Below are 72089 nucleotides of genomic sequence, written 5' to 3'. Positions count from 1 at the left end.
GGATCTTTGTATAGGTTTTGGTGTTTTTGCTGATGCAGTTAAAGCAAAATCGTCCGCGTATAAGTACTGGCAACAATTTTTCATTTTAGGAATGTCTGAAATATAGACATTGAATAGTAGTGGGGATAATATACTTCCCTGGGGTACACCTGAAACTGGTGTGAAGGGTTCAGATGTAGCGTTCGCTATATGTACCTTGTTTTGTCTGTTTTTAAGAAACGATTGAATTATTTTTATAAGAGGTTTTGGAAATTTAAATGAAATCAGTTTGTACAATAATCCCTGGTGCCAAATTGTACCAAAAGCTTTTTCTGTATCGAGAAGAACCATTCCCGTTGACTTTTTGATATCTCTATTCGATTTCACTTGTTTTGAAAGCCTTTGCAATTGATGTGTGGTCGATAAGGATGGTTGAAATCCAAATTGTGATGGTGGTATAATATTATTGTTGTTTACGTGCGATCGCAGCCGCTTTTCAATATTTTTTTCAAATATTTTACCTATGCTGCTTAACAGACTTATGGGTCTGTAGTTAGCTGCAAGATTGTTGTTTTTTCCGGGTTTTGGTTTTGCTATTATTTTAGCCTGTTTCCATTGGTCGGGGAAATACCCTAGTTTTATACAATTGTTGAAGATATGGTTTAGAAAAATTATAGGCTTCGCTGGCAGTCTTTTTAGAGTTCTGTTATTAATTTTATCTAGTCCTGGTAATTTTTTGTTTTTGATTTTTTTAAGTATTTCGGTGATTTCTTTAGTTTTGCATAGTAGCGTAGGATCCAGTGATGTGGATCTTTTAGAGGCATTCAATTTCCTAACTTTAGCTTGAACTTTGCGCTCTACCGGACTAACAGAGTTATAAGTTGTGTAGTGAGCTTGTTCGAACTGTTCTTTAATTGCCTTAGCTTTTTCGTCCGAGGTTATTAATGTGTTCTGGTTTTGTTTTAGGGGAGGAATAAAATTTTCCTTATTTTTGATAGCTTTTACCAATTTCCATATTCTATTTTTGTTATTTTCAACGTTGTTGATCGAATTTAGCACTTTAGACCACATACTGTTGCGTAGATCGTCTAGTTTTTGTTTTACAGCATTACAGAGGATAGTGTATTTTTGCTTGAGGTTATGACAACGTCTATGTCTTTGCCATTTGCGACGGACTTTATTCCGTTGTTGGATTAGATACTTTATGTCTTGAGGTACTATTATGTTGTAGAGCCCTGGAGTTTGTTTTGGTATTGCTAGTTCATGGGCTTGTGTGACTATTTCGGTAAAACGTTCTATCAAATTATCAATTTGTTGGGAGGTTTTTATATTTTCTGAGTTAATTTGGATTAAATCTATACTGCTATTTATACTATTGGCAAAATTTGACCAGTTGGCTTTATCATAATCAAAGTAATACTTATTTAGATTTATTGTTGGTGTAATGTTCAATATTTCAAAAATTACTGGTAGATGATCGGATGCTAAATCTGTAACAGTAGTGGGAGTGGAAATTTGATGGCGATTGTTTGATAATATGATGTCCAAAGTTGAAGCGCAACGGTTTGGATCAGAGGGGATGTGTGTCGGAGTGTGGGGATGGTGTATCGAAAATAGTCCTTTTTGTAACTTGACAAAGAGAACCTTTCCTGCTTGATTTGAATTGGCGCAGTTCCATAGTCTATGGCGTGCATTGAAGTCGCCACAGACAAAGTAACTATTCTTCAGTTTTGTTAACGAACCTACATCATTTGCAAAGGTTTTCATGTTTTTGTTTGAACCGGGGTGATATGCCGATATGAGTGATATATTTCCTGAGGTCGTTTCTACCGTTATACCGATAGCTTCTATTACTTTTAGATTTAGAGATTTCATAGGTATGTGTTTAATTTTGTCCTTAATGATTATTGCTACGCCGCCCTTTTGGCCATCTATTCTATCTAACCTATAAGTTCTATAATTTGGTATGCTAAAGTTGGTTGAAGTTTTTAAATATGTTTCAGTAACTAATATTATGTCAATGTCAAATTTTTGAAGGAAATTTACTAAGTCTAATTTCTTATTTAGAATACTGTTCGCATTCCAGTTTGCAATTTTTAATAATGATTGGTTCATTTTGATGGCATGCAGTATTTCGTTATAACTTCGAAAATGGTCATAAGTTGCTCTTGTTTAGACTTACACTTTTGCAGTTTACTCATTACTTCCCCTATTATTGGCAGTAGTTCATTTCGGTCGAAAAGCCCTGCATCATTATTGTCGTGATTTGTGTGTGCGTCTGAGGGCTGATATTGTCGCCAGCCGTGTAGTGGTGTTGTTTTTTGTAGTGGTGGGAATTCTACTGTATTCATATCAAATCTTTTAACATTTTGTTTGTTAAAGTTTGGTCGTTCAACACGTATCGGTCTCTTTGGGCATCCAGAAAATGCAGCCGTGTGGTTGCCTTCGCAATTTGCGCATTTTAATTTATGTTCAGGAACACGACCATCCCTAGATGATGGCCCGGCAGTTAGCGGGCAGGTCAGTGACTCGTGTTCGCCAGCGCACAGTTTACACTTTTTAACACGGTTGCAATTTGCTGCACCGTGGCCGAATAGCTGGCACCTTTTGCATTGCATTGGGCCGGGTTTTGTGGAGAAATAGTTCCAAACTACTCTACAGTGGTATATACAACGTATTGTACGTAATAGTGACATATTTACAGCGCCTTTCGGGAAATGCAAGAGGTACACCGCATGCTCGTCGTATTTCTTTTGTCTAATTGACAGTTTTTTCACCTGCGATGGTAAAATGTTTTCTTCTTTTAACAACTCCGTGACCTCACTGATCGGAAGATCGACAAGTCCGTGTAGCACAACTTTTGTGGTTTTCTCCTCTTCTAATTGGTAGGTATGAAAGTTTACATTTTTTTCTTTGAATACCTTCACAACTTTTTTAAAGTCATTTACTTCGTCTAATTGCACTACTGTACCGTGATACGTTGCCTTTGTGTTATATCTCACTACACCTGCAGCGATGATTGTTTTGTGTATTAACGTCACTGAAGAACTTTTTACCGTTATCGGTGGTACTTTGTTTGTGCGTGAGTCACTTGGGCCACGTTGTATGAGCTTTTGCTTTGTCGCAGGCTCGTTATCATCGATATCACTAAGCAATGCAAAACTGTTTTCTGTGTTTGCACGCTTGCGGCTCTGTATTGGTTGATCGTTACCGATCGTAAGGGATTTATTTCCCCTTGTTATCCTGCCCTTTCCCATCATGGGGAAAGAGGATAGATTTTGTCAGTATTGCAAATTGATAGTATGGGTTTTACTTAGCGCGTGAGAGAAATACGTCTGCTCACCTCGAAGGCTTGATTCTGACTGCGCAACAGCTGTACTATATGCAGGTTTCACCGACAAGGACAACGGCACGTGAATCGTTTCGGCGCCTATACGAAACTCTGCACCTTCTTGCTCGTTTTGAATCCAAGCTCGTTTGAGTCGTAAAATCTCGTTTTGAATCGTAAAATCCAAGCGCGCGCTGACTTAGCCGGGGATGACATGATGTGGCTGCAAATATCAAAACAGGTACCTTTTACATTTGTCACTTTGTATTACACACACTTTACTTACTTACTTTTATATTTATTTATTAAATTTCAGATCACAATAACACTGTAAAAGCGGTGGTTTCACGGTACGGTTAGACGCTACGAAGAATGTTTGGTTCCTTTATCTCCCAGTGAGCAATTGAACCACGCCCAATCAAATTTTACTCGGATCTCTCGTTCTGGCCTACACGCGACGTGAGATAAAAGACAAACACACACGTCATACACACGCGAAATCACGGTACGCCCTCGATCGCGCGTGTACAGACATACAAAGCGCACCAACTCTTGCAAAGCTACTGACCGCAAGGCGTCCCAACCGGCATTCGAAGTCATTTCGAGTGAACTTTTGGGTTCTCAGCCCGATAAGGTCTGGGCGCTGCATGGGGAGGTGGTATGCGGACTGTGGAACAGCATGCGACGAGTGAAGGTGATGGGCAAAACTGCGCCCGGGATGAACGTTTGCCCTAGCTCTCATCGTTTTTTTCATTCTCCTTCTTCGTCATCGCTGATCGTCTAACCCAAGGGAGCAAACTCCGGAGTTTGGGAACTATTTTCAACCGAGTTTGGTCCTCCGAAATGTGGTCCCGAATAGTTCCGGACTGCAGCAGTTTGGGCCATCGAGGAACCCAAATTTTATGGACTCATGAGTTGAGTGAGCAGAATTTGGGACTTATCACTCAAATTTACGACGAATCTCTCCTTCGTTTGGACTTTGGAGCGCTTTTCCCCTGCGCAGGGAGAGAGAACAAAAAATATGTGTTTCTCTGCTCTACTTTCCCCTACCTATCTTACACTTCTCTACACTACTGTTGTACACTACCGCAGTACTGTTCTATAGCTATAGGCAGTATGCTTAACCTGCGCGCCATTTTCGACACCACTTCCGTACTATTTTGTCTTGTGAAGAAGATAGTGTGCATTGCTCTATTCTGCATGTGTGAATGGTTGAATGGTTTTGCGCTCGGAAGTGGAAGTGCGTGCATAGTGAAGGGGAGTGTGACAGATATTTTTGCATTCGTATGATTGCACGGATCAGCTGTTGAAAGAACGAGAACAGAACTTTTGTATTATACCATTTGATACCAATTTACCTCGACGGCGAATCGATGCGGCCACGGAGTCCCAGTCTGAGGGTAAGCAAACGCGTCGGGTTTTGTTGTATGATCAGCGCGTCGATCGATGCGTCGATATGCAACATTGGTTTGAGTGCATTTTGGTCATTCGAGATGCACCAAACGAACCATACCATCCTTATTGGGTTCAAAATGCAAAGGAAAAATACTTAGTCCGATGCCTATTTATGGCAGGTGCTGTTGTATGCATTCATGTAGCAACTAACATTAACGCACAGCTGATTGGAGCATGTATAAGAACGCAGTTTGGGAGTAAAAGTAGTAAGCCAATTGACTTGCATCAGATGATGCAAATACCCTGCACGGTTTTGACTCGCCGTCGAAGCGGTTAACTTATAAATGAGTATATGATAGAAAAATGCCAGTTATTGTGTCTTGTTATTGTTCAAATGCTGTATAAAAAGTCATCTTCTCATTCTTGTCGAAGATAAGAATCATTATTGAATGCACAATTAGATTGTCATCATGCAGTTAGTTGCTGCATTTGCATTATGGTGCTAAAAAGGAAAATATTGATGATGAATGGGGATTGCTACCAAAACATAATTCAGAAAAAAGAGGCTAGGGTACTTTTAGCGCATTCTTCCATTTTTGCTCCAAGTGATAGTCGACGACCAATCAGGTTGAGAATATCATGTTTAATCAATGAAATATGACAAAAATAAAAAAGACACTCCCAGCAATTTTCGTGCCCATTAGTCGCTATACATAAAACGTAGATCGTAGAGTATGTCTGCATGCAATGTATGAACATATACACGCATACTCGCGAAGATAACGGGACCGCATACGCTCACAGTACAATGTGGTACGTACAGAATAGGTAAAGATGCCACATAGAGATATTGCTCAGTAATACGATTATAGCTATACTAATTGGATGCCGATCAAAATTGCCAATAATGATTTTCTTGAGGCGAGTAGTGTTAAGGCAGTTGTTATTTGTTTGCAGTATATAAAGCGTTGTGAAGCACAATGGCATACAATGATGAGCTTCTTCCTTTCGGATTTGGATATGATTCGGACATTCGATCTGTTTTGAATAGAACAAAATTCAGAACTAACTAGTGATCCTATCAATCAGTCGACTGATACTAACGTATGCACGTTGAGCGGAGTAGGCGACCGCCAAGAGCCTCGTAGCAAGTTGCTATGCTGGAAAGCGTATGTGGATTGTCAAAGCAATGCTTTAACTCTTCCGCAAGGTATAACAGTTCCAAATGCTGAACAAAGAACCGCCAAAAGAACCCCTCCACACCATGTTGCAACTAACATCAACGCACAACTTCAAGCCCCCCCCTTTACAACTATTGGTGAATTCTTTTAACTAATTTATTCACACATACAAACAAACACTCTAACTATATGTAACAGCCGGTTCCGGATGGTCTGTCACTACCCGTATGCGTCGCACTGTTCTTCAACACGGGTAGAGCTGTAACCAGCTGGTCTGGTTATCCGGCGGATGCTGTACTACTGTAGTCCTACCCGTGGGCACCGATTCAAGCCAGCAAACAGAATGAGAACGAAGGTGTAGTCTTGAAAAGGGCTGTTCTTGTCTGTTGAGGCAATGAATTGGGCTGTAGGCGCTGGCTCTTGAAAACTGGTCTGAATGGTAACTTGAATGGATCGCTGATGTGCACTTGATGTACTGAAGTTGCTAGTTGGTCTAGATGGCTATGCATGGTTATATTTCTTTGCACAGGTTACTGATGCGAAGAAATTTGATGAGTTTGCGTTGGAAGTTGCTTTCCCATCTTCTGGTAAAAAAATGTTGTCCTTTTATACTGTTAATTTGGAATTTTCTGTGGTCAAAATGGATCACGCTCTGGTAGCACTTTCGCGTCTTATTCTTATTCCATTTGTATGGTTAGTTTTCTGAATATTTTACAGTATGCATTAACCATTACATTTAAACAGATCGAACTTGAAATACGTAAAAGTCAGCAGGTGAGAACAAACCTGTTAACACAATACTGGAACTTACATTTGATTTGTTTGACTGTTTGTACCTGCGTAAAGACGTAAAATGCTTCAACCATCCTCTGGCCATGCCATCACCAATGGCAGCACCAGCGACACCAATGTGGAGTTGAGAGAAAATAATCGGTTTAATGCTGGTCACAGATATCAGTGGTGATCTATGCATGATCTATCCTTATTGGGACTGAAGGCTGAAGCTGATTTCAAGGCTTATGGCCTGTACGGTCAGACTCGTAGGGATGCATATCCTTCCCGTTCCTTGTTTAAGTCTCTTGTATGTCCAGTTCCTTACGCGAATCTGCTACTTGATCTGTATCAATTCCAAGGAGCCACGCGCAGTGTTCTACGCAATATTTCCAGCGCTATACATTTCACTGTTGTGTGCCAGAAAGAAGCCCACTATTCGAGAAGTGTCAGCATTTTGTACTGGGCGATGAAGGACCAAGAGGAAACAAAAACGTGCGGACGGATAAGGGTGATACGCACAGTTTCGCACTATGCGTGAAAAGCTTAAGTGCATTAAGTGAGCAAAATTACACTCTATAGCGGATCATGGTCTTTGGAAATTAGTTGAAATTAGGTATTGGTATTATTGATGCTCCGAGCCCCTTGCTCCTCGAGACCTTCAGGACCGATTAGTTTGCGTAGTGCGTGATCCGTTTCTGACTGCACTGCATAGTTTCAAATATTTTTTGTTAGCGATGCATTGATGCAGGCTAATCCTCGATCAAAAAGTTGGGTTAAAACAAGGCAAATCGTGTGGAGCTAATGTATTATCACATGGGGTCACACACTAATTCATAGTCACAAAACGCTCAGCTGGACGATTCGCCTATGTGTGACGGAGAAGAAAGACATGTGCAAGGAAGACACATTCATTAAACCCACCTATACTTGCAAGACCGATGTGCACTACGAGTACAAGTGTGCGAGAATGACGGAGGAGAAGTGCAAAGCGTGAGAGAATTCTCTCAAATCGGCCGACCCATCGATGAGTGTTACCATTCCGTGCGGGTGCAAGCAGGAGAGAAATAGCGGTTAGAGCGAGCACTTCTGAGTTCTGTATGGCGCTTGGTCTAAATGTTCCCTTTGGGTAAGCTGTCAACCATGTTGTTTGTTTTGGTTTTTGCGACGCTTCAGCATCGTATCGTTTCGTTGTGATATTTTTGTTAAAAAAGTGTAGTTTATGCTGTTTATTTTAGTGGAAAGAATTATAGTGTGATTATCTATCTAGTGTGCATTGCAGGAATCTGTTTCCAATCGGATTAGTGCCTTGTGTTTAGTTTTAACTGCAGGTATGTATGGATCCGGTTAGTCGATTTGTCCCGTGTTTTGCGCATTTTAGCCTTGCCGGCCGAAGAATTTACGTAAGTATGACTGTGTGGCTGCCTACGTTACGAATTATCCTCCTTGTACTGTCCGGTTAATATATGGAGCAGTATCTACTATCCGGAACAGTCCGGATAACATACGGAGCAGTATCAGCGTCCAGCGACGATCAACCAAAACTATGTATGTTTCCGGATGTCCCTCTTTTGATTGCTAAGGTGAAGTTGTAGTTCAATTGACTAATTATTACATCTAACGGCTAAACATTGTTTTCTTTTCTTGTGATTGTTCTTTTAGGTGTAACGAAACCACCTACAACGAAAGCAGCTCAGTTCTGATGCCATGCCATGCTACCATGCTGCAACTGCAGCAGTGAAGATCGATGGTTTATGGTTTTATGGAGTTAAATTATGTGAAGAATGATTCAGGTTCAGTCCAATTAAATGGTTGGAACAAGCAAGTTTCGGCACTGTGAATCATGTGATCGGATATGGCATAGAAAAACATATAATGGACACCGAAGCCATCTTTTCTTACCATACGGGTTAATGTTACGGTACGTCCTTTGACGAAGGTAATGATTGTGTTAATAGGATTCACATCCATGTAAGATTACGTGGCATTAGAATTAATAACATGTTTACTCTATTGTTAACTATTGTTCCCTTTTTAGGTTCCAGTATGGTATCGCCAAAATAAAGTATTGCAGATTCTTCTGGTAATCGACCAAGGCCACAACCGTAAAATCGACAATACGTGGCACAATATGGTTCAAGACTGAGAACTTGCTTGCTGGTTCAAGACTGTGGCTTGCCCAATGACGACGCACCATATGCTTTGGTAAGTGAATACTATATTTTTCAATCGTTAGTAAGTGAACACAAAAGATCCTTGGTTGATCTGTTCATAATATGTATACAATTTTACTGCTTATTGATTTTCAAGTTGCGTGTATCTGACGCTTGATTATCAACACTTCTTTCAATATAATCTTTTCTCCCTCTGTTAGGGTGAGGGACTCAAGCGGGCTCGTCAAATTGTTTGCACTCGGCTCACTAGACGGCTTCCGGAGAGGCACTGGCATCCTACTCGCGGTATCACATGAGCTTAACAACAATGCTGTAGATGGTGTAGAACGATTCGCTAAAGGAACTTGCTGCAACCCTGGCTGAAAGTGATTGTTTATCTTGGGCGACTTACGCACCGGTGATATTGCACTACTGCTCGCATCGTCGGAGTGAAATGAAACATCCGTGGCAGGGTCTTGATGTGCCAAACTATTGGTCTCTCCACGCTCACTTGTCGGCTTCCGTTGCTGCTGTGGCATTCCATTCAATCCTTTTTTGGCGCTGACTTATCCTAGATCAATCCTTGTTGGAAGGTTTTCAATGGCTTGCGTTGTAACATCGGAATAGAGCTCCCAGTGTGTACACGTTTCCCACCAACGTGCTGTAGCAGATTAGCATTAGATTGCAATGGCAAATGTACCACCGTTGGCACAGGGGTCGGAGGATCAACACAGACAGTGACATTGGCAGATATGAATTGCTGGTATGAAGAAAATTTTAGTTAATTTAATCCGTCATTTTTCATATTTCTAATACCGTACCTTATATTCCAGCATTCGCGTTACATTTGCATTCGATGACATCGAAGGAGGAAGTAATGAAAAAGAATCTCCTAATGAAGCTGGCTCCTTCATTCGGTCATCTTTCTTTGGAGCGGACATGATGCAGCTTGAAATACAGTTTATAAAACAGGTGATTTATAAATCCAGCAAGATTATGTAACATAGCATATAATGCTTCTCTCACTTCTACTTACAGGAGCACTATACAACATAATAAAAATGATATTCACGATCACTTTTTAGCAGCGTACACATCCAATAGCTACAAAACACTTTGAGGAAATGTTTTAAACCAAGCATGAAGCTCTGTTGCTACAACTTTTTTGAATAATCCTTTTCTCACGGACACGAGGCGTACACGCTGGAGTTTGAAGCTTAAGATTTTGTTGTTGGCTGAATTTTGCTCGCATATATACCGGACTAACGCGTTGGTCTCGGGTAGCTTAAGCGTTAAGAAGAAGGATAGAGAGTGTAGGCGTAGGAGGGTTAGGATTTGTACCCGTTGACTAAGCGCAGCGAGGATCGCGTTGCTGTGTAGACAGTCCTTGTGGTAATTCTGTGTTAGCTGTCTAGTAAAGTTTCTGTGGTTTCCGTATTATTGTTTGCCAGATTCGGCCTTGCTGCTGGGTGCCCGATTGGCGGTACAGGACAGGAATAACGAATAAGCGTAGAATAGCCGGAAAGAATGAATAGAGAAAGGGGTGCAAAATGGACGAGACAGGAAATGGAAAGATCTGTTTGCTGGATGCGAAACTTTGTACGCTTCCTATACGCTTGCTGTAACATCCGCTACAGGTTGGAAAAACAGCCTGATATGACCAGGTAGGCGAGATAACAATATTAGCACTGGTAGAGTCGTGCGTTGTTAAAAAACCCATCAACCCACCATATTAATATTTACTATTAATTTCAATTACAGCGAACACGCTCATCCGGCAGATACATAGCAATGATCGCGTTTCATACATAATCGACCGATATGGTATCGATCGTTACCTTCAAGCTTGTAATATGTTTCATTTAACGTGCCAAAAGTGTTTGCTAAAGATGATGAGCATGCGTATGTTTTCTTTATTGTTTTCATTTCAGTGTAGATGTACACGATACGACAACAGCTGTTGTGGTTGCATTGAAAGGAAGAGAGAATGAAGCATGGACCACTTTCCACGTAGGATTAAATACGGCGTGACTTTCGTTGGTACATGCGTTAGAAAAGATGACTCAAGCAACGCGTGTCTTTTTTTTCTTTTGGAATTTACAACTCTACCCAAAACAGGTAATGTAAATAAAAGTAACCATTTACCTCTTCTGATTTATGCTATTCGAGATTGTACAAGCACTTTCTTCACTCCATTTTATTTTTCGTTTATTGTAGGTGATTTTGTGAGACACCAATTGCATTGAAAGTACTAGTACGACAGCCTATATGGAAAGCCAACCGATCCACTTGTGGTACGACCGAGTGCGCAGCGATTACGAGTGTTGGGACAATTTTCATGCCGTCATCCATCATATTGACGGAATCAACTACTCGGTGCTCTAGTTAATATTCCGATCATCGAGGATCTTTGAAGCTACCATTCAACACGGCTTCCAAACCTTTTGTGCGAAAATTTAGGTTATATAATAATAGAAATATTGTACATACAATATTACATATATTGTGTAAATGTTACATACAATATTTGCAATTATCCACTAATCTTACTAAGTACCATTTAAAGAACGTAATTTCAAATTGCAAACTATCGACAGAAGCAAATAATTTTTACAATTGACATTATTATTAAGTTTATTTATTAATAATTATTAACAACATCTCTTATTATACTATGTAATGATTGTAAAAGTAACCTTAAAATAAGAAAAATTGTAAACTAATATTTGTTATTGAAAAATAAAAATAATTAAACAATAAAACAAATTAAAAAATAAATTTTAATAAATTTGTTGGGGAAGGACCACTGTGTGCATGAATGAGACCCCTCAGGATCTCGCCATATAATGACTTCCATCGGGCCGCTGACGGACCAGAGTTAAAAATTCACTCGAAATTCACCCCGATTGCTTGTTGGGTCATTGCATCAGGCAGCGCCTCGTTGAGTACCATTTCCTCAAAGCGTGAACTGAGAGAAATATCGCATTACAGGACGTATTTCGTTTCTCCTAGATTTTGGTTTGATTCTCCTTCTTTATCTGCCATGATGATTGCACTTGAATAGAAAAAAAATCTTATATAAGCACTAAGTATGTAATTAATTATCAATTATCGTTATGACGATAAGCGCTCTAGTCAAGCGTACAGCACTGTGAGGAATTTTACAGTTAGCAAACTGATTGCAATAATAAAATGCAACAAACATTGCAGGAAGGAGACAAAATATTTTCTATTCACTCTTCTTGAACGCACTTGAAATTATTTTTTATGTTATCATATTTACCTTTTGAAATCAGCATCGATGAATTCATCCGTTGAATTACATCGATCGATCGGTGCATCCAGTGTTCCGTAAATAGAATAAGACGAATCGATTTAATTGGCAATAAACAATAGGGAAATAATTTGGTATCAATTAAAACTCAAACGATAAATACTTACTTTTCAATTATATTTGCACTAAAATGCTCGACAACGGGGTGTCTGCATCCGAAATTTCTGGAACAGGCTCTCCTTCGCAACTTCTCTATTGTCTCGTCATCGTCGTACAGAGTGGAAGCATGTTTCTCCGTATCACCATGCTTGGATATGCGGGCCAGTCCCAGCAACTTGAACGGATGATGCTGGATGGAAAACAGGAGAGACATATGTAGTCAAGAAGGCCCTCCAGAGGTTCTTGGAGGATTGAGTGCAGGGTCAAATGGTTGCGTTAATGAGTTGATTTTGTATTCTGTAAATGAGATAAAGTTATTAAATGTTATGGCTTTCTTAGGATATAATAAGAATTAAAACTAAACTGAATTGTTAAATACTTAGCTCTTGGTTAGCGAAACGAGGATTGTGTTCTAGCATGCTATGTTGGCAGTACAGATCTCAGTCTACATTATCGCACAGCTGAGGGTCACATCCAAGTATATTGGGTTGATCGACACGACACGACGATCGTTGTTTGAATCGATTGCCATCATACTACCGGACATCCCCTGTTGAATGATTAGGTGGAATTAGATTTGTTGGTACTGGTAAGAATATTAATATATAAAAATGTGGTTTCCCATGATATCAACTAAAGACTAAACGATAGCCACAACCCACCCAGTAGGTAACACGCAAAATGAGCATCTTTTTAAACAAAGATCGTACATGACGGAACCGCAACCCAACGCAGCAGACGGAGAATCGCGCACAGCAATCCTATCCGGGCAAGTGATTTTATTACACCAGAAACACGCCACAAGTAAACCATTTTCGTAAAATACATGATACTCGGAGAGGCACGGAAGCTCAGTTTCACATAAGCACAAAAATAATTAATATAAGATTCATCTTCTTCGCCATTTGGAAAACGTCCGCCTGGTTTGCGCACGGAGAGGCACGGAAGCTCAGTTTCACATAAGCACAAAAATAATTAATATAAGATTCATCTTCTTCGCCATTTGGAAAACGTCCGCCTGGTTTGCGAAACGAGATTTAAGAACGCAGGATCTTTCATCTAACCTCACTTTTACACTCACAACACCACACTAAGCGTTTTGCTCAGAATCGAAAGGTTGCGGCCAAACATTAACATTAGAACATTAATGTTCAACCATAGTTAATAGTTATAACAAGTACCATAGTTATAACAAGTTAATGTTCAACTTTATATTATATCGCATTTCCCACTTTCTATTCTAACTAGTTTCATCGTAAAATAACTTTTTAACTTACTAAAGATCATGCCCGTGGTACCGAAATAGAACTGGAACCATCCATTATGTTGAGTTTTCCTGCGTTTCTAAAACTCTCAGCAACAACGCGTTTTTCAGGCTTATTTATTGGTCCGGAACAACTCTTTTGCTAAAAAAAAAAATTAGTATTATATCTCCATTCTTATGCTTTTGCGCGCCGAACACCGATTTTGCGACCGACTTGTCATTTATTCGCTGTACAAAATGGAGGACATTTTAGTATGAGCTGAGGAGATCATGAGGACGTTCTGCTGCAAGCATATGCGTAGGCAGCCCAGCGATATATATGTGTGAGTGAGATTGCTCTGTATGTGTATATGTAGTGGTGGTATTCGTTTCCTTTCGCAAGGCTGACAAATTCACAAGAATTTTTTACCTCCTTGTATCTGATAAACCTGAGAACCTCAAAGTTGTGGTTAACTTTTACAAGGTAAGATAATACTATTTGATTAAATAACGCGTATAATGATCCCGCTTTCGTCCTACTAACATGATCCTTGGTTAAGTTTCGCTTTGTACATAATTTTCTTTTTGTTAAACCCTCTGAGCGGACAATTCTAAGTAAATGCATACTAAATTACAATACAACACAATACAATGAGGTTAAAACTGTTTACAGATGGATTCTAAGAAAGCAGATGAAAACAACGATGCTATACCCCCTGCGGTGGCCAAGGAGTTCCAAATGTTGCGGAAAATGCAAGAGCACATGAAGATCCAAATGGACTTGCTGAACCAAAAAATGGACACCATAATCACGATGTTGCAGCAAGGAGCGGACCAGAACGCCAGCCAGCAAATCAGCCAGCCAAAAGCAACAGCATCCTTTTCTTCTGTGGAAACTTTCGAAGCTTTGGAATCGCTGGAAGCAGAATTGAAAGAGGAACACAAACGGATTGAACTCGTGTAATGGCTAAAAAACCAAATCGCAAGTAAAAATTTCAAGCAACGGGCTTGCGATGCGCTTACGGTTATCATCGATTCTAGTTTGTTGATGCAAATTTCGTGGACAGGAAGGGGAAAAACTGGGGTGAAAATACCCCTATCTAAGTATAAAAACATACTGTTAGTAATTAGAGAGATAGGAGGAAATTGTTCCGAACCGGAATTGAAAGATTGGATGCAATTAAAGCTTAATCATAGTGATAACGCAAAGCGACGGAAATATGTGAAAACCTCTAGCTGCCATCAAATTAGTAATCAAAATAGTCATGAAGCGTTGTAAACGTTGTAAAATATATTATCTTTCATACCATTAAAAGCATTGTCCATTAGTCCAGAGACCGTTTCTATGAAACCATCAAAGCTGAAACGAAAGAAAGGAAATATGTTATAGTTTCATATGCATAAAATCAATCATTTATGTTTTGTTGGTGAAACAATCAGTTTGTTCAAGCCTGTGCTAACGACTTACGTGTTTACTTCAAACTACCATGAATCATGTATGAATCGAAATTTCGATGAGTAACTATTGCACTACTGAAACGCGCCTGTTGGTAAATGATATAGAAATATGTGATGGATATAAAATTAGTGATTGAAATAATCTATGATGTGATAAATGAGGGATTTTTTTTTTTTTTTGTTAACGGGGAGGGGAATCTTCTAAAGACACTCGATAACCAACTCACCATCCGTGGGTAGTGTGGGATTCATCGATCGCAATCACTTGGCACAAGAGTTACGATCGACGCCTACCCACTAAACCCCTCCCCGACCTGATTCGATCCCAGCCGGCACGTGGAGACGAGTTTTATTCCATGCGTCGTGTCCGCTGTTCTTAGATCGTCCTGAAGATGAAGTGTACTGCTTTCTTTACTGTCTCCTAAGTGTAAACTATTTTGTTTCTTTTCCCACCACCACTATGGTACCGCCACCAATATATCATAAAAAATGAAACGAAACTACAAACGATGTAACTACGATTAGTATTTGTTTAGTTATTAGTAAAAGTATGTAATAGAGGATTAAATAAGACGGATGCGGGTGTTTCACCTAAAAATTCATCTACATTAAAATAAACAAGAGGACGAGAAGGTAGGTTAATGGCTACTAATTTACATTTTATTGCTTGAATGGTTAGTCTGACTACTTTGGACGGTGTAAAAGAATTCAATTTGTAAATGTTAATTTCACTAGATTTTAATTGTACAGGAGCAACATCATCTACTGTATTAACATGGAAATAATCTACTTTATTATCATACTGAATCCCATGAACAATGAACGAATTTTGCGGGGTTAATTCTACTCTCAAAAATTTAACTAACCCATTCCCTCGTGTTAATGGCCACTGATCACTAAAAACAGGCTTCAAAACAAAACTGGATGTAATGTGTAACCCACAACCATCCGTAGTTACACACGGATATGCTTTTCTATTTAAACTAATGTCTACATTAATGGATGCAAATAATTTTGATCTACCAGCTACTTGTTCCAAACATTTAGACCCCTTTCGCACACACCGTTTGAGGAATTGCAAAAAGTTTTCAAAATCATATGCCGAGAAATTATCTTGTTCACCAAAAGTTTCAACATCTTCATGCACGTGGAGGAGATTATGTATAGTACTAGTCATATGAGTGCGACCATAGAAAGTTGGGAACTGAGATACAAATTTATGGAGCATTCTACGTGCAAGGGGATAAAGGGGTTGATATGTTGAAGATGAATAAATAGTTATACTACAAAAATAGAGAAGATAATGATCAAAACCAGCGGGGTGCATAAAATCTCTGTATATCACAGGGCTAACGTAATGCGCAAAAGACCTAAATTCAGTTGCTTTCTAAAATTTTAAAGTTATAAGAGATCGGAATAGTCGGTGTATTTCAGCAGGAAGTTTGGTTTTAATCAAAAAGTGTGATATGTTTTCCTTTTGATCAGCGCTCCACCGATCAAAAGAGGCCATTCTATGGTCATCTAAGCCTGCTAAGAATTTACGAGTGCCGCCCAAATCAATCAGGTGACACCGATCAGCTACTGGAAAACTTTTAATCATATCTAAACCAATAACCTCTTCCAATGGTGAACGTTTAGATTTGTGATGTTCTCGATCGTCTCTTGCGCGAAAACTGGCATCCGTGCGCGGTGGAGCTAGAGCATAATCAAAAACTACCTTATGCAATGACTCCACACGCTCTCCAACGATAGTGCACTTCGTGCATCCGTGTTTCCCCTGAAATCCTAACACAGATTTTATTAAAGCCCGCGCTGGCGAATCGGTGATAAAACCCTTCACGCAAACAGGAATTGTTTGATCACCAAATTGCACCCCTGTTGAATTTAATGCATTTAAATCGTCCACTAATGGCCGAAGAAATTGCTCCAAATTTGTAGGTTTATTTTGGCCGCTGTATATACCTGCAACCATAACTGGACAATCGAGAATTTCATCGATTTTAAAAAGAATAGGCCAAAATTCAGTGGGACTGCTCCTGAAGAGAGGAAGACCATCGATTGAAATTTGGAGGCTGAACTTAGTTGCTTCCGGATTGGTATCCTTAAACAAATTTCTAAGAGCAACCTCAATCCCAGGATACCATAATCGACCCCTTGTAATGTTTTGAATTTCGTTGCTTACTTTTGGTATCTTTAGCAACGTACGTGCATCCTTCGGAAGCTCAGGGTGACCAAACTTTCTTAAAATTGCCAGCAGCAAGTTGAGAAAGTTTCGGGAAAGATGCCCTACAATTGCCAAATATTTTAAAGCATCTTTCAAAGATTCAAAACTATTGAGGAAGCTATAAGCATCCCTCCAAAAATTATCAGCACTTTCAATTGGTTCTTCTTCATCAATGTTTGCTTCATTAGTAATAATATCGTTAGTACTAATATCATTAGCATTCATATCGTTAGTAAAGTTAGTATCTAAATAGAAATTAATAGAAAATTTAACAAAAGTAGTTTAAATACAGACAATGCGATCGCCACAAACCACTTAACAGTTAATTTAAAATAAAATGAGAAAATAATTTAACGTGTCTGTCGCTCACAACGGACACGCAACCCAAATTCATAACACGGAGAGTCCCAGATATAAAACATAATAACGGAACGCCGGAAACACGACGCGAGCAAACCAATCACGGATGGTTCATGATTCCCGGAGGATGACGAATTGTCACGTTTTCTCTTCGTTAGAACGGACAGGCCGTTTGGAATTATTTTACCACCGAATTTAACCGGATGGTGAGTCCTTTCTACGGGGGATTGTTCCAGATGGGGTTCCATCCTGTCGTCTTCTAATATGGGACAGATGTCGCTACCAATTACACCAACGGATCACACAAAGGAAGCACATTTTTACTTTACAAAAATAATACCTAAAAAAGGGACCGGCCGGCGACATTAATTTTCACTACCCTTTTTTTCCCTACCCAGCCGCGCATGCAACACCAAAGCAAAGCGTTTGCTCAGCACTGTACATCACGTATGCCAGTTTATTTATCGCAACAGAATGTTAATGTTTTTGCACAGATTAAAATTAAGATGATAGACAGAGTGGCTATCAGTGCAAAATCATAGGTTCATGAATTTAGGAACGCGGAATGTTCCCACGCACAACACAACACTAAACGTTCTCCTTCGAGTCGGTTATTTACGACCGAAACCGCAATTCAACGCACAATCGAACTAATAACACTTGTAACACACTAGCAGCTAACTATTTTAGCTTTTTACAATTGGTCTTACATTATTATAAGTGTAGGAAAACGATTGCACTTACCAAAGCTCATGCCCGCTGATGCCGGCACCGAAACAGAACCGGAAGCCTCCAATGCATCGAATTCTTCCAGAAGTTCTCTCTCTACCTCTTCAAGATAGCGACGGCGCTTCCGATACAGGGATGATTTCGACGACTGTTTTAAATTGGTCCGTAAATACTCCTTTTTCTAAACAGATGCGAAATGAGTTAGTTCAGTTTGGCTTCTTTTTTTTGTATGTTTTCCCGGGTTCCTTGGACTTGTCATTTCTTTGCCTACACGCGTTTCATGCACACCAATTGAACACACAAGTAAATTAACTTTGTACAGATACGTGCGGGTGGATCGAAATTGGACGTTGGTCTTCTTGAGAGTAGGACAGAAATACTCTAAACAGAGAAGGCAACAGAACATCTTGTGTGCGACCACAAATGTGTGGGTCAAGTGAGGTTGACGGGTAGAGGAACTTGTGAAAAACTGCTCGAATTGTCTAGGGGGATGATAACAATAGAAACATTTTATTTTTATTTATTAATCCGTTATGACGAAACTTGCCATTTATGATTATGGTTTCCTATTATAATAATATAATCAAACAAATCAGTAATAAAACCACAACAAATAATTTTCCATAAACATAAACTATTGCTTTTATTATCTTAAAGTGTGTAACAGTGGGATGAATAACATTAGATTAGAGCTTCTCGTATCTATAGCAACTAATTTGCATTTTATATCTTCAATGGTAAATTCAGAAACTGTTGGTGAAATATCATATGTGTAAGCCTCATAAATGTTTTTCATCCATGGCGAGGAGTAAAACGTGTATGATTCTAATATTTCACAGAAATGTTGCCCATAAATCTTGATGGTATTCGATCCTTCTATGCAACTGCAATATTGCACTATGAAATCATCTTTCGTTAGAAACCACGCGTCTTTGTCATTTGCTCGCAAAACAAAATCGGAACTTACAAATAAAATGTCATCATTAACATTATGTTTAATTGCTGGGAACTTCTTTGGTTCCGTGATGTTGGAAGCTGCGTCTAAATAGTTTAACTCTAATATTCTGTTCACGGTTTGTGGTAAGCTTTTATAACCGTGTCGAGGTAGACTTTTTAAAACTTGCAGCTTATTTTCAAATGGATATGATGAAAAGGTGTTCAAAAGACCAAAGTGGCAAACATCATCATACATATGTACCAAATTATGAACATTGCTCGACATGTAGGATTCATCATAAATCGAAGCAAACTCTCTGATGAATTGCGTCAGCATGCAACCTGCTTGCTGCCAATATTCATTATAATAATTAGAAGAAAATAATGTAATTGCACAAAAATAAAGCATGAAATGCTCATACTCTCGAGGTGAAATATAACGTTTTAAAACTATGGGGCTAGCATATCGCAAAAAGTTCGCAAACTCACTAGCTTTCCAGTGCTTAACATATTCTATCCGGCGCAGCTTTCGATGACTGTTGATACAAATCAACGGTCCGATTGAAATTAGGAAAACTAGGAACCAGCGTCAGAGATAAACGACATGTAGATGGCGTTGGCGTCGTCGCCCAGTACGAAGTGGAGTCGGTCGGGCCGAATGACGTTTCAATTAGGGGTCATTGGCTGGCCCGGACGAGAAAAAAGGCATGAAGGGGACCGACGAAGGGAAAAAAGCGCTCATTATTTTATTTTGCGAAACGATAGTGAATTTTTTAGCCCTCTCTCGAGGAAAATGTTGACTCACAGACTCACCCGTTGCCGGCAAGTTGCTGAAGAAATAGAACAGCAGAACCGTGCTGAAGTGAAATTGTAAAAATGGCACCCGAACCCGAATTAGTTTGTGTAATCTGTGCCTCGGCCACCGATATTGTGTGCATTCGATGCGTTGATTGTCGGAGATCATATCACCCGGATTGCGTAGGTGAAGACGATTCGGTGAGAACCCGCGAGTGGCGATGTGCAATATGCATACCTCGAGCGACGAGCGTGGCTACATCGTCCCCGCTTCGGGACAATCCGGTAGCTCGTCAATCATCGCTGCCGGACGATACTGTGAACGAGATAAGTCGCCTCTTTAACGAAATGAAGGCATGCATGTTACGAGGGGGCGAACCCCCTAGCAACTCCTCTCCTCAACGAGTATGCTATGTGTGCAATCGTACTGGCACACTGAACATGATCGAGTGTAATAAATGCGATCGCTGGTGTCACATCGAGTGTATTCAGGAAGTAGAAGCAGTTGCGATACGTGATTGGCAGTGAGCGATTTGTACGGTAGCGAGGAGACCAGTGTCAAGTTCAGTGGATCAACTGATAGGCTGGGCACACACGTACGTCCACTGGACGTCCAAAATCCACGAAGTCATACAAAAATTCAAAAAAATTGGGTCCTGCCGTGGACGCGTCCACAAGGCGTCCACAAAGCACGAAGTGAAAGAGGAATAGGAAATAACTATTAGAATGACGCGTACAGAGCATAACGGGCTTGATCGTACGACAAATGCTGTCTCGCTCGTGCGTACGGTAAAGGATAGGCGTTTATGTTCGGCTTTGCACGAAGTTGGTGTGGACGTGGGCAGGACGTGGACGTCCCGTGTGTGCCCAGCCATAGAACGCATTAACTCGTTAGAACAAAAGCTAGAAGCGCACGCCACTAACGCAAAGCCGCCATCATCTACAACCTTCGGGTTTTCTGCAACAGATGATGAACCGGAATTATCGCAGGCCAAATCATCTGCAAGACACACTGGTGCGGCGAAGCTTCCCTTCTTTTCCGGAAATCCCGACGAATGGTCGATGTTTATTTCGACTTTCGAAGAAAGCACGCGTTTGTGTGGTTTTTCGGATGGGGAGAACATAATGCGGCTACAAAGAGCATTAAAGGAGAAGGCCTTGAAGACTGTACAGTTGAGACTTCGGAAAGCAGACAACCTGGCGGATGTGATGGAAGCGCTACGAAGCAGTTTCGGTCGACCGGAGATGATCATAAGCTCGCTTATGGATCAGATTCGGAAGGCACCGACGCCGAAGATGGAGAAACTGGACACGCTGGTGGATTACGCGATAATGGTGGAAGAGGTATGCGCCGCAGTAAAGACAAGTGGTCTCGAAAATCGGTACGACGGTCCTTTATTGGAGGAGCTAGTGCGACGACTGCCGTCTACCGTGGCCTTTCTATGGGGAATGCAACGTGTGAGGAAGCCGCCAGCTAGCCTGACTGATTTTGGTATCTGGATCCGTGACGCTAAAGAAGCCGCACTGATAGCTTCTCCAACAGCAGCAGCAGCAGCAGCGAAACTAGAAGAGAAGCGAAGCGCCAAACATATCAACGTGCATACCACGGCTGAGCCACCCGCACATTCCGAAAAAATAGTGTGCGCCTGCAACAACAATTGCAATCAGCTGGAGTATTGTGAGGGTTTCCTGCGTTTAACTCCGGGTGAGCGGTGGAAACGTGTGAAGGATGACCAGCTATGCAGCACATGTTTGCGTCGTCACCGCAACCCTTGCCGCGTGACACGGATTTGCGGCAAAAACGGCTGTTCCAGGAAGCACCATCGGTTGTTGCACAACGAACCTACGGCAGAAAAACAAAGCAAGTATGAAGTTAATCTCTCGCATTCCACAGGAGTACATAGCAAAGGCGAGGTATTGTTGCGCTATGTCCCTGTGGCAGTACATGGACATGAACGGACGGTTCATACGGTGGCACTCCTCGACGAAGGTTCATCCGTGACGCTGATGGAGCATAGCTTGATGAAACAGCTGGGCTTAGAGGGAACAAAAAAACCTCTTTGTTTGAGCTGGACCGCTGGGCAACTACGAAACGAGGACGGTTCCGTCGAGATTCCGATCACCATCTCCGGGATTCGAAAAGGAGATCGAAAGTTCCTGATGCCTGCTGTTCGGACGGTTAAGTCACTAGGCTTACCAACGCAATCTGTCAACGTGAGTAATCTTACGTCGCGAAATAACCACCTAAAAACTCTTCCGTTGCAGCCTTATGAAGCGGCTGTTCCTCAATTACTTATCGGAATCGATAACTATCGCCTAACCCGCCCTCTTAAGACAGTAGAGGGACTAATAAATGAACCAACGGCTACGAAGACCCGCTTAGGATGGGTTGTATCAGGATGCTGTACCACTGAAATACAGAATCGAAACATGGCCGTAGCCACACCTAGTGTAATCGTCTGCGACTGCGCAAATATAGATGCTAAAATCGACGCCGCTTTGAAACAAGGCTTTGCTCTGGAGGATGTACGATCCTCCAATATGAAAATCAGTATTTCTAAGCAAGATGATCAGGCCTTAGAGTTGCTCAACTCAAACACTAAGCTAGTGATTGGGATGGTATGGTATGATGGTATGAAATGATTGGGAACATTCGTATTGTGTTTTTTTTGTTTTGGTTGTGGTCTTTTAGGGCATCCGTGAAACCCTGCTGTATGCTGACCTTCACAATACGCACATTTCAATTTGTGCTCTGGTATTCTACCCTTGGCGGCAGATGGACCCGTCGTTAGCGGACAACACTTGGATTCGTGGTCACCCGCACATTTGTTGCACTTGTAAATACGGTTACAATTTGCAGCACCGTGTCCATATAGCTGGCATCTAGCACAACGCATTGGGCCAGCTTTTTTCGAAAAGTAACTCCATGTTACCCTGCAGTGATTCAGCGCCTTAATCGATCGCAGCAAGTTTAACTTGATAGTACCCGCAGCAAAATGCAAAAGGTAAACTGCATGTTCATCGTACTTTTTTTGTCTGAGCACCAGTTTTTTATTTCACTTGGAACGACACTTTCCATTTTTAGAATTTCGAACACTTCCTCTAAAGGCAAATCCACCAGTCCGTACAGAACTATTTTTGTAGTTTTATCTTCTTCCAGTTGGTATGTGTGGAAGAGTACATTGTTCTTCTTGAAGTGTGCTACGAGGGATGACAATAAAGTAAGGTCTCTAATTTTTTTTTCATAGAAAATGACATTTATTTACAAAAAGCGATACACCGTTGAAAAGGCCAAGGTCTTGGCTACTTTTCTACATAATCACCACACCTTGCGCATCCGCACGATGAACTTGTCTATGCCGGCAGAATACCACTCTCCGTCTGCCTCGCGCAGCCAGGTGTTGACCTCTTTCTGAACCTCCGCGTCACTTTCAAACTTCTTCCCTCCGAGATGTTTTTTCAGGGCGGGGAACATGTGGTAGTCACTTGGGGCCACGTCGGGACTATAGGGAGGAGGTCAACCCGATTCCTTCCAAAAAATCATCGCCTTCCTCTTCAAAACGGGCCACAACTTTGGTCGCACATTCCACGCGCCGCTTCATGTGGTCTTCGGTCAGCTGTTTCGGCACCCATCGGGCAGAAACTTTGTGATACTGCAAGTTGTTCACAAGGATATGACGGATTGTTTCGCTGCTACACACTCCTCCAAGCTTCTCTTCCAAGTCCCTAACTGTCGCACGGCGGTTTTTGAGCATTTCTGACTCCACTGCTTGAACAATCGCATCCGAGACCGACGGTCGGCCACATCTCTCCTCGTCGTGAACATTAGTGCGCCCGGAATTAAACTCGCGGCTCCACTTACGCACGTTTTTTTATGTCCATACACTTTTCCCCGTAAACTTCATCTAGTTGACGATGGATTTCAATAGGTGTCACCTTTTTCGCACTTAAAAAACGTATTACAAAACGCAATTCGCACTTGGACGCTGACGCGAGGGGTACTTCCATCGTTGACGGCTGCTCAGCCAAGACTGAGCGGTCGGGGAAGCCTCACCCAGCAGCAAAGTGGTAGTGGGGGAACCAAGGAACACGGCGGTGTTGCCAGATTTCGCCTAGCGAGTGATCCGGCGAAGTTGCAGCGTAAGTAAGGTCTCCATTACTTTATTGTCAGCCCTCGTACAATACTATGAAAGTCTTGCGTATTGGTGAGTTGTACGACTGTGCCTGTAAAGGTTTGCTTCGTGGTATAATTCACAACACCAGCTGCTATCACTAATTTGTGTACTACCTGTACAGATTTGCTCTTAACTATGATCGGAGGAACTTTGCGCTCGCTCGCTTTTGTTTTTGTCAACTCTTTAACACTGTCGGTATTTTCGAATGATGTCTTTGGGTCATCGTCCAACATTTCGTCATTGCTCAGCAGGGCAAAACTGTTCAGTGCTGCACGATTTCCTGCTTGAAACACTACGTGTGTTTAGCAGGAAATCGTTGCTGGCCCAAGGAGAGCAATTGGACCTTCTCCATACAAAATCAGAAAGTGCTCGCTCTAACAGCTACTTCGCTCCTGCTTGCACTCTCGTCGAATCGAGCCCCCCCTCGAAAGCTCTCCCGATCGGAGCGAATTTCTCGTGCTGTTCGCTTCTTCGAAGTCATTCCTTCTCGGTCGTGTCCGTTGCAGGCATACACAAACGTCAACAAACGTACACACACAGTCCACTGTTGCAAAAATCCTTCGTTTTTAACCTCACTTTTTGAATGTGAATTCACTTTGCGCAGAGGGATTCATGGCAAAAAACTGATTTGAAACATTGCAGAACTGTTTGGTTCGCTCAATGCACGCATGTATTTCGTTCATAGTAAGATTCTCTACACATTTTAATATCCATAACACTATCCCAGAGGATGTTTCGTACTTTACCAGTCATTCCACTAGTACAATTATAGTTGCTAAAATCTATTGTAGATTCACGTCTGATGTTTTGTGGTTTGTTTGTTGTTTGTCTGGTCATATGTTGTGACGAACTAGTTTTGTTTGTCATGAGTATAAATATGTCATCCGTGCAATTGTAACGGTAAATGCTACAACAGGATCGAACAACAGGATGAGCAACGCACGAGTTCCTTGCCACATGTGTTTGATTCCAGTCATGTTTCTTCTGTTGTAGCTCAGATTAAGATTTTGTTCACGTTATCAGCTAATTTGTTAGGCAAATGCTATCGAAGTTATGTTAGAACTATTAGCAACAGTTAAAGATGGCAATCGAAATCAAAGTGATCCCTCCGTTCTTTCTGTTGGTTGAAGGAAGTGATGGGAAATGATCCCAAAGTTGGGATCGGATCGTGTAAATTTACTCGATACCGGAATAGGATGGGATCGAATGATCCCTGATCTCTTGTGGAATGGTTGGCGGGGTGGAGGGGGGAGGGGAGGAGAGCTATTTCCGTGCAACGATGATCCCGGATCGCTAGGGATCACAATCCCCATACAAGGCATCACCTTTTCCATGCAACGATGATCCCGGATGGCTAGCGATCAAAAGCGCTATTCAACAGTGATCCCATATAATAGGATTGGATCAGATTTTTCAAGCCTGGATCGGCCCTCTAACTTCTCATCACTAGTTAAAGGACTCATCTTGTTTGTAAACTTTATTATGCGTCAGGTTCTGCTCAGGCCAATCGGATGTGCGCAAATAGGTAGCTCTCTCAAGCAGTGACTGAAGGTTTGGGTCTGTTAAAGGATAACATTTTACAGAGAAAAAAGATTCCTCCAAACAGCGCTCACAAGCGATGAACATAACTGTATACTCCCTAACCTCAGACGGATGATTTATCCAACACGTAGAGACAGTTGATCGCCAAGGCAAAAGACTATCCGTAGACTGATACTGACTTTTTAATCGGACTTTGCATTGCTAGCAAGACGGCGTAAAAATGGTTCATAGACTTGTAGCGCTACATGAAAAGCTACAGGCTTTTGTATACATTACGCTTTCTAGCAGTACGGTGAGGTCGGCCTTTTTAAATCAGTCAATTTTTCATCGGTAGGACGTTACCGATGGATTGATAGGATCACTATTTAGCTGAATCTTATTCTATGCAGAACAGATCCATCGAGTTATGTACACAAATATAACAACATGTTTAAAACAACATGTGCCAATGAAAGGTACACCAACATGCTCCTGTCTATGCCCCTCACCCACAATCACCTCCTGTTATGATTTTCGGAAAGGAAAGAAATCGAACATGGTATGTCACCATACACCCAAAGGCTTCATGACAACAACAAAAAACATTGGTTCTAGTAAGACCGAACATACACGCTTTTTCCTCAGCTATGCTATCTGATAGGAATCCGAACAAACTAGCAGTAATAGTTTACTATCGATATACGATTTGTTAACATCTACGAAAACTAACTCCATAAGCCGTCTTGACCTTCTTTGTGCGGTACTGTACCTTATGCGCATAAGTACCGTTATCTTCGTGCGCACGCATATACATCTTCACACGTTTGTTTCAGGCTCAACCAGTAGCGACTAACACGGTACGCAAATTGGTACCAGCCAGATCGGTCATCGAATTTCATTCGGAGTAAAATGGAAAGAAACCATGCTAAACCTGCAGTAGTCTCTTTTTCCTGAAGGATGTTTCGACATCAATCATCAAATATTATCAATAGTTTACTTATTTGCATCGTAAAGCAACTGCAGCACATATCTGCTTGATGACATTCAAAACCTGTTTCTAGTACTGTCTATTGTATCAACATTTTATAAGAGGGAATACGAATGTTCGATTGTCATTGTTTCAACCATATGACAATAACAAATCAAAGGGATTGTTCTCAAACACTGACCCAAACTTTACTGAACATATCCTTCTAAAATCATTGCATCATTGAAATATTTGCATCTTCAATGCGCATCGCACTTATTTTTTGCTTAGCGCGTTAGAGCCTACTGCGCATCATGACACATTTGGTCAAATGACCGAAATGTATTTCCACCAAAGTTGCATACACACACAACACTCGACGCACTGACTGCATAAAACAAAACTCGACGCGGTTGTGTACCCTCTGACTAGGATTCCGCGGCAACATCGATTCGACGGCGACTTGAGGTAAATTGTAAACATAAGTTCTCTACTCGTTCTCCCAACAGCTGATCACGAAGGAATAAAACATCTGCCACACTCCTCTACACTCCACACGCACTTCCACCTGCGCCGAAACGTGAAAGAAAAAGCAGTACAAACGAGCGCTAGCACAGATAGGCGAAAGGCACTAGATAGAACAGAGCGAAGATAGAGAGCATAAACCGGAGAGAAATTAATTTTTAAATTTTCCAACTGGAAAATAGTTGCAGCTTTTTATTGCACTACCACAATCGCACCGAAAAGCTTCCAAAAATTTGTGCCACTCCCCCTGACAAATTTCGCGACAGGTCCAATTTGCTTCCTTTGGAGTATAAACGGGACCTATTTAGGACGTCCTAAAACGGTCCTGTTTTATTCCGAAATGGCTGCAAAAAGACTGCTTGGGTGGCCTGCACACTTGCAGGCCGTGGCCTTTTGCCTCTAGGTCTAGGCCATCCTGAGACATGGGAAAGGCTTGGATGAGATGGTATTAAATCTGAGCAATTGTTTAACGAGAGAGAGAGAGAGAGATTTTGAAATGCGTCTGATCTTTACCATGGTTACGCTGCGACTGCTGAATGCTGAAATTATTATTAATTTCATGTTTTTTCCATCAGGCGTTTCTGGACACACCGGATACTGGAGCTGCCAAAAATGCACAGTCAAGGGCGAATATAACCAGCAAAGGAGAACGATGGTGTTTCATTTTGGGCATGAATCGAAACGCACGAATGCCGGCTTCCGGATTAATGAGCCACCGGGACACCGCAAAAACGCAATGCCGCTAACCGAGCTCGCCGATTTCGACATCGTGGAAGACGTTCCTGTCGGAGACCGGCTTCATATTTCGGAGCTGGGCAACTGCAGGCGGTTTGTGATAGGATGGCGCGATGGTAAGCTTAGTGCTGAAATACAGCAATAACTGATAAAGATGATGTGATACGATATGCTTCACGATATTAGGTCGTGGCACAAAACAGCAACATAAAGTGTTGGTACTCTGCGGGGGAAATATGCCGTTCCAACACTATGAAGGAACTGTAGTGAAAGAAGAAGGCATATTCCGATCCCTTCCAGAAGCCCGCATACTTTATGTGCCGTGACTTGCGATGCACTTCGCAGGGCTGGGCCGTCTGTTGCAGGGCAGAAGAAATCATATCCCATTGGGAAATTGTCCACTTCGTCTTGCTAAGCTTACCATCGCGCCATCCCATCACAACTAAAATTTAAATTCTTCCATCGCCTGTCTTTGGCGAGCAGTATCCCGCGTGATCGCGTCCAATCGTAAGTCAATACGTGCTTTCAAATACGCGTTCTCTTGCTCCAGGTCGCGAATCCTTTGCTGGGCTTGCCGCAGCAACTCACTGCAGTCACAGCAACGTCCTCCGGGGTAAGAGGTCGGGGTATCACGAGCTAAAAAGTCGAAAATGCGTCTTAGTTTGTTTTCTTCACATTTTACTAAGCTACATTAGCAAGCACTGATATTCTTACCAGGTGGGTGTTGTGATGCACTGCCCATTGTCCCCGCTTCGGAACGAGTAGACAGTACCGGGGACACTGACGAAGACAAAGCGGGTGGTGACAACCGGACAACAGGAACGGGGACACTGTGACACGACGAACTGACCGGAACGGCCGCAGCTGGTTGCGAAACGCCGGTAGCGGTTCCGAAACTACTTGTAGAACAAAATAAGAAAATACATTTCACACCACTTTTGCCGCTTACACATTCACAACAGTACCGTTTGGCCAGACTTACCAGCAGCCCCCGCATTGATGGTGTAGCTAGCAGATGGTTGCGCATGCAGCGGTGGTTGAGTGGGCACTGCAAAGGAAAGAAACATGCATTAATGCACATGTCACGCAATCTTACTCTGCACAACACTTCACTTACATTGCGGGAGCTGCAACGAAGCAACATTTGCGTCCGCCAGCCCGGCCGACTCGGTATTTATAATCAGATATGGGACGCCGTTTACATAAACAATTTGGCCTTCCATAGCACACACACAACAATGCACACAACAGTAGAAAAACACACGAAACACTAAAAAAGAAAAAAATGAAAATACCGGCAACAAAAAACACCACAACAATTTCACTGCAGGCACGAAAAATTTGCACAACACTATAATGCGTTCAGCATCCACGCACTAACATCATCACAGCATCGCAGCTGATCGATGCGTCACTGACCGGCATTAAGTTCAATGCGCTATGCGTAGAACAAAATGTGCTTGGTAGCAACGTTGGCGCGCGCTATCGCCGTAGCATCGTCTTTACACGGGCACCGCAAACACACGAGGTAAGTTACACGTCTTATAATCGAAGTTCAATTCCGTTTTAAAAGGGGAAGGGGAGCAATTGGACCTTTTCAATACAAAATCGGAAGTGCTCGCTCTAACAGCTATTTCACTCTTGCTTGCACTCTCGTCGAATCGAGCCCCCCATCGAAAGCTCTCTCAATCGGAGCGAAATTTCTCGTGCTGTTCGCTTCTTCGAAGTCGTTCCTTCTCGGTCGTGTCCGTTGCAGGCATACACAAACGTCAACAAACGTACACACACTCATTTCAACTCAAATCACTCACTCATTTCACTCAAAACTCATTTTAAACATTGCAGATCTGTTTTGTTCGCTTAATGCACGCATGTATTTTGCTCATAGTAAGATTCTTTACATGTTTTAATATCCATAACACTATTCCAGAGGATGTTTGGTACTTTACCGGTCATTCTACTAGTACAATTATAGCTGCTGAAATCTATTGTAGATTCACGTGTGATGTTTTGTGGTTTGTTTGTTGTTTGATCATATGTTGTGACGAACTAGTTTTGTTTGTCATGATGATTGTAAATATGCCATCCGTGCAATTGTAACGGTAAATGCTACAACAGGATCGAACAACAGGGTAAGCAACGCACGAGTTCCTTCCCACATGTGTTTGATTCCAGTCTTGTTTCTTCTGTTGTAGCACAGATTAAGATTGTGTTCAGATTAAGATTGTTTTCAGATTAAGATTTTGTTCACAATATCAGCTAATTTGTTAGGCAAATGCTATCGAAGTTATGTTAGAACTATTAGCAACAGTTAAAGATGACAATCGAAATCAAAGTGATCCCTCCGTTCTTTCTGGAGGTTTAAGGTAGTGATGGGAAATGATCCCAAAGTTGGAATCGGATCGTGTAAATTTACTCGATACTGGAATAGGATGGGATCGAATGATCCCTGATCTCTTGTGGAATGGTTGGCGGGGTGGAGGGGGGAGGGGAGGAGAGCTATTTCCGTGCAACGATGATCCCGGATCGCTAGGGATCACAATCCCCATACAAGGCATCACCTTTTCCATGCAACGATGATCCCGGATCGCTAGCGATCAAAAGCGCTATTCAACAGTGATCCCATATAATAGGATTGGATCAGATTTTTCAAGCCTGGATCGGCCCTCTAACTTCTCATCACTAGTTAAAGGACTCATCTTGTTTGTAAACTTTATTATGCGTCAGGTTCTGCTCAGGCCAATCGGATGTGCGCAAATAGGTAGCTCTCTCAAGCAGTGACTGAAGGTTTGGGTCTGTTAAAGGATAACATTTTACAGAGAAAAAAGATTCCTCCAAACAGCGCTCACAAGCGATGAACATAACTGTATACTCCCTAACCTCAGACGGATGATTTATCCAACACGTAGAGACAGTTGATCGCCAAGGCAAAAGACTATCCGTAGACTGATACTGACTTTTTAATCGGACTCTGCATTGCTAGCAAGACGGCGTAAAAATGGTTCATAGACTTGTAGCGCTACATGAAAAGCTACAGGCTTTTGTATACATTACGCTTTCCAGCAGTACGGTGAGGTCGGCCTTTTTAAATCAGTCAATTTTTCATCGGTAGGACGTTACCGATGGATTGATAGGATCACTATTTACCTGAATCTTATTCTATGCAGAACAGATCCATCGAGTTATGTACACAAATATAACAACATGTTTAAAACAACATGTGCCAATGAAAGGTACACCAACATGCTCCTGTCTATGCCCCTCACCCACAATCACCTCCTGTTATGATTTTCGGAAAGGAAAGAAATCGAACATGGTATGTCACCATACACCCAAAGGCTTCATGACAACAACAAAAAACATTGGTTCTAGTAAGACCGAACATACACGCTTTTTCCTCAGCTATGCTATCTGATAGGAATCCGAACAAACTAGCAGTAATAGTTTACTATCGATATACGATTTGTTAACATCTACGAAAACTAACTCCATAAGCCGTCTTGACCTTCTTTGTGCGGTACTGTACTTTATGCGCATAAGTACCGTTATCTTCGTGCGCACGCATATACATCTTCACACGTTTGTTTCAGGCTCAACCAATAACGACAAATTGGTACCAGCCAGAACGGTCATCGAATTTCATTCGGAGTAAAATGGAAAGAAACCATGTTAAACCTGCAGTAGTCTCTTTTTCCTGAATGATGTTTCGACATCAATCATCAAATATTATCAATAGTTTACTTATTTGCATCGTAAAGCAACTGCAGCACATATCTGCTTGATGACATTCAAAACCTGTTTCTAGTACTGTCTATTGTATCAACATTTTATGAGAGGGAATACGAATGTTCGATTGCCATTGCTTCAACCGTAGGACAATAACAAATCAAAGGGATTGTTCTCAAACACTGACCCAAACCTTACTGAACACATCCTTCTAAAATCATTGCATCATTGAAATATCCAATGAAATCCCAATCCATACTGTACACATCCTTCTAAAATCATTGCATCATTGAAATATTTGCATCTTCAATGCGCATCATAATAATTTTTTGCTTAGCGCGTATGAGCCTACTGCGCATCATGACACATTTGGTCAAATGACCGGAATGTATTTTCACCAAAGTTGCATACACACACAACACTCGACGCACTGACTACATAAAACAAAACTCGACGCGGTTGTGTACCCTCTGACTAGGATTCCGTGGCAACATCGATTCGACGGCGACTTGAGGTAAATTGTAAACATAAGTTCTCTACTCGTTCTCCCAACAGCTGATCACGAAGGAATAAAACATCTGCCACACTCCTCTACACTCCACACGCACTTCCACCTGCGCCGAAACGTGAAAGAAAAAGCAGTACAAACGAGCGCTAGCACAGATAGGCGAAAGGCACTAGATAGAACAGAGCGAAGATAGAGAGCATAAACCGGAGAGAAATTAATTTTTAAATTTTCCAACTGGAAAATAGTTGCAGCTTTTTATTGCACTACCACAATCGCACCGAAAAGCTTCCAAAAATTTGTGCCACTCCCCCTGACAAATTTCGCGACAGGTCCAATTTGCTTCCTTTGGAGTATAAACGGGACCTATTTAGGACGTCCTAAAACGGTCCTGTTTTATTCCGAAATGGCTGCAAAAAGACTGCTTGGGTCCTTGGGAAAACAGGACCCCCAAGCAGTCTTTTTGCAGCCATTTCGGAATAAAACAGGACCGTTTTAGGACGTCCTAAATAGGTCCCGTTTATACTCCAAACCCAAGGAGAGCAATTGGACCTTCTCCATACAAAATCAGAAAGTGCTCGCTCTAACAGCTACTTCGCTCCTGCTTGCACTCTCGTCGAATCGAGCCCCCCCTCGAAAGCTCTCCCGATCGGAGCGAATTTCTCGTGCTGTTCGCTTCTTCGAAGTCATTCCTTCTCGGTCGTGTCCGTTGCAGGCATACACAAACGTCAACAAACGTACACACACAGTCCACTGTTGCAAAAATCCTTCGTTTTTAACCTCACTTTTTGAATGTGAATTCACTTTGCGCAGAGGGATTCATGGCAAAAAACTGATTTGAAACATTGCAGAACTGTTTGGTTCGCTCAATGCACGCATGTATTTCGTTCATAGTAAGATTCTCTACACATTTTAATATCCATAACACTATCCCAGAGGATGTTTCGTACTTTACCAGTCATTCCACTAGTACAATTATAGTTGCTAAAATCTATTGTAGATTCACGTCTGATGTTTTGTGGTTTGTTTGTTGTTTGTCTGGTCATATGTTGTGACGAACTAGTTTTGTTTGTCATGAGTATAAATATGTCATCCGTGCAATTGTAACGGTAAATGCTACAACAGGATCGAACAACAGGATGAGCAACGCACGAGTTCCTTGCCACATGTGTTTGATTCCAGTCATGTTTCTTCTGTTGTAGCTCAGATTAAGATTTTGTTCACGTTATCAGCTAATTTGTTAGGCAAATGCTATCGAAGTTATGTTAGAACTATTAGCAACAGTTAAAGATGGCAATCGAAATCAAAGTGATCCCTCCGTTCTTTCTGTTGGTTGAAGGAAGTGATGGGAAATGATCCCAAAGTTGGGATCGGATCGTGTAAATTTACTCGATACCGGAATAGGATGGGATCGAATGATCCCTGATCTCTTGTGGAATGGTTGGCGGGGTGGAGGGGGGAGGGGAGGAGAGCTATTTCCGTGCAACGATGATCCCGGATCGCTAGGGATCACAATCCCCATACAAGGCATCACCTTTTCCATGCAACGATGATCCCGGATGGCTAGCGATCAAAAGCGCTATTCAACAGTGATCCCATATAATAGGATTGGATCAGATTTTTCAAGCCTGGATCGGCCCTCTAACTTCTCATCACTAGTTAAAGGACTCATCTTGTTTGTAAACTTTATTATGCGTCAGGTTCTGCTCAGGCCAATCGGATGTGCGCAAATAGGTAGCTCTCTCAAGCAGTGACTGAAGGTTTGGGTCTGTTAAAGGATAACATTTTACAGAGAAAAAAGATTCCTCCAAACAGCGCTCACAAGCGATGAACATAACTGTATACTCCCTAACCTCAGACGGATGATTTATCCAACACGTAGAGACAGTTGATCGCCAAGGCAAAAGACTATCCGTAGACTGATACTGACTTTTTAATCGGACTTTGCATTGCTAGCAAGACGGCGTAAAAATGGTTCATAGACTTGTAGCGCTACATGAAAAGCTACAGGCTTTTGTATACATTACGCTTTCTAGCAGTACGGTGAGGTCGGCCTTTTTAAATCAGTCAATTTTTCATCGGTAGGACGTTACCGATGGATTGATAGGATCACTATTTAGCTGAATCTTATTCTATGCAGAACAGATCCATCGAGTTATGTACACAAATATAACAACATGTTTAAAACAACATGTGCCAATGAAAGGTACACCAACATGCTCCTGTCTATGCCCCTCACCCACAATCACCTCCTGTTATGATTTTCGGAAAGGAAAGAAATCGAACATGGTATGTCACCATACACCCAAAGGCTTCATGACAACAACAAAAAACATTGGTTCTAGTAAGACCGAACATACACGCTTTTTCCTCAGCTATGCTATCTGATAGGAATCCGAACAAACTAGCAGTAATAGTTTACTATCGATATACGATTTGTTAACATCTACGAAAACTAACTCCATAAGCCGTCTTGACCTTCTTTGTGCGGTACTGTACCTTATGCGCATAAGTACCGTTATCTTCGTGCGCACGCATATACATCTTCACACGTTTGTTTCAGGCTCAACCAGTAGCGACTAACACGGTACGCAAATTGGTACCAGCCAGATCGGTCATCGAATTTCATTCGGAGTAAAATGGAAAGAAACCATGCTAAACCTGCAGTAGTCTCTTTTTCCTGAAGGATGTTTCGACATCAATCATCAAATATTATCAATAGTTTACTTATTTGCATCGTAAAGCAACTGCAGCACATATCTGCTTGATGACATTCAAAACCTGTTTCTAGTACTGTCTATTGTATCAACATTTTATAAGAGGGAATACGAATGTTCGATTGTCATTGTTTCAACCATATGACAATAACAAATCAAAGGGATTGTTCTCAAACACTGACCCAAACTTTACTGAACATATCCTTCTAAAATCATTGCATCATTGAAATATTTGCATCTTCAATGCGCATCGCACTTATTTTTTGCTTAGCGCGTTAGAGCCTACTGCGCATCATGACACATTTGGTCAAATGACCGAAATGTATTTCCACCAAAGTTGCATACACACACAACACTCGACGCACTGACTGCATAAAACAAAACTCGACGCGGTTGTGTACCCTCTGACTAGGATTCCGCGGCAACATCGATTCGACGGCGACTTGAGGTAAATTGTAAACATAAGTTCTCTACTCGTTCTCCCAACAGCTGATCACGAAGGAATAAAACATCTGCCACACTCCTCTACACTCCACACGCACTTCCACCTGCGCCGAAACGTGAAAGAAAAAGCAGTACAAACGAGCGCTAGCACAGATAGGCGAAAGGCACTAGATAGAACAGAGCGAAGATAGAGAGCATAAACCGGAGAGAAATTAATTTTTAAATTTTCCAACTGGAAAATAGTTGCAGCTTTTTATTGCACTACCACAATCGCACCGAAAAGCTTCCAAAAATTTGTGCCACTCCCCCTGACAAATTTCGCGACAGGTCCAATTTGCTTCCTTTGGAGTATAAACGGGACCTATTTAGGACGTCCTAAAACGGTCCTGTTTTATTCCGAAATGGCTGCAAAAAGACTGCTTGGGAAAGGAAGCAAATTGGACCTGTCGCGAAATTTGTCAGGGGGAGTGGCACAAATTTTTGGAAGCTTTTCGGTGCGATTGTGGTAGTGCAATAAAAAGCTGCAACTATTTTCCAGTTGGAAAATTTAAAAATTAATTTCTCTCCGGTTTATGCTCTCTATCTTCGCTCTGTTCTATCTAGTGCCTTTCGCCTATCTGTGCTAGCGCTCGTTTGTACTGCTTTTTCTTTCACGTTTCGGCGCAGGTGGAAGTGCGTGTGGAGTGTAGAGGAGTGTGGCAGATGTTTTATTCCTTCGTGATCAGCTGTTGGGAGAACGAGTAGAGAACTTATGTTTACAATTTACCTCAAGTCGCCGTCGAATCGATGTTGCCGCGGAATCCTAGTCAGAGGGTACACAACCGCGTCGAGTTTTGTTTTATGCAGTCAGTGCGTCGAGTGTTGTGTGTGTATGCAACTTTGGTGGAAATACATTTCGGTCATTTGACCAAATGTGTCATGATGCGCAGTAGGCTCTAACGCGCTAAGCAAAAAATAAGTGCGATGCGCATTGAAGATGCAAATATTTCAATGATGCAATGATTTTAGAAGGATATGTTCAGTAAAGTTTGGGTCAGTGTTTGAGAACAATCCCTTTGATTTGTTATTGTCATATGGTTGAAACAATGACAATCGAACATTCGTATTCCCTCTTATAAAATGTTGATACAATAGACAGTACTAGAAACAGGTTTTGAATGTCATCAAGCAGATATGTGCTGCAGTTGCTTTACGATGCAAATAAGTAAACTATTGATAATATTTGATGATTGATGTCGAAACATCCTTCAGGAAAAAGAGACTACTGCAGGTTTAGCATGGTTTCTTTCCATTTTACTCCGAATGAAATTCGATGACCGATCTGGCTGGTACCAATTTGCGTACCGTGTTAGTCGCTACTGGTTGAGCCTGAAACAAACGTGTGAAGATGTATATGCGTGCGCACGAAGATAACGGTACTTATGCGCATAAGGTACAGTACCGCACAAAGAAGGTCAAGACGGCTTATGGAGTTAGTTTTCGTAGATGTTAACAAATCGTATATCGATAGTAAACTATTACTGCTAGTTTGTTCGGATTCCTATCAGATAGCATAGCTGAGGAAAAAGCGTGTATGTTCGGTCTTACTAGAACCAATGTTTTTTGTTGTTGTCATGAAGCCTTTGGGTGTATGGTGACATACCATGTTCGATTTCTTTCCTTTCCGAAAATCATAACAGGAGGTGATTGTGGGTGAGGGGCATAGACAGGAGCATGTTGGTGTACCTTTCATTGGCACATGTTGTTTTAAACATGTTGTTATATTTGTGTACATAACTCGATGGATCTGTTCTGCATAGAATAAGATTCAGCTAAATAGTGATCCTATCAATCCATCGGTAACGTCCTACCGATGAAAAATTGACTGATTTAAAAAGGCCGACCTCACCGTACTGCTAGAAAGCGTAATGTATACAAAAGCCTGTAGCTTTTCATGTAGCGCTACAAGTCTATGAACCATTTTTACGCCGTCTTGCTAGCAATGCAAAGTCCGATTAAAAAGTCAGTATCAGTCTACGGATAGTCTTTTGCCTTGGCGATCAACTGTCTCTACGTGTTGGATAAATCATCCGTCTGAGGTTAGGGAGTATACAGTTATGTTCATCGCTTGTGAGCGCTGTTTGGAGGAATCTTTTTTCTCTGTAAAATGTTATCCTTTAACAGACCCAAACCTTCAGTCACTGCTTGAGAGAGCTACCTATTTGCGCACATCCGATTGGCCTGAGCAGAACCTGACGCATAATAAAGTTTACAAACAAGATGAGTCCTTTAACTAGTGATGAGAAGTTAGAGGGCCGATCCAGGCTTGAAAAATCTGATCCAATCCTATTATATGGGATCACTGTTGAATAGCGCTTTTGATCGCTAGCCATCCGGGATCATCGTTGCATGGAAAAGGTGATGCCTTGTATGGGGATTGTGATCCCTAGCGATCCGGGATCATCGTTGCACGGAAATAGCTCTCCTCCCCTCCCCCCTCCACCCCGCCAACCATTCCACAAGAGATCAGGGATCATTCGATCCCATCCTATTCCGGTATCGAGTAAATTTACACGATCCGATCCCAACTTTGGGATCATTTCCCATCACTTCCTTCAACCAACAGAAAGAACGGAGGGATCACTTTGATTTCGATTGCCATCTTTAACTGTTGCTAATAGTTCTAACATAACTTCGATAGCATTTGCCTAACAAATTAGCTGATAACGTGAACAAAATCTTAATCTGAGCTACAACAGAAGAAACATGACTGGAATCAAACACATGTGGCAAGGAACTCGTGCGTTGCTCATCCTGTTGTTCGATCCTGTTGTAGCATTTACCGTTACAATTGCACGGATGACATATTTATACTCATGACAAACAAAACTAGTTCGTCACAACATATGACCAGACAAACAACAAACAAACCACAAAACATCAGACGTGAATCTACAATAGATTTTAGCAACTATAATTGTACTAGTGGAATGACTGGTAAAGTACGAAACATCCTCTGGGATAGTGTTATGGATATTAAAATGTGTAGAGAATCTTACTATGAACGAAATACATGCGTGCATTGAGCGAACCAAACAGTTCTGCAATGTTTCAAATCAGTTTTTTGCCATGAATCCCTCTGCGCAAAGTGAATTCACATTCAAAAAGTGAGGTTAAAAACGAAGGATTTTTGCAACAGTGGACTGTGTGTGTACGTTTGTTGACGTTTGTGTATGCCTGCAACGGACACGACCGAGAAGGAATGACTTCGAAGAAGCGAACAGCACGAGAAATTCGCTCCGATCGGGAGAGCTTTCGAGGGGGGGCTCGATTCGACGAGAGTGCAAGCAGGAGCGAAGTAGCTGTTAGAGCGAGCACTTTCTGATTTTGTATGGAGAAGGTCCAATTGCTCTCCTTGGGACCGTTTTAGGACGTCCTAAATAGGTCCCGTTTATACTCCAAAGGAAGCAAATTGGACCTGTCGCGAAATTTGTCAGGGGGAGTGGCACAAATTTTTGGAAGCTTTTCGGTGCGATTGTGGTAGTGCAATAAAAAGCTGCAACTATTTTCCAGTTGGAAAATTCAAAAATTAATTTCTCTCCGGTTTATGCTCCCTATCTTCGCTCTGTTCTATCTAGTGCCTTTCGCCTATCTGTGCTAGCGCTCGTTAGTACTGTTTTTTCTTGCACGTTTCGGCGCAGGTGGAAGTGCGTGTGGAGTGTAGAGGAGTGTGGCAGATGTTTTATTCCTTCGTGATCAGCTGTTGGGAGAACGAGTAGAGAACTTATGTTTACAATTTACCTCAAGTCGCCGTCGAATCGATGTTGCCACGGAATCCTAGTCAGAGGGTACACAACCGCGTCGAGTTTTGTTTTATGTAGTCAGTGCGTCGAGTGTTGTGTGTGTATGCAACTTTGGTGAAAATACATTCCGGTCATTTGACCAAATGTGTCATGATGCGCAGTAGGCTCATACGCGCTAAGCAAAAAATTATTATGATGCGCATTGAAGATGCAAATATTTCAATGATGCAATGATTTTAGAAGGATGTGTACAGTATGGATTGGGATTTCATTGGATATTTCAATGATGCAATGATTTTAGAAGGATGTGTTCAGTAAGGTTTGGGTCAGTGTTTGAGAACAATCCCTTTGATTTGTTATTGTCCTACGGTTGAAGCAATGGCAATCGAACATTCGTATTCCCTCTCATAAAATGTTGATACAATAGACAGTACTAGAAACAGGTTTTGAATGTCATCAAGCAGATATGTGCTGCAGTTGCTTTACGATGCAAATAAGTAAACTATTGATAATATTTGATGATTGATGTCGAAACATCATTCAGGAAAAAGAGACTACTGCAGGTTTAACATGGTTTCTTTCCATTTTACTCCGAATGAAATTCGATGACCGTTCTGGCTGGTACCAATTTGTCGTTATTGGTTGAGCCTGAAACAAACGTGTGAAGATGTATATGCGTGCGCACGAAGATAACGGTACTTATGCGCATAAAGTACAGTACCGCACAAAGAAGGTCAAGACGGCTTATGGAGTTAGTTTTCGTAGATGTTAACAAATCGTATATCGAGAGTAAACTATTACTGCTAGTTTGTTCGGATTCCTATCAGATAGCATAGCTGAGGAAAAAGCGTGAATGTTCGGTCTTACTAGAACCAATGTTTTTTGTTGTTGTCATGAAGCCTTTAGGTGTATGGTGACATATCTTGTTCGTTTTCTTTCCTTTCGTGAAATCATAACAGGAGGTGATTGTGGGTGAGGGGCACAGACAGGAGCATGTTGGTGTACCTTTCATTGACACAGAAGGATGTAGTAGTTTTAAACATGTTGTTATATTTTGTGTCCATAACTCGATGGATCTGTTCTGCATGGAATAAGATTCAGCTAAATAGTGATCCTATCAATCCATCGGTAACGTCCTACCGATGAAAAATTGACTGATTTAAAAAGGACGACCTCACCGTACTGCTGGAAAGCGCAATGTTTACAAAAGCCTGTAGCTTTTCATGTAGCGCTACAAGTCTATGAACCAATTTGCGCCGTCTTACTCGCAATGCAATTCCGATTAAAAAGTCAGTATCAGTCTATGTATAGTCTTTTGCCTTGGCGATCAACTGTCTCTACGTGTTGGATAGATCGTGTTGGATAAATCATCCGTCAGAGGTTAGGGGGTAAAAAGTTATGCTCATCGCTTGTGAGCGCTGTTTGGAGGAATCTTTTTTCTCTATGAAATGTTATCCTTTAACAGACCCAAACCTTCAGTCACTGCTTGAGAGAGGTACCTATTTGCGCACATCCGATTGGCCTGAGCAGAACCTGACGCATAATAAAGTTTACAAACAAGATGAGTCCTTCAACTAGTGATGAGCAGTTAGAGGGCCGATCCAGGCTTGAAAAATCTGATCCAATCCTATGATATGGGATCACTGTTGAATAGCGCTTTTGATCGCTAGCCATCCGGGATCATCGTTGCATGGAAAAGGTGATGCCTTGTATGGGGATTGTGATCCACAGCGATCCGGGAACATCGTTGCACGGAAATAGCTCTCCCCCCCTTCCCCCCCTCCACCCCGCCAACCATTCCACAAGAGATCAGGGATCATTCGATCCCATCCTATTCCGGTATCGAGTAAATTTACACGATCCGATCCCAACTTTGGGATCATTTCCCATCACTTCCTTCAACCAACAGAAAGAACGGAGGGATCACTTTGATTTCGATTGCCATCTTTAACTTTTGCTATCTGTTCTAACATAACTTCGATAGCATTTGCCTAACAAATTAGCTGATAACGTGAACAAAATCTTAATCTGAGCTACAACAGAAGAAACATGACTGGAATCAAACACATGTGGCAAAGAACTCGTGCGTTGCTTATCCTGTTGTTCGATCCTGTTGTATCATTTACCGTTACAATTGCACGGATGGCATATTTACAATCATCATGACAAACAAAACTAGTTCGTCACAACATACGACCAGACAAACAACAAACCAAAAAACAACAAATACGTGAATCTACAATAGATTTTAGCAACTATAATTGTACTAGTGGAATGACCAGTAAAGTACCAAACATCCTCTGGGATAGTGTTATGGATATTAAAATATGTAGAGAATCTCACTATGTGCGAAATACATGCGTGCATTGAGCGAACAAAACAGCTCTGCAATGTTTAAAATGAGTTTTTTGCCATGAATCCCTCTGCGCAACGTGAATTCACGTTCAAAAAGTGAGGTTAAAAACGAAGCATTTTTGCAACAGTGGACTGTGTGTGTACGTTTGTTGACGTTTGTGTATGCCTGCAACGGACACGACCGAGAAGGAACGACTTCGAAGAAGCGAACAGCACGAGAAATTTCGCTCCGATTGAGAGAGCTTTCAAGGGGGGGCTCGATTCGGCGAGAGTGCAAGCAGGAGCGAAGTAGCTGTTAGAGCGAGCACTTTCTGATTTTGTATGGAGAAGGTCCAATTGCTCTCCTTGGGGAGAAGGTCCAATTGCTCTCCTTGGGTTGTATGGAAAAGGTCCAATTGTTTTCCTTGGGAAATTTGTTAGCAAGGATTCTGTCTTTCCGAAAACTGATTTCAACTTAGTAACCGTTGATTCGAGCGTATATTCACGGGGATTCCGGGGTAATATATAATTCACGTACCTTTCGTGCTCTAAGGGGCCCAGCTTCCGCAAAAGCAAACGCATTTTCGCCGCGTCGTCAATCCTGGCTGCATCCCTGATGAATAGGTCCTCGTATCGCGAATACCACTTCTCGAACGTTACACCTGCGTCGGGCTCGAAGCGGAATTCGGTGATGTTTCTGGCCAATGAATCCAGAATTTGTTCAAGATTAAGGGGAGCTTGATGCTGCTGTTGCTGCTGCTGTGATACCACTTGCGGTTGTGATACCGGTTGCAGTTGCTGTGATGCCACTTGCGGTTGTGATACCGGTTGCTGCTCAAACCTAGCCATAACCTGCTGTATTAATCGTAATAACTGCAGCATTGTGGGGTCACCATTCTGTGACGCATTCGTTTCTGAAGGCGGATGCTGGCATGAAGACGGTACTGAGAGCGATGGCGGATACTGGCTTGGCGATATAGGGGCTCCCGCATGCTGATCCAACGTTGCACCGTTCGGCTGGAACGGCTGACCATACCCGTGCTGTAGATGCGCGGCACCCGGAACATCAAACAGCTGCGAGAGACGACGCTGATCCTATTCCATTTCTGCGTCCTTCAGGCTCGTGTCCTTACAACGCCGCTTACGTGGAAACGGAATCTTTGCACCGCGTTTTTCACTGTATGTTCACTAAAAACTTTAGTTATCACTTTTAGTCCTCATCGCCACTTTTGTATTTTGCGTTAGGTGGTAAAATACTAATAGGACGAGTCAGTCATTTTGTAATAAAATAACACATTAAAAATTTGTTACACAACATATTAAAACTATTACAGGAATCACGAACGTCAGAACTATCACGAACGTCAGGACGTTCGACGACACGTCTGCTCACTAGGGTGGTCGAGTTAAAAGAGTGCTTTTATAAATGGAGGCGCGCGCAGCCGAAGGTAGCCGAACGCAACCGCATACCTCGGTAGCTGTCACGTGTCAACACGATGACAGTACCGAGTAACGGCAAGTAACGCTGCGCGCCCACGGTGTATAGAACACCTTACACAACATTTGTGAAGTAGATTGCCTTAGATTTCGAACTATTTGTTTTAAGTTTCCATTCATGACAATATTGAGCATATGCTTCCAAGGCAATGTTCAGTCGTTTAGTAATCACTTTAGGACTTTTAGCGGCAGATGCAATTGCAAAATCAACGGCGTAAAGGAAGTACAGTTTCGTGTCGTCGGTATGTCTGCTATATAGATATTAAATAGCAAGGGTGATAAAACACTACCTTGAGGCACACCGGCTACAGGAACATACGGCAATGATTTAGATTTTCCTATGTATACAATATTTTTTCGAACGTCTAGAAACGATTTTACTAGGGTAATAAGGTAAGCAGAAAATTTGAGTTTGATTAGCTTGTGCAGAAGTCCCTGATGCCATATCGAGTCAAAAGCCTTTTCGTTGTCTAAAAGCACTAGTCCCGTTGCTTTGTTCCACAACCTATTTTCAATAATGATGTTTTTTATCCTGTGAATTTGGTGAGTGGTACTTAGCAAAGGTTGGAACCCAAACTGTGAATCAGGAATGATGTTGTTGTTATCCACATGTAATCGAATTCTGGAAGCAATTAACTTCAGAAGTTTGTCTAGGCAGCTCAAAAGGCTAATCGGTCTGTAGCTTTCAGGATTGGAACGATCTTTGCCGGCCTTAGGGATGGCAACGATTTTTGCGTTTTTCCTTCGAAAAGGGAAATAGCCAAGTTTGAATACAAGGGCTAGATAGACTACGGCTTTCCTAGGAAGTCTCTTGATAGATTTGATGTTGATTTTGTCGCAACCAGTTGACTTTTTGTTTTTTAAGTTTTTGATCAATTTTTTCAGTTCTTTAGGTTTAATGAACTCAGATGGGACAAATAGATTTCCTTAGAATAGACAGCAGACCCGACTGTTTCAGGAGAAGAAGCGTCTTCTGGGGGAGTCGGAAGAGCAGCAGATGGAGCGGCTTACTCAGTCGGGGGAAACTCGTAAGTTCTGCAGGATGCTGAACGCGGCGCGGAGTGGTGATGTCCGCAACACCACAATGTGCCGCGATGCAGAGGGGAGTATTCTGGCGGACGAACGAGAGGTGATCGACAGGTGGAAGTGCCACTTCGACGGACACCTTAACGGAGCACAGGCAGTAGACCCCGATTTGGGGGCAGAATGCAGAATCGAGCAGCACATCAGTCTGGTGGCAGGAGACGAGGTGCCCACGCCATCTTTGGAAGAGGTAATTAGTGCCATCAAGCAGCTGAAGAGCAAAAAATCAGCAGGCAGCGATGGCCTAGCTGCCGAGCTCTTCAAGATGGGGCCGGAGAGGCTTGCCGTCAGTATGCACCAGCTGATCGTGAAAGTCTGGGAACAGGAAGAACTACCGGAGGAATGGAGGCTGGGCATCATCCACCCAGTCTACAAAAAGGGCGACAGGCTGGACTGTGGGAACTACCGTGCCATTACAGTCCTGAACGCTGCCTACAAGATCCTGTCCCGAATTCTCTTCTGCAGACTTGCCCCACTTGCCTCAGATTTCGTCGGGAGCTATCAAGCCGGTTTTGTTGGAGGAAAATCGACGACCGACCAAATCTTTACTCTCAGGCAGATCCTCCAAAAATGCCGAGAGCACCAAATCCCCACGCACCACCTGTTCATCGACTTTAAGGCGGCCTACGACACCATAGATCGGATGCAGCTATGGAACACCATGCAGCGGTACGGCTTTCCGGGAAAGCTGGTGCGGCTGTTGAGGGCCACCATGGACAGGGTGCAGTGCAAGGTGAGAATATCGAGCATGCTGTCGGATGCGTTCGAGTCTCACCGGGGATTGAGGCAAGGTGACGGACTCTCCTGTCTGCTGTTCAACATCGCTCTGGAAGGTGTCATGAGAAGCGCGGGCTTCGATATGCGGGGCACGATTTTCACCCGTTCCATCCAATTCCTTGGCTTCGCGGATGACATCGACATCATCGGAAGGACATCTGCGGCGGTGTGCGAGGCGTACACCAGACTGAAGCGCGAAGCCTCAAGGATTGGATTGCTGATCAATGCGACGAAGACAAAGTACCTGCTTGCCGGAGGCTCTGACCGTAATAGGGCCATGCTGGGAAGCAGCGTATCGGTCGACGGCGATGATCTCGAGGTAGTAGAGGAGTTCTGCTACCTCGGTACGATCATAACTTCGGACAACAACGTAAGCGGCGAAATCCGAAGGCGCATTGTTCAGGGGAATCGTGCCTACTACGGGTTTCACAAACTCCTACGATCCAGAAACCTTCTCCTGCGCACGAAATGCACAATATACCGTACATTGATACGGCCGGCTGTCCTCTATGGTCATGAGTCTTGGACCATGCTCACAGAGGATGCCAATGCACTCGGTGTTTTCGAACGCCGTGTGCTAAGGACGATCTTTGGCGGTATCTTGGAGCACGACGGGTGGAGGAGGAGAATGAACCACGAGCTTGCTGAGCTGTTTGGGGGACCTGACATCCTCACGGTGGCGAAGGCCGGAAGGATACGCTGGTTGGGGCACGTCATGAGGATGCCGGACTCGTGCCCCACCAAAAAGGTCCTCGTCGGCGACCCGTTCGGCACGAGACGCAGAGGAGCGCAGCGAGCCCGTTGGCTGGATCAGGTGGAGCATAACCTGTCGGAGATCGGGTGCAGCAGAGGATGGAGAGCGGCAGCCCTGGATCGAGTCTCCTGGAAACGTATTGGTGACCAGGCCATGTCAGCACGACGTGCTCAACAATAAGAGCGGGCTAAAGAAGAAGAAGAAGAACTCAGATGGGACAAATAGATTTCCTTGGTTAGTTGAAAAATAATTACTGTTTTCCTTGGTTATTTTTCGTTCCATGGGGCTGAAATTATAGTGGGTTAAATTGTGCGCATTTTCGAAGTGATCTTTAAGCGCGTTGCATTTTTCAGTTGATGTAGTTAGAACGGAGTTGTGATTTCCCAACTAGCCTGACGTCTATGGTCGCCAAAAATTAGAAAAAAACAATCAATTTGGGAATAAGGGACGGAATAGCATTTGCGATTCTCCCTCGAGTAGGGGGGTTTGACGTTTCGTACTGAAGTCGCACGGTGGTTGTATGTAAACAAAATAATGGTCAAAATGCAAAATAATTATATTGTGCTTTTGTTTACCTCGGGATTTCCATTGTCCATATGTTTTCTCTCGCTAGCTCGCTCATTCATATGCTTCGGCATTGGCATATGTGTAAGGGCTTATCATCGGTAGGTGTTAGAGAAGTGCAGTAAACGGGGGAGTACATATTTTGTTCATTTGAATTGAATTGCCGAGTTTTATTTACGTCGTGGGGTTTGATCCTAGGAAGTGTCTGAAATAGAAAGAAGGTAAATGTAGCGTTAGGCACTCGGCCATCCGAGCTCTTGCGATGGAACAGTAATGAATCCCAATTTATTTTACAAAACAACAAGCAACACACTACCGCAAATTACGTGCATCTCATTTTGGATCTTGAATTTTGGACATCTCGAACAACCATAGCAAGCTGGTGTATTTTGGATGCAGAAATGACTATTCTAAGTGGATCCGAGTAGAAAGATTTAGTTTCAGTTCAGTGAAAAGTAGTATGAGCCTTTATTGTTTTAATTTTTTATTGTGACACAATAGTACCCACATACCTAACCCACAATCCGCCATTTTCCAGGCATTCTACGAAATTGCTCTATTGTGGCGGGATACGAATAGATCGGAGCTGTTTTTTCGGACAACATATGCAAAATTAAACGCGTTAAACTGTAACATATCAACAAATATCTTACTATTGCATCATGAATTCAGTAAGTAAATGAAAATTGCAGTATTTAGTAAAAAGCTATGTTTAATGTTTCGAACCTACCATTATGTTGCATCTATTAGGAACCATCCAAGAAAAGAAGCGTTAAACGCAGTATGAAATGCAATGTTCGGCCAAAAAACCACAAAACAAACGTGAGTATGCTGATGAAAGATGGATAGTCATATCACATTTGCAGCATTCGAGTTTGTAATATTAATTAAAGCGAGTTGTTCAAATTTCAGAATAATGAAAATTATGCTCCGACTCTGCATCCAAATCTAACATCTTCAGTTTCGTCAGCACGAATCACGTCAGCAACGCATGCGTGGCCATCAGTATCCAGAATTCCTCCACGCAATTACAATTTGGCTAATCGGACTAGAACTATGAAATTGAAAACAATAAGTGAAGCTCGTTATTTTCTGCTAGGTCATTCCTATTGTTCAAACCCCACTACCCTACCATTTTCAACCATCCCTTCAAACGCCACGACATCATCCATTTCAACCTCAGTTGCTCCCATTCCTGCTCCTCTCATACATGTTCAACCATCTTCTTGTACCCTTCCTAACACATATGATGCTGATGCGTCTACTACATCTACATCATGTGCCTTAAAAACTCGAACTGCAAATATTCCTTATACAACTACCTTTTCCACAATACCTACTCCATCAACTTCTATTGCTCCCATTTCTGTTCTTCCTACACCTATCCTACCGTCTTTTTCTACCCTGACTACCACAGTTGCTGCTGATGCACATGTGCCATCCACATCGCATTCCCAAATACATAAAACAATGCTAGTTTCAAATACCGGTGAAACGTCTCTTCCCTTAATGTGTTCTACCCTTCCAGTTCCGAAAATTGCAACAACACCACCTTTATCCCCTGCACTTGATTCTATTTCACCAATATTGAACAATCCTCTTCAACTGCATGCAAGCTACCAACATACACAGCCACCCACAGCAGAACATCAGTTTAATTTCATAAAAACGGAGCTTCAAAGCTTGCGTCAGGGTCAAGCGTATCTCTTAACTACTTTTGAGCATGGAATGCAAACTATTAGTTCTAGTGTCCCTCTCTCTGATTTTACAATGGACCCAATACACAACAGAGAAACACTAAAACAATTTAACCATCAATTAGCCAATGACGAATACATGGCAAAAATAGTGCATTTCATTAAAACACAGACAGGAGAATACAGACCCATATACTTAATGCACAGATCAATAGATTTGTTATTCACACCGGAACTGCCACATGCAGTTGGAGCGGAGTTGGAAAACCTCATCCTTTCCAAGGATCCTTTTATCCTTAGCCTTTTTTCCATTTTGGGAGCAACAAATGGAGTAAAAATGCCAGCTTGCCAGATACAAGAATTTTTCCAAACCAAATTCAATCATGCCAAACGTAGACTAGAAACATATAGAAATATAAGAATATCTGCTCCACGTTCCTTTCGACGCACAATCAGAATTTCGCTACAAAATTTGGCTAACGATGTACAAAAGCCTTCATAAACCTTTTTTTGAACTATCAAAACGGCATAATACATAAGTTTACATGTGAAATATAACTGCTTTGTTTTTAATTTTTCGATGTTTCGAATGTTTATTTAGATTCATTGCAAGAAAAAGGTTAATATATTATATATATAGTTTAAACCTAATCTATTAGCGTATGCACAAGGGGAGCAAACATCGTAAGCCCCTCGTTATCTAACTTGACGGCAACCATCTTGCCTCTGACATCAGAAGTTTTATATTCGAAAGTATTAGGAGATAAATTTGAAATTTTGCCTTTACAAATATTGATGACCCCTGATGATACCGGCTCATCGAAATATTCCTCCGGATCAATCAACTTCCTACCGATTAATTTTATAGTCCCTGACGATTTTTCTGCAGAACAAAACCTGATTAGCTCTTTTTCTGGCGAAAGAAACCAACCGTCGCGATTATTGGGCCTAAGGATAAAATCCTTCATGGTTACAACTATATTGTCACCTGAACCCTTCAATGTCGTTTCATTATCCGGTCTCATTTTCGGAATGGTTAACTGTTCGAATTCAGAATACATGTTCACAGCTTGCTCTAAGCATCTATGTCCGTGTCTTAGCATACCCTTCACATGCTGAAGAGCATTTTCAAAAGGATACGCAGACATTGTATTCAGAGGCCCTAAACGTTTTACTTCTTCAGTTACATGCAACAAGTTATGTACGTTACTACTAATATAACCTTCTCCATAGATTTCTTCATAATGCGAAACGAAATCGTTTAGCATGTCGGATGCCTCGTCCCAAAAATCTGTACACACATTTGAAGATAACAGCGTTATTGGAACAAAATATAACATAAAATGCTGATATGCTTCTGCTGATATGCTACCTCTCAGCACTACTATGCTAGCATAGAGCAAAAAACTACTAAACTCCGATCCTTTCCAATGTTTCAAATCTTCTAAACCTCGTAACTTGCGATATACTTCAGAAGGAAGAGTAATGCTTTTTAAAATACTAGAAATGTGCACAAAGGTTTGATCAGACCATCTGGTTGCTCCCCGCATACCATACACCCACCCGTGTAATAGTTTGCGTGTAACTTCTAGATCTATCAAGTTAAGTTTATCACCGACTAACACGTCCTTCACTATTTCCAAGCTACAAGAGTGGTGAATGACCCACTTTGTGCCTAACGTAAATTCCCTGCCTAAACTCAGCGTCCGAGCGGGGTGGATGATCGATTCCAGAATATGTAACCGCCCTTGATCTCGGGTGACGACGTCCGATGACTTTACATTTCATACACCCTTCTGTAGCATTGCAGCTAACGCAGGCTGGAAAAGAAGAAATAAAAACGAATTAGTGATATATGTTATTCCAAACACACTATGCTAAGGAATCTTACCTTTAATAAAGCTACGAGCTGGTGAATCCGCCACAAAAGCCAACACTTTCAGCCTCACTAGCGTTTGTTGCTCACCAAGACGTACACCTTGAACGAGCAGCAAATTTAGTACCTCTACTAAAGGCCGTAAAATCTCTTCTACTTAACCCGGCTTCGATGACCCGTAGAATGGTGGTATCGATGACTGCCATAGGTGGTATGTGGGGCATATCTTCGATGGACATAAAAATCGGCCAAAACGTGCTTTCACTGCTCCTGTGTAGAGGCAATCCGTCAACAAAGAATTTTAAGGGAAGCTCAGAAACATTTCCCAGATGGTTGTCACTGCAAAAACAGGGTATAATAAAATAAAAAAAGGGTATATAAAATATGTCACAATATCGTCAGTAGTAAAACATTACGCTAATCGCTTACATGAATCGAATATAGAGGCAGTTAGCCACTCCGCGGTACCAAAAACGACCCCCTTGAACAGGTACTATATCTTTTTGTACCCTGCTGGTTCTAAGCAGGGTACGAGCATCCTTCGGCACAACGCATGAAGTTTTTTCACGGATGATTCTCAATATCATGTTTATCGATGTGTGAGCCGAGTTTGTTTTTAATGCCCAATATTGAAGGCAGGCATCCAGGGGCTGTTGACCAAAATCAAACTCTAAAGTTTCTTCGGTATTAATATCCTCGTCGTCATCTGATATCTCATCATCGTGTGGAACGTCCACGTGCTCCGTTGGCTCCATGGCATCCGTCTCAGCATAGATAGGTACATCATCGTGAGAAGTAGCTGCATCGTTTCGTGGCTCTGTAAAACATAAATTAAAACACACATGTAATTAATGGTTCAATACAATTTCACTAACGAGAACAATAATCGCACGTACCATTCGCTGAAGGTAAATTATCCTCACAAGTGCACGGACACGTACATTCACTTGCACGAGTTATCGGAACAACAAAGAATCATAGATACAGTTATCAAAACTGTTCAACGGTATCAGTCCCAAACGAACACAGCATCGTCATCCGGTCAATCGAAAGTCCGTACCTGATTCTGCATCCCTACAACGGTATCAGCCCTAAATCAACACAAGATCGTCATCCGGACGATCACCGTTATCTACGTCCTTTCTCAAAATCCTTCCTTTCATCACCCGATCCCTTTTGAACACGAAACTTATATTTAAATCTGAATAGAACAAAAGGACGGCACTCTCAGCCTAACCGCCTTAGAAGAAGGAAGCTTTCGTTTCTCTTAACTTCTCTATAATCCGAAGTGATAGTTTCGCTAACTCACGCATAACTGCTGCTTTTTTAGCTTTACGCCGGTAAAATGTGCACGGCTACTCGAGTGCGTTGACTAGTGTTTCTCGAGCACCTTGTTGCGGTAAATGCGCTACTACAGCAGCGAGAAGATCATTTCGTGTGGTTCGTTTGCTCAGCCCGCCACAATCGTCATTAACACTGCTACTCGAACTTTCCTCATTAAAAGGGAAGGTCAATCGTATTGATGCATCGATGGTGGAGGAGTGTCCACTCCACTGCATCTCTTATCTTTCGTGTGAAGATGTCCAAAAGCAACACTCTTCAATTCGCTAAAACGGTCCCGGTAAAACGGTTTACTACGACGCACTTGCTGAGCATCCATGCTTTAATATTTAAGCAATTTAGCAGTTTAACAATTTATAACAGAAAGTAACTTATTTTGTTACTTGTTATCGCAGTTAATATCACTTTTAAAATACTGTATCAATTGGTGCACTAACAATTGAGCAAGAGATTGCGTTCTTCACTGTTCAAAATAACAAAGCAGAATGGTAAACAAACCTGGTTTTTTAAAACTTCTCACTTCATATTCTTCTTCTTTGACCTGTTCAGGTATCAGATATTCGGAGGTACGGCCAAGCGCTCTAATACATTCTCAAAGTGTGTTTACTTCGGCTCGCCTCGTGTATTGCGCCTGTAGGAGTAACAGTGTGAGAACATCAGCCACACTCGCTCTAGCACATAAAAACATCCATCGCAAGGCTAGTTGGGTTTTCAGACATGGAATACTAGTATGCTGATTTTTAATTGTTTTTACGAGCTTCCAGAGCCGATTATTGTTATTATGTTGTGGTTTAATGTGTTACTCCATGCTTTATTCCGTTCTTCAAATATTAGGTATTCTATTTTCCGTTTAAGAAGATAATAAGAGTCCCGGTATGAAGCATCTAATCGATGTCTTTGCCATTTTTTTCGAAATTTTTTGATTTTTTTTCGAATTCCTAAGTTTTATTAAAGATATTATATGATCGGGGAGTATGATGTTGTATCTTCCTGGAATAACAGTAGGGATAGCTCTATCGTGTGCGCTAGTTATAGCTGAGTGTTGCAACAAAGCGCCTATTCATTATACGAATTTGACTTCGGAAACGGGCGAGAATAGGGAAGATATAAAACGGGAGCAAAGCACAGGAACGAGCAGTAGTCTGACAAACGCGAAAGTGGACGGAAGACACTCTTTTTAGCCACCGTAATCAATACCCGTATCCAGGACCCCGCTCCCCGTGTTTTGTACTAGCGCTCGAAATATATCTTCAACCCTTAATTCTTTCGTGTGTCGACTACTAAATGGATAGAAAGAATTCTTATCCAAAGGGACATAACACTGAGGTTAAATTTTGTATCATTTTGTCGATTTGGGAGGGTGTTGCGTTACCGCAACAGACTTTTCGAATGTTTCTATTTTAATACTCCCTTTAGAAACCACAAGTCCTTTTAACACGTTTAATTGGTACCCGGTACGGCACCAGGGTACATTAGGGTTAAAAAATTCACTTGTACTTGTTTTGCCAGTCAAAAAAGAGGCTCGAATGAGCGCCGGCACGTGCTTATATGCGATTCTCGGTCGTCAACCCAGCCTCTCCGGTCATCGCTCCAACGCTGCTTCGGGCTCCTTCGGGTTCTGCAAGTCGACTGTGGCGCCCTCTATCGGCAAATATCGCTACCTCGATCGGCTGGGTATAACAATCTCGGTCGGACTGTTTACATTTATTAACAGAGGGATTTTGAATATCACTTAAGTGTATTGTAAATAAATCGAGGGAATCATCGATGACGCTTTTAAATTTTGTCCAATCAGCTTTACTGTAATCTGGAATTTGAAAATCTGGAATTGTATTTGTTTTACTGTTTTGAATTGTGAATGAGACTGGTAAGTGGTCAGAAGTAAGTGCTGTTATTGTTTTGGGGTGAGAAAAGGATTTGCTGCTGTTGGTTAGTGCTAGATCGAGAGTGGAAGGCCTACGGGAAGGATCTGCTGGAATGTATGTTGTTTTGTTTGGGTGGTATATCGAAAATTGGCCTTTTTGTGATTCGTCAAAAAGGATTTTTCCAGCCGGATTGGCTTTGGCGGAAGAGCAGTTCCACAGTTGGTGACGAGCGTTCATATCGCCACAGATGATAAAACTGTCTACGATTGGTAAGTTTATGGATGTCTTTTCGGAATTCCGACATATTTGTGTTGGATCCGAGATGGTATGCAGTTATAAAAGTGTGGCTACTTTGATCTAAGAAAACTTTAACTCCTATTGTTTCGATTAATACAAGGTTGCAATGCTTCGTCAACTGATGCTTCAGAGATTTACTTATAAGAACAAGTACTGCTCCCTTTGGGCCTAGTACTCTATCTAGCCGGTGCACCATATATCCTGGCATGTTGAATACATGGTCAGGTTTAAGGAATGTTTCTACCACCATCATGATGTTTATATCATGGGCAGATAAAAAATGGCTTAGCTCATGTTTTTAATTGGAAATGCCGTTTGCGTTCCAGAATGAAACTTTTAAGTGGTTCACCACTTTTCGGAAATCAATTGTGTTCGTTGTATTTGTAATGCACGTAGATATAGGAGCATCTCTCTGCTTTCCGATTACTTCTCCTTGTTCATTGTCGTTTAGCAACGCGTAGCTGTTTTCGGATGGATCCGACCGCGTGTCGAATCCGTCAATTCGGTCTTGTGAGGATGATAGTTTGGGTCTTTTACCCCTTGGCCTTCCTCTTCCCACCATCCTGTGAGAAGAGTATGGATCGTAGTGTTTGTCGATATGTTATAGTTTTTGTATGTATGTATGACTGTGGCTCAGCGGTAGATTTGAAGAGCTATTTGGAAGTACGTCTGTACTTAGTCACTGTCCGTTTACAACTGGAATAAAAGACACAACAATTTATCCGTCTATAAAAAATAAAAATAACGAGGTTATCTTCTTTGTTAAAGCTAATTTCGTTCTAAGAAAAGGAAATAGAAATGGTTGATTTTTTACGAATGATAATCAGATAGTTAGATATAGTTATAGCAAGGCAAGCGAAACATCCGGTAAATTTTGTATAGAGGGACACCCTATGTTAACAAAACAACCTTCGCTTACGAACCCAACGAATTCGGAAATCATTTATTGTTATATGGCTAATGCGGAAGATATTTCAGATTCACTAATTATGGTAGATTTAGACAACATTAAAGGTAAGCTAGCATGCATAACTTTAGATAAGGGAAAAACATTGAATTTTAGTCCGTTATTGCATACGTTTACCGCATAAATAGATAGTTTTAGTTCCTACGACATAGTTTTGTATACATAGTACGACATAGTTATATGAAGTCACCACGTTTAGCTTTACATAACATCACAAACGTATATCATTTTCTACGATCGTAACGACATTCAAATATATATTTTTATCAAAAAACTTAATTATATTATTCTAAATATCACCTTCTATTCCGCTTTTTTGTGTTTGTAGGTATTTCGCAACCCTTGAGCCGAACACCGGACCTTTCCGTGGTACAATTTCTTTAGCATGAAAACCTTTATGTTGTCGTCTGTGAGCATATCTTTTTTTATAAAATGTGGTCTTCCTACAAATTTGAACACAGATAACACATGAACAAACTTTTGTAACTCTATTTTTTGTTCAGGATTATCTTTTCCAGTCCAACTGCATTTAGCAAAAAACTCACGATCAAGCAATAAATCTAACGTAATCGACAACCTTTCATTTTGATCGTCAATGCCTTTTAAAATATTAAGTAAAATACAAATTGTTTCAGACAAAAAATACTGTTTTTTTTGCAGATTGTCTTCTAACGATTGTAGCATGGCTGATTTTTCTATCCATTTTTTATGATCCTGTAAGTCTTTCTCCGTTTGTCTTCCGCTGGTGTTTTTTGAAATTTAATTTACTTCCTGAGCCGTGTTACACAACACTTTGGACATTATTCCTATCTGTTTTTCTATTCTATCTAATTGTGTCACGCTACTTGTCGGGATCACGGAACCTGGATTCTGTCCATACAAGGAAGTGGTTCGTGTTGGTGCGGTGGGAGGTGGCAGTGCAGAGGATGAATTGAAAGAGGAAGTCCTTTCCGGAACTAAAGGAAGAAATGTTATAGTTTGCAATGGTGCAATGCTTGGAAGGGATAAGGAACAAGATCGTGGTGGTACGGGTGGAGATGGGAATGCCGGGGATACATAGGGAGAGGTCACCGTGTTGTCATGAAGTACAAAAACGTTCGATTCGACTTGTATATTTGCATCTGTTTCGGATGTTTTCTGATGAACATCATTTGGGTTGTTGTTGGCCTCCATTTGTTCTGCAACCAAAATAAAATGCAGCTACATTAAATTGCACTACTAATGATACTACCATGCATCGGGAAAAAAAGCTTCCGGGAGGACCCGATACAAAATCATGGTAAGTAAATAACTTTTCACATACAAACCTTCAATTAAATTTCTCCTCTATCTCTCAAATGTTAAATGTTTCAATCTAAAATCTCTCTCAAATCCCAAAAAAACTCTCCGAGCAAAACAAGCGCCAAAATCCACTAAAGGTGCCGTTAGAACGATTGTCAAAAAACATATATGCCCCAGACCATAACCTTTTTTACGCCTACGTCACAAAAATGCCGGTTTGATTTAGATGTGCTCGTGTTGCCATGGATACATATGTGTGCGTGCAATGCGACCCCCCGATAAGCTGCCGCGCGGTCAAGTGCCATTGAAAAAAAAAACAAAAAAACTGCTCGAAATTTCTACTTGGGTTATAGCTAGACAGTTCCCAAACGACATTTTATAGCAAGATTCTAGCGTTTTTCGAGCGGTCGTTGCCTTAAACTGGTCCCTTAAGGAGCCTTCAGACTGTAGACCATAACAGTTATACATAACAACATTTTGTTATGTTATACTTGTTATGCGCAACAAAAACAGAATAACGAAATGTTGAATCCGCACCATAACATATGCTCGAAATTTTCGAGCACAGGTCCATTCGGTTTTCGTGCAGATGCGATGAATAAAATCAATGCTTCGTTTTTAATTGTACAAATCCATCTGTTGATGGCATTTTGTGGAAAAAAAGAATTGCGAAATGGATATGAAGGCTGAACATGTTGAAAAAACTGTAAGTATTTATAAATATATAGCCAATTCAAATGTGAGATAATGTTATCAAAATCTTTTTTTAGACGAAGTTGAACGTCCCTAAGAACAATGTCCCTCCTTAATTACGGAGCTGCATGCCATGCCGACGCTTTGGAAAAAAAACAAACGTTAATTATAAAGACAAGCAAAGAAAAGAAGATTTGTGGATAGATAGATTTGTGGTTGGATAAAGTTGCGGAATTCTTACCGTTCAATCCGGGCAAGAATACGATCGTTGTTGCGGCACCGCCGCACTTATTCCTTAAAGACCGTCTTTTCTGTTTTGTGATCTTTATTTAATAAGTTGTTTTAATCCAACAATTTCTCCAAATTCTAACATAGTTCGCATATGAGCGTACTATCGCAAAAAGAGGCCGCTTCCTCTCCGTTCGCTCCTTTTATTACATTTGCAGGAGAGAAGAACCTGTCAACAGTGCACTCAACCTACCCTTGTGGGGTTTTGTTGCTGACGTTTACCCTCGCTATTTGTTAGGTTCCAACAATCGTTACCGACAGGATCCGGTGAGTATTTTTTTCTGTTTCGTTATAACGGTCGGCCGTATCGACTTATATTACCTCGTAGCCAGATGGTCAGTTCTAACTACGGGTGTTCGATCCGGATGGGATTTCGTCCCCTTCCTGCCGTGTGAAGATTGGCACCGCTATTATATACACCACTGGGCCGCGCAAAAAAGTATTTGCTGTTTGAATACTTTTTTGACCGTATGCTGGGATGAAACCGTATGATCTGTATCAAATCATCGGATCATTATTCATTCAATGGTGTCACTCGGTGGACTTTTTCCTCGCTCGGATTTTAGTCTAAATCCGCTGTAGATTAAAGATTATGAGACCGTCCTTGATGACCATGCCCTTCCCCATTCGCCCTGACGTTATGCTGTCAAGAGTTACTACTAGGTCTAATGTTCGGTCATAGATCGTCGAATGGTCACCATATCGGCAAAAAGGAGAATGCTGTGCGTATCACGTCCTTTAAAGTAGTGCAATGCAGATCGTGTTCCACACCAACATCAACTTGGATTCACATGAAGACACAACAACCGCTTTTGTCTCCTAAATTTACATGGCGAGAAATAATCTGATTGTCTTTATAAAATCTTCTTCCTTCTTCTTTGGCCCGCTCTTAATGTTGAGCACGTCGTGCTGACATGGCCTGGTCACCAATACGTTTCCAGGAGACTCGATCCAGGGCTGCCGTTCTCCATCCTCTGCTGCACCCGATCTCCGACAGGTTATGCTCCACCTGATCCAGTCAACGGGCTCGCTGCGCTCCTCTGCGTCTCGTGCCGAACGGGTCGCCGACGAGGACCTTTTTGGTGGGGCACGAATATCCTTCCGGCCTTCGCCACCGTCAGGATGTCAGGTCCCCCAAACAGCTCAGTGAGCTCGTGGTTCATTCTAATCCTCCACCCGTCGTGCTCCAAGATACCGCCAAAGATCTTCCTTAGCACATGGGGTTCAAAAACACCGAGTGCATTGGCATCCTCTGTGAGCATGGTCCAAGACTCATGACCCTATAGGACAGCCGGCCAAATCAATGTACGGTATATTGTGCATTTCGTGCGCAGGAGAAGGTTTCTGGATCGTAGGAGTTTGTGGAGCCCGTAGTAGGCACGATTCCCCTGAACAATGCGCCTTCGGATTTCGCCGCTTACGTTGTTGTCCGAAGTTATGATCGTACCGAGGTAGCAGAACTCCTCTACTACCTCGAGATCATCGCCGTCGACCGATACGCTGCTTCCCAGCCTGGCCCTATTACGGTCAGAGCCTCCGGCAAGCAGGTACTTTGTCTTCGTCGCATTGTTTAGCAATCCAATCTTCTTCCCTAGGTTAAATTAACGTTGGTTCGTCATAACCCACGTCGCATTATAATCGTAGAAAAAATGAGTTTTTTTTCTCGAAGTGGGTTTTGTGTATATATTAATATCTGTGTATATATTAATAGCTATTAATATCGTACGTTCTACTGTTAGGGAAACTAAGTATCGATTTATAATTTCTTTACTATTGCACTTATTCGAATGTCGTAGAAGCAAACACAAAAGTGTTTTGATCGAAAATTTTAATAAAAATGTAATTTTATTCAACTCGTTTGTTACAGCTTCATCGCTTGCCAGCAAATCAACACGATGGTTTGCTTTCGAAGCAATGGGATTCGAGAATGAAAACGACCAGGTTGGAGTAACTACAGACTCAGTAAGTTGAAATAATTTATCATTACTTATGTTATGCCACCTGGGCATAATTTGGTGACAGATTGTTTATTTTGAAATGTTATTTGGGAATCGAATTGAATGTCAAACATGCAGGAAAATAAAAGTAAGAAATCAAGTAGTGAACGTAACGAACGGACGCGTTATCCTTTTGCTCCCGAAATTTCACCTTGGTTCTTTTACCTAATACAGTCCACTCGCAAGGACATTGTGGTCCTTCGAACCGGATGCGGAAACCAATGTATTGTTTCGCGTATTATCGGTGTATGGAACATCCGCGATCGGATGTTAGCGGCGTGACAGTGCGTCTCTACTGTGAAAGAGTAGCTCTATCCGGAAAACCAAGCACCGTGATTCGGAAAGTGTGATTCGCCGGCATTCCTCTCGACTAAGGAAGATCCGTGAACGGATCTTAGTGACGTGACAGTGCGTTGCTACTATGCAAAAAGAGTAGCACTATCCGGACCGTGATTCGGAAAGTGTGATTCGCTGGCATTCCTCTTGATAAAGGCATTCTGCTGCTCGAAAGGAATCCGCTCAATAAAAGGAACATTGAATATTCTCGAAAACCGCATGTGCTTTGGCTTGGCGTGGGTTTGCCAAAAGCAAATGGCGGACCGGCACAAATACAGATGTGTGAGTGTAAAGACCAAGGCTATTGAAGGAGACAAGGTGGTGGAATGTAGAGTATTTTGACAAGTAAGAAGACGAAAAACTAGAAGGTGCATTTGACAGGGGAGGGTGCGTTTGACAGCCTGCAAAATCCCTCAGAAAAGGTACACCGGCCATTTGAATTGCAACGGTGCTTCTCTGTTCGATTAAAATTAATCATTTCTATGTTTTTCTTATTGTACATTTACACAAAATTGCGCTTGAATTGGAAGTAATGATAATAACTAATGAAGTATAAAAGAGAATGTCCGTTGGGGACGGTTTATATTGTTAACGCTATTGGTGAGTGCAAAGTTGCTACCAAGCAAAACTGTATCATTTACATCCAAAATAATTTGAGGAGTGAAAAGGCATAAATAAAACAGTTTTTGATGATGATTACATTTCATACCATTTTGTACAATCATTATCTATCGATATCGATTAGCCACAATCGTCCGTGAAATGTCCCTTTCCATTCGATCTTAAGATAGTGGCACTCCCAAGGATGAACTCGTGCGCAGATTCAGTTATAACGAAATGAATGCCTTCCGATTAATTGATGATTTTTAAACGAAAAGAACCATATGCACTTGGTACAGTAACATCCTTTCGTTCATATTTAGCACCGCCACAATTTGGTTTCAAGTCATACATTCGGCGAACCACACCAAAAATCTTGCTGACCACAATGCGTCTGGACATATAAATCAAGCATATACTGCAATATTCTTATTTTTTAATAGATAAGCTGGTATCAATTACCTAGCAATGAAATGAGTGATATATTCTACAAATAATTATTAAATTTCCCCTTCTCAAATGATACACGTCCTATACGCTTGAACCGCTTTAACTATAGTTATAAACGTATGACCCCACACCCACAAACGTCAAATTATTGGAAGAAGAATTTTGCGGAAAATCGTTAATATTCAACCTTGTCTCCTTCAATAGCCTTGGTAAAGACAATCACCGTTTTCTCGGTCTAAGAAAGTGAAACAATCACCAGTAAAACGTACGACACCTTCACCAATATCAACACTGTCGCAACACGAAGAAGTAAAGAAGGTTTCCAACAAAATGGAGGATCAACTACAAGCTATAGTGAAGCAACGAGAGGGAGTGCGCAGCAAGCTTAGTCGTGTGTGTGCATCCTTATGTGATAGTGATGGGCAACCGAAAGCCAACGTTAAAAATGTACGCTTCCTACAGCTCCAAGAAAAGGCTTTGGAGAACATATACAAGGAGTGCAACGAAATACAAAGCAAAATCTAAGAACTGTCGCTCTCGAAAGACGAAGACGAAAAGCAGAACAATCTCGAGAACAATAATTCGAGAAAGTGTTTAATGAAGCCTCGTTGAAATTAAGTATGTGTTTTGACGCCGTGCCCAAACGGGAAGCAACTCTTCCAGTTGCTCATCGACCTTGCATTAATTTTCGCCTTACCTGCCACCGTTGAATGTTTCCCTACCTACATTCGATGGTTCATACGAAAAATGGTACTCATTTAAAGCAATGTTTACCTCTGTGATGAACCGATACAAGCATGAGGAACCGGCCCTGAAACTGTTGTAGCATATCTGCTAACATCTGTAAAACATTAAACGTTGCATACCCATTAGGCGAACACAAGAACATAACCTATCACACAGCTCAAAATGTGACACCAAGGCCACACAAGACCATAACCTACCGCACAGCTCAACCTTCAAAACATTTACATAACAGACCATAAACAAGCGTTAAGTTACAAGACCCGAACAACCAGGAAACCTTACACTAGGGGAAAACGCGCGCATAGGCAAAACACGTAGGAGTTGCGCAGAGGCACAACATGGAAAGTTTGCGCACATGCATGCCATTAAACCGTACTCAAAATTGTTTATGATGCGTCAGTAAAACAACGCATACCCAAACGTCACAAGCGCAACCCAATAGAACTCTTCCGCTTCTAGCGTGAGAAAGTAGAACAAGTGAAATTAGGCTCCGCCCAAAGCAGGCACAAAGGCGTCAAACCCATAGCACACTTCATCCCGAAATAATGATATAAAATAAAGCCAAAATCCGTAGGCAGCACGCAGACTTAATCTGGACTGTCATGAGTAAAGTCATACTCGTGTCGTCTTTCATTTCCGATCATTGAGAGTCCCCCGACCCACGGTAAGGCCTCAATGTATCACTCACTGTTAAGTACGAAATCCGAAAACGCGAAGTCCGATATTATTAAAGTTCACTGAGTGATGTTCTCGCGAGTGAAAGTGAACAGTTGACAAGCTGGTACTTTACACGGCCAGTACTGGTTTGTCACATGGCGACCGTGACATTAATCGGCAATCTGCGGATTCAAAAGTGAGAGTAAGAAAACAGTGAGAGTTTATCGGAAAAAGTGGAAAAGTGGAAAAGTGGAAATAACAATGAAACATTAGAGTGTTATCATGGAACAAAGGAAGAAACAGTTACATGATGTTTTATTCCATGTGATGTCAGCATTAGCCCAATACGAGGCAGTCCGACACAAAGCGGAGTACGCAGGATCAGAACCTTTCTGCGTAAAGTGGACCATACAAGCGACCCAGACATCAAAACACTGGAAGCGCTTATACTGGAAACGCATGAACACATACATTTCTTTAGGGAAGAATTGCACGTAATGCTTAACGCATTCCCTCATGAGGAAGACTACGACAGTGGCCTAGACAGCGAATAAAAGTGAAGTGAAAGTGAGCGAAGTGCATATAGACAAAAAAAAAAAAACAATTAAATTCGCAATGGGAGGAAAGGCAGCAAAACCGGAAACTAATGTAAGTGGAGACCACGATCTCACCATAGTTCAAACGCAAAATATTCACTCGGAACAGCATCTTGCGCATGAGTTAAAATTAAACATTATTTTAATAATGGTGACAATGCTATGCATTATGAAAATAGCAAAAGCTTGCTATATACACGTAAAAAACCAAGCGCAAAAGCAAGCTATAAAAGTGCTGTCGCTACCAAAATAGGGTAAAGTGAAAAAAACAATAACAATTTTATTGAAACACAACAAACGTTACGCAATACAAATATCAGTGCAGTGCAACGAGACATTCGTAAAAGTGCAATGTGTAAACAAAAAACAAAAAAAAAAATGATTCGGTTCCCATAACGATAGAGTGACAACAAATAGAGTGCAGTGAAGACATGCCATTCGAGCCCTACAACTTCTTAAGCTACATCGACGACGCACGCATCCAGAGGTATACCAGAGAAATGGTAATCTACAAAGACGGGAAGTGACTACCAACGAGCTGTACAATACCCGCAGTGACTACAGGACTACCCCTCACACGAGAGACCGCAACGTGGCTGAAGCAACAGGAGCACCTACTCTATGCTAGGAGAACATTATCAACATTTCGGTCGCTGTACGCTGTAGACTACAACCTGACACAGGTACGAGGTACTCTTAATAAACAAAATAAAACGCCAAAAGTAGCATTAATAATAATTGGTGTGACGCTGTTAGCGGCCAAACCCAGGCCAGGCCACGCGAAGGAGAGGCCTTCCGAGTCCTTAGTTTAACCGCAAAACAGGATAGTTGAGTTTCTGCCCAAAGAGGGGTTACTGTCGCCAATTGTTCATTAAACTTCCCGCTAGTGTTCTCGGTACGTAGGAACCTATGCCGCGAAAGTGGAACAATCCGATAACAGCAACTTTTCGGGTGGGTCAGAAGACTCGGGTGAGATTCAAACAAAGCCTTAGGAGAGATCAAGAAAATTCAACTGAAAGTCGAGACGTTCTCCGTTCAAGTTCTGAATTAAATCTGATTTTATTAACAAATTTCTTTTCCTTATATACTAACAATGTTTGACAGTATTTGTGTATTATTTATGCGTATACGCCTACGCATTATGGTGGTATTGGTTAGTTCGGTCGCGTTGGTCTTATCGTCTTTCCTTTATCCTAAATAAACACATGGCTGGTGGTCTGTTTCGGTTCCTCGTCCTAAACATTGAAAGCAGCTCATTGCGCTGCACATGCGTTCCTTACCCAAGCTGTTTATTGCACTTGAGTCGGTTGTTTTAGCTTCCCTTAGACCTCCTTCGCATTATTTATTTACCAATGCTTATCGTTGGTATCGTAAACACAGACCTTTCCAAATTTTCTCAGTTTATTTTGGTCTGGCTCAACGATCCCACGCGATAAGTTACAATTTTTAAACAAATATTCAAATCTAACGTTGCGACCGCAACATTCTCCTCCTCGTAATTGATGCCTATTAATTACGCCTAATTTTAGGTTTGAATTTGGGTTTGTTTAATCCGTTTTCTTTTTCAATATTGTAATCTGGGTACAGACGCTCGTTGTTTTGCATGCAACTTAACTCTATTTCGTTAGTTAGTTTTTCTTCTTCTGCTTTGATGATGTCTTCATGTACCGTTTCGTCCTTCATTGCCGACTTTCTCCAGTTACTGCGGTGGGATAGAAGGTTGGTGAGAGAATCCCAGAATGAAGCTAACAGCTGCCACCCGAGACCATAGATGTCGTATAGTATTTTCCCATGGATCACCGTGTCAATTACAAATTTTACTATTCTGCCCATCAGGTAGATTCCGATCGCAGTTGACGTCACGTTGCCCAACCAGGTTGACCATATGATCAATTTGGACCAATATCTGTTGAAGGCGTTGTCGATTATATTTTCTGTAACTAGCGCGTCAAATGAATATCCTTGCAGATTAGGATGTTGCCCAGATATAATTTTATGCATTACTGATGATGCGACCTTTCTGTCGCCCTGCTCATAAACCATGCTTTTCATCTTCTCCAAACTATCAGCATCGTATACTCCGCTTTTCATTAAGCTTGGTAGCGGTGTGTATGACCAACTCGTCAGTACGTCTGTAGTTAATTGCTTTGGGGCTGTTGTTTCTCGTAATCTTTGATCGGTTGTGTACCATCGTCCACCAATCATAAATTTCGCTGGTAGTAAAGGAGTGCAATCAATTTCGGTACCTCTTAATTGCAGGATTCTTGTTACTGGTGCCATGAACATCGAGCGATTGTTATATTTTACTGGAATTTCTTGATAACAATCCGTCTTGCTTTCGTATGTTACAAATACTGGCTTGCATTCGAGGATATACAGGACTTCCGCGGCTACAATTGCTGTGTAGCCTGAACTCTTCACTATGTTCGAGACGAATTCTCTCGGACTTACTCTTGCCAATGTGAGCTTTGTTTCCAGTAGTGCTTTGTCGATCTTGCACATTTCTGTCATTACATTCGTGTATACTTTGTTCAACTTTTGGCCAAGATAATTTTCCACCAGTGTTATTTTGGAGTTGAAGTATGTGAACAGATCTAGGTTTCTACCGATGTTTGCTTTTCGGCTGAATGGGGATCTATAGCCGTTTGCTTCTAGCACGAAGATTCTTGGATGATCTGTCAAGTATCCGTCAAATCCACATATTTGCGTTCTATCGCGTGCTCTAATTGAAAACATATTAGTTTCCGAAAGCAAAGTGTATACCGCATTTGATCTGGTTCCTAGCTGATCGTTGTCAACGGTTTTGTTGACATTTCCTTCGTAAATAGTCTCAAATTCTGTTTCCACGCATAGTTGCTTCATATCCACCTCCCACGTCATGTAACCGAATTCCACGTCAAGACACCATCCAGTTGTGTATGTGCAAATAATACCATTTCTTAGATTAATTTGGTTATTTTCAATATCTGCTATTGCAGTATAGTCATACATACTTATTTCATATTCATAATAGACTAATGCGTCTTCCCAGGTGTAGCTTGATGTGGTATATACTCCTCCTTTGCAGGAGGTTCCTTTAAGACTTCCTATAACTAACAATTCGCCTCTTGTAGTACTATTCTTTCTTAATTCCATAACTTTGTGGTTATCCGATAATCTGATGATTCCGGTCGTTTGAGCCTGTTGGCATTCCTCAAGCTTAAATTCCCTGACGATGTACGCGTAACCTTGTTCATAATCGGAGGTATGTGAAAATGCTCCGCAGTGTCGTATCGATCGTTTTATGATAACCTTACATTGATATACATGGACACTTGTTTTAGGACTTCTTTGCAATACTTGAATCTTTGTTTCAGTGGTCGTTAAATTTCTTGCTTGTGGGACACACGATGCTACGTCCATTAAAGAGTAGCTAGTAATGTTTATATCATTATTTGCACAATCGTATGCAATTAATCCCCTCATTTCTGATCCAAGTATTGTGGCAGTAAAGAACATTAGAATAAGCATTGCAATAGTTTGCAAATGAAAACTCATTGCCTTTTGTCTTTTTGCTTGAACCTTTTCAGCAGTTGTTTCCGATGATCTTTTTATTTGTTTTTTATGTAGTAAATGTTCTTTTGGCTCAACGTTTATAGCTGCTATTTTTACTGCAGGACGTTTCAAAATTGAACCCTTTGTTTTTACTACTACTGATCGAACTTGCCCATCTGGAGCCGTATTAGTTTGAATGATTTTCCCTTTTAACCATTTACCCGGAGCTGTATTGTCGTCTGTCAATACTACGATATCTCCTACCTTCAGAGGTTCTGTTTTGCTAGTCCATTTATTTCTTTTTATTAGAGTTGGCAAATACTCCTTCTTCCATCGATCCCAAAATGTTTTTGAATGGTGCTGATTTCGCACGTAATCTTTTCTATTCAATTGATTTGTTAAGATTGGGTTCGGGGGTATATTTTCCGCTGACCTACCAATTATAAAGTGAAATGGTGTTAATACTTCGTCTTCATCTGTAGACAAAGGTATATCCGTGAGAGGTCTTGAATTAAGCATATATTCTATTTGAATCAGCGTCGCTCTCAATACTTCAGCAGAAGGCTTTCTATGCTTCCATTCTTCTGCCATAAATCTTAACGCTCTTTTTATTACTTGTATTAGTCTTTCCCATACTCCCCCAAAATGTGGCGCTGAGGGAGGGTTAAAATGCCAATCAATTTGGTATTTTGTAGCAGCTTCTTTCCCCATTTTCTGGTCGATTTCTTGCACCAGATTTTTCAATTCTTTTTCTGCTCCAACAAAATTCGTACCGTTATCGCTATACAGGTGGGCTATTTTTCCTCTGCTATGCTGGAAATTCTTAAGACACACAAGAAAACTGTCTGTGTCTAATTTTTCCGCTAATTCGATGTGTACTGCTCTAGTAGACATGCACGTAAATATTGTACCCCATCGTTTTTCTACGGACCTTTTAACTGCTATTTCTAAAGGACCAAAGTAATCCACTCCAGTGTGCAAAAATGGAGGGTTGTACGGTTGTGCTCGAAATATTGGCAAAGGGGCCATAAGAGGTGATGTTGGTGCCGCTGAACGTAAAATACATTTTTGACAGCAACCTTTTACATTCTTCAATACTAGTTTTAATTTTACAATCCAAAATGTTTGTCTTATGGCTGCGATAACGACATTATCTGCCTGATGCAGATATTTCTCATGATAATGACGCACGATAAGTTTCGTGATTCTTGTCTTTTGGGGAAGTAGTATGGGTTTACGAGCGCTCTTCGTAATGGTAGTTATATTTTCGAGGCGTCCACATGACCTCATAACCCCATCTTTATCTAAATATGGCATAAAACACCTAATATTGCTCTTGTCTGATACGGTTTGTCCGTTTGTTAGAGCTTTCATTTCTTCGGGAAATCCTTCCCATTGAGCCTTTTTAAGAAAATGAATCCTCACAATCTGGGTGTCTTTGTTGGTTATAGTTTTTGTAAAAGATCCTTTATCTTTTATATAATCGACAAACTTTTTTAAGTATGTCGCATGGGCTAATAATCTTTCCCAGGTTGAGTAATTTTCTTCGGGTAGTATTATTGTTCTTTCGCTATGTAAACCCATCACGCGGATTTCTTCTGTTGTATTTTGTTTATTGTATTTCACGGGCCAGCCTTCATTTGCTTCTAAAAATGACGTGCCGTTGAACCAGAGCTGCATATCATTTGATGGCTTAGTGGCCAAATCCGCAGGGTTTTCCTTCGACGGAACATATCTCCATTGACTCATACTGCTAGATTCCAAAATTTCGCTCACTCTGTGAGCTACAAACTGATGGTATTTTCTGTGCTCACTATTGATCCATGCTAGCACGGTTTGTGAGTCACTCCAATAAGTTACTTCGCCTACTGGTAGGCGGAGTTCTTTTTTGACAGTTTCCGTCAACCTTACTCCCAATATAGCTGCTTGCAGTTCTAATCGCGGAATAGACATGGCTTTGATCGGTGCCACTCTTGACTTTGCTGCGATTAATCTTACAATGTATAACGTATCTGCTTTACTTCTAGCATAGGCACATGCAGCGAAAGCATCTTGGGATGCATCTACGAATATATGTAGTTCGATAGATTTTGGCTTCATTGCTACTATAGGCCTGATAATAGCCAAATCACTTGCGGAGGAAACCAATTTTCTCCAGTCTAACCATTTGCTTATTAAGTGCTCTGGTAGCTGCTGATCCCAGGAAGCGCTGGATACATGCGCAGCCTGCATTAGGATTTTTCCTATGGTTAAATGACTTATTAAACCCAGAGGATCAAAAATACTCATAACTGAGCTTAATAATTGTCTTTTAGTTAATTTCATACTTTCCGAATACTCGGGTAGGCATACTTTATATCCGAACGTATCGGTTAATGTATTCCATTGAACTCCTAATATTTTCTCCACACTAGAATCTTTTTCTTCTATTGGCACTATTGTGGTCTGCTTACTTACACGATCACCGGAAATTGAGTCTAACAATTGTTTTTTGTTTGATGTGAAATTCCGGATGTGAAAACCTCCTTTTTCGTGTACCTTTATTACTTGGCATGTTGTCGACACAGCTTCTTCAAGCGTGAAAAAGCTGTCCAGATAATCATCAACGTAGTGTTGATTTAATATGGGTTTCAGTGCCAGAGGGTAGTCACTTTTATACTTTTCAGCGTTTCGATTTTTTACGATTTGCGCACAAGCTGGTGAACATGTAGCACCGAATGTCATTACTTGCATAACGTAGGTATCTGGTTCTCTCTGACTATCACTGTTTCTCCACAATATTCTTTGCGCATCCTGATCTTCTTGGCGAATTTTCACTTGGTGAAACATTTCCTTAATATCACCAGTTACACAAATACTTCCTTCACGGAAACGCACTAACACGCCGAATAAAGAGGCCATCTTGTCCGGACCTTTTAGGAGTTGAGAGTTCAAAGAGATACCTTGAACCTTAGCCGCTGCGTCAAAAACTAAACGCGGTTTTGGTTTAAGTTTGTTTCGGTTCACCACGATGAAGTGCGGGAGGTAAAATGTTTTCGGAGATTTTTTCTCCGCTTCTTGTTTGGATAGCTTTCGCAGATATCCCTTCTCGACATACTCTGTAAATGTATTTCTTATCCACTCTTTCAGAGAAGGATCTTTTTTCAAATGTTTTTCTTGTGATTCTAGGCGACGAAAGGCGTGGTTATAGCTATCGGGAAAACATATGTTTTCTGTTTTCCATAGGAGTCCTACTTCATATCTCCCATTCTCTTCTTTGAGCGTTTTATCGATTATTTCTTTCGATCGCTCTTCTTCTTGGGACAAAATTGTCTTTGATGCTTTAACACCGAAGTCCTCAGTGGAAAAATATTCTTTTATCATGTCGTTCATTAACTCTTCGTGTTTGTGGATCATAATATGATTCAATTCATCATAGTTATTCATAAAGTCCACTCCGAAAATAATCCAACCTAATTTTGTTTTAATAGCAACGGGTTCTTCTGGTTTACCCATTACTTTCTTCTGGGGCATTGAAAGCTGGTTATTGTTCAGACCAATAAGAATGGTCGGTCTGGCATTTTTATACGGTTGGGTCGGTATGTGTCTTAAATGGGGATATTTCATTGATATTTCTTCGACATTTATGGTTTGTTCTGGCAACTTTAGATTCTTTACTGTTCTAATTTCTTTCAGACAATGTTTCCTGGTGTCAGTTCCTTGTATAAGGCAACTTACACGTCTGCTATCGTTTTCTTGTACCGATAGATTTTGAGTCCACTTCATCGTAAGTGGGTCATTTTCGCCAACCAAATTCAGTTTATTGGCTATTTCTTCTTCAATTAATGTGAGCGAAGATCCGGTATCTAGAAATGCAAATGTTTTTTCTACTTTGGTGCCATTGATCAATTTTACCGGTACGATTTGATAATATATCTTGCGGTTAGCTTGATGATAGTTAACCGTTTCTATTGTTTCGTTGCGGTGTAACAAAGGATGGTGTTTTCTTGTACAATTTTGTATTCCGCACGGCGTACTTTGACAATCTTGTGCCTTATGTCCGCTGCCTTTTAAACAATTGCAGCATAGACGTTTTTGAAATGCTATGTTGTGCCTTTCTTGAACACTTTTCTTTTTAAATTGTTCGCATTGTGGCAATAGGTGCGATCCAGTACACATAGGACATTTTGGTGACCATAATGGTCTTCTAATAACCGGACGCCGATTATTTAGGCCTTGTTGGGGATTTCTTCTATGTTCCCTATTTCTTACAAAACTTTGTTGCCTCTGTGGCTGTTCTGGGTTATTTCTGGTTATGCTTGGTGATGGCTTTGCATCATGCATATTGATCGATTGTCGATCATTTCGTTTGGGAAGCAGTCTTCTTGTTGCTGCTATTGGCATAAGTCAACTGGATAGATGCATCAGAGTTACTATTTCATCCTTCTCTATTATCTTTTTATGCTCTATCCATTTGGTTTGAAGGTGGGTAGGCAATTTCAAAGTTAAGTCATCTATTAATCGATGATCATACAGGTATGCCGTTTTTCTCATGACTTGAATGTTTGTCACGAGGTTTTCTAATGCGTCGCTCAGTTCAGGAACCTTAGTATTATCCATACGAATTTTCGTAATGTCTCTTAAAAGGTCTTGATATACCTGCTCTGGACGACCGTATAGTTCTTCTAATCTTTTCATTATAGAACTCACATTTTGCGGATCCAAAAGTAGCGGTCTAACGCTTCTTTCCGCATCACCCTTCAAATGCTTTTGCAGCCGGTTCATGTTCTCCAGCTGACTAAACTGGGCTTCTTTCGTTGTTTCATCGAAAGCCTTTTTGAATTTGGGCCAGTCTTTAGCCTTTCCATCAAAGTATGGAAGGTTTATTAGCGTCGTTCGCTTTATGTAGGTGCTTTCACCTATGTTGTTAATCTTCAGTGCTTCGACTAAAGCTTTGATCGCCGAATCTTGACTTCGATCATCGGGAATTGGTAACCCTTGTGAGCGGTCCACATTGCACTTGATGCAGATGAATTTGTCCCCTTTTGCTGGCATCTTATCCAGTTTTACGCATGATAAGTGGAACCATCTATCGCACTCATCGCATGCTACCATAGTTTCTTCAGCTTCATCCGGCCGGTGGCAGAGTCTGCAATTACCGTTCTCATTGATCGTAAAGTATTTTTTCCCTTTTGCATCCATTGTGCTGGGATTTTTCTTGGACATTCTGACTGGGTCTTACTTCCCTTGTGGAATAGGTTTTTCCTACAGGACAATTACTTGTGTGCCCTACGCCCAGTTAACACAGGTTAGCCTTCCTGACGGAAAACTTAAGGTGTGTTTGCCTATAGAAGGTTCTTTTTATCCTCCTATCCCCTAGAACTGATACCTTTTCTGCAAAGTAGGTATGTTCTTTATTTTTTGAGAATTATCTCAGTCCTAGACTATCACCTTTTCTTCAAAGTAGGTGTTTTCTTTAATAGCGATCAAAGTAATGTGGATGCGTTTCTATACAGAACCCACGATTTTACTGGTACGTGATTTGCTCTCTATAGCCCTAACTTGTAGTTTTATTCCTCTCTGGAGCCACCAATGTTAGCGGCCAAACCCAGGCCAGGCCACGCGAAGGAGAGGCCTTCCGAGTCCTTAGTTTAACCGCAAAACAGGATAGTTGAGTTTCTGCCCAAAGAGGGGTTACTGTCGCCAATTGTTCATTAAACTTCCCGCTAGTGTTCTCGGTACGTAGGAACCTATGCCGCGAAAGTGGAACAATCCGATAACAGCAACTTTTCGGGTGGGTCAGAAGACTCGGGTGAGATTCAAACAAAGCCTTAGGAGAGATCAAGAAAATTCAACTGAAAGTCGAGACGTTCTCCGTTCAAGTTCTGAATTAAATCTGATTTTATTAACAAATTTCTTTTCCTTATATACTAACAATGTTTGACAGTATTTGTGTATTATTTATGCGTATACGCCTACGCATTATGGTGGTATTGGTTAGTTCGGTCGCGTTGGTCTTATCGTCTTTCCTTTATCCTAAATAAACACATGGCTGGTGGTCTGTTTCGGTTCCTCGTCCTAAACATTGAAAGCAGCTCATTGCGCTGCACATGCGTTCCTTACCCAAGCTGTTTATTGCACTTGAGTCGGTTGTTTTAGCTTCCCTTAGACCTCCTTCGCATTATTTATTTACCAATGCTTATCGTTGGTATCGTAAACACAGACCTTTCCAAATTTTCTCAGTTTATTTTGGTCTGGCTCAACGATCCCACGCGATAAGTTACAATTTTTAAACAAATATTCAAATCTAACGTTGCGACCGCAACAGACGCAAAGAATCTTCAGAATTTGAAATTTTTTCTTTAATGGCAAAAATTAAGGAAAACCTCAAAAGCTTAGAAACTATAAAAAAACAACTAGAGGATATCACAAAAAAATTTAGAACATGTCAACTAAAACAATTTACACAGCAAACTGAGGAAACATATATAAAGCTCCAACAAGAATTACTGAAATCTGAGGATAAAATAGACGAAACAGTACTTACAGAATACGTCAAACAGGGAAGGCTTCTCCATACAGACATTCTAACATTAATACAAATTCACAATAGCAGGCCACAGAAAGACACAACAATGACTTCACCAGCAGAAATGTTAAAACTTGCTTCGGCAGTAGTACCAAAATACGACGGAAACGAAAAAGAAGCTGATAACATTATTGCAGCATTGACGGCTTTAAAAACCACCGTTAATGAACAAAATGCACAAACGGCAATATCTATTATAGTTTCCAAA

General features: G+C 41.4%; 2 protein-coding genes and 1 pseudogene across 2 annotated transcripts; all 3 read right to left on the bottom strand.

The window, feature by feature from the left end:
• Nucleotides 1-16342: 16342 nt before the first annotated feature.
• LOC128718252 (uncharacterized) lies at nt 16343-19476 on the bottom strand. Its single transcript, XM_053811911.1, is given in 4 exon segments — nt 16343-16414; nt 16416-17410; nt 18270-18435; nt 19453-19476. Coding segments are annotated over 4 exon segments (1257 nt in total).
• Nucleotides 19477-23304: 3828 nt separating this feature from the next.
• On the bottom strand, nt 23305-42520 carry LOC128718251 (uncharacterized; annotated as a pseudogene).
• A 5915-nt stretch (nt 42521-48435) lies between these two features.
• LOC128709408 (uncharacterized) lies at nt 48436-49576 on the bottom strand. The gene is given in 2 exon segments (XM_053804404.1): nt 48436-49426; nt 49428-49576. Coding segments are annotated over 2 exon segments (1140 nt in total).
• Nucleotides 49577-72089: the final 22513 nt, after the last annotated feature.

The sequence above is a fragment of the Anopheles marshallii genome, chromosome 2, assembly GCF_943734725.1.
Source record: "Anopheles marshallii chromosome 2, idAnoMarsDA_429_01, whole genome shotgun sequence".
In the NCBI taxonomy this organism is placed as follows: Eukaryota; Metazoa; Arthropoda; class Insecta; order Diptera; family Culicidae; genus Anopheles; species Anopheles marshallii.
This window is presented reverse-complemented; position numbering and strand designations above follow the sequence as displayed.